Genomic DNA, 72,089 nt, shown 5'->3' with positions numbered 1-72,089 from the left:
GGTTTCCAACCCTATCTTAGCCCAATAGGCACAATAGCTAGGTCTTTTGATCAATTAAGGTTCATTAGGCCCACTAGGGCTTCATTGGGCCCATTCTGTCCAAGCATCCAAAACGAGGTCCAAACACAATCAAAGCACAACGCCGCCCGACACGGCGGCCGGTGGCGGCAGCCACCACCGTATGGTGGTGGTTTTCAGTTTTCTTTTCATTATTCCAACTCCGGTTACAATATTACAATGAAAACTACCAAATGGACACACACACTCACTAAAATGCACCCACACATGGTGGTATATGGTGGCAGCCACCACCTTACGGTGGTGGTGGTGGGTTTCCAACAAAATCCGGCCAAACAATACATGCAACATAGTACATAAATACACCTACACACCTAAGCCCATGGTAGAAAACGTACACAGCCACCTTCCATGGTAGCTGGTGGCGACGAAAGTGGCAGCAGACAGCGGCCATGGTGTTTCTTCGCGGTTGTCGGCCATGAAACACACACACGGTATGCACAGCAACGAAAAAACACACACCCTCATCTTTTGCTCGTAAAGGAAACCCACACCCACCTGTGGTGGGTGGTGATGGCGGTGAGCGAAACAGCCGGCAGCAGCACCAGCTAACGGTGACAATGGCATAATCGGCGGCAGCAGCAACGACCCTGATGGCGGCAGTGGCTCCTCGGTGGCTTAGAACGTTCCATATACACCTGCGATTGCTTGGAGCTACGGCGGCATAACGAAGGGAAGAAGAGGAAGGATGGGGGCAGCAAGCGTTTTTCGGTGGCTTACGGCAGTTGACTAAACCCTCATAAGTTGATCAGACGAACGAGAAAGCGAATGGTGGCGGCTGGAGTATATGAGATGGAGAGGATGGCGGCCAACTTCGCTTTTAGGGTTAGGGTTTGGCACAGGTGATGCTTGGCTTATATTCCTGGCTCATGAAATATCTTGCCATATTGACACAAATGGTCCCTCCCTTCGCCTATCTTTCAAAAGAAGTCTATAAATTACCATTTAAACCCTGCCCCTAAAACCTTTTCTAATTAAGTCCGAATTTTTAGAAAATAACCCCTTGCTTGACAAATTCTTTTCAACTATGGTACATAATTTACCCTTTTTACCCCCAACCATCCAAAATCCTTTAATATCAGGTCCAGATGATACCAAACACGCCTTGTCCTTTAAAAATCTCTACAAAACAAGTCCCAAAATTACGCTTTAACCCCCGAATAATCCAAATTATAACATTCGGCTCCCTGAAACCAACACTCCACTAAATAATATGGATTTAGGGCGACTATTCATTCATCAATTTTATCTATTTATTTATTAATTAAACAGGATGTTACAGAATCTCCTACGTCTTACTTTCCTGAGAATACATGTTTGAAAATACGTCGACAACAAGTTGTTGGTGGGTTCTACAGGTTTTGGACTCCATATACTTTATGTATAATTTTTATAAAAAGGTTTTAAATGTCAAAAGAATCATATTGTACCTTTTTAAATGTATAAAAAAATGTTCAGTTTCACCCTTATGATTTTGTACAAAATTAAATTGTTTATATAAATAACTTATTAATTATAAGTTTTTAAACCTTTTCAATTGTGTCGCTATATTGATTAACTGTCATATGACTTAATTTGGTAATGACACTTATCATTTTGCGTCACAACTTTCCCATTACATACAGTTTCTTTCAACTTGTATAAGTGAAGAAAAATCATGTATAAATCCTATTTTAATTCTATACAAATTCTATACAGCAACGAAACAAATCCAGGGTCTATAATGAGCTGATAACTGAACTATGACACACGAAACTTCTGCATCAGCACTACAAAAGGGGCATGCTGAAATTCCACATCAACGCTTTATCAACGTCATGGAATAAATAGAGTTGTATTGGCAGCAGCGATCTTATTCTGCACCAGCACTACAAAAGGGGCATGCTGAAATTCCACATCAACGCTTTATCAACGTCGTGGAATAAGTAGAGTTGTAACATCACCACCCAAATCGACTCGTCAAACGATGGTTGTAGCTACCAATCGTTGGCGGGGATGTATATCCATATAAATCTAAGCAAACAATCTTATACCTATCGTTCCTCGTTCTAAACATATTAATGGTTATAAGGGGGGGGGGGGGGGGGGTTACTAAGATTTATAGTCTTAGTTTAGAAATGAACACAACTCATATAGGAAAAATCTTTTTGTAATGGATCCTAACAATGTGTCTAGGCATCATAGTCCTAAACTTTTCGTTATAAGTTTATTAGACTATTATAATTTTTTGACGATTTAGGAACAAGTATTGATTTAGGACTTTTAGTATTTGGGATTCACAAGACTTATCATATTTCAAAACTTACTATTTGTCGTGATAAAATTTGGACAACATAACGGCTGCGTTTAGAACAATTTTCAGGTTTCAACCAACTTGAAAACCAATAATTCCCATAAAATCAATAAGTTACATGTTCTATAAGTTGCGTAATTTATGATAAAGTGATTCTTAAATTCAGAAATCAATCATGCTATAATATATAACAACATTTGTAATTGTGAAAAAATAATTTATATTTTTATAATAGTTTTAAAAATATAATAAGTCATTTTTAAATTCATTTTTACGTGTGTGTGTGTATATATATATATATATATATATATATATATATATATATATATATATATATATATATATTTTGTACATATTTTTGTTGAATGACATTTTGGTTATACATAATCCTTTTAATACATTCTTAACATATTTATGCTTATATATAACAAAATGTATAATTTATAAATTATCAATATACTTGTATCCTTATAACAACCTAGTTATGATATTTTGATTTTCTCAACATATGTATAATCATATTACACAACAAAGTATAGGTATGTCATAATTTAGCATTCTACTTATACTTATACGATTATTTAGTGAGTTATAGTCTTTTATTTAATCGTTTTACAATATTTTAAACCTAAATCCATGTGTCACCGGGCACGGTGGCGCGTAGTGGCGGTTCGTGGTGGTTCTTGGCATGTTTTTGATGGGAAAAAGGATATGCTCACCTGAGGTTTGATGTTTGAAGCAGGAAAATTATGAGGATAGGTTGGTGTGGCTGAAACAGTCGAAGAAATGGAAAGCTGTCAATGGTTTTTCACAGGATTTTCTTGAAAAAAAGGACTCGACATGGGTTGTTGGCGACCAGAGTGGTAGCTACGACCTGTGGTGATCGAAAGGGGGTGTTTAGGCATGATTTTTGACGAGAAGGAGGAGAGAAAAAGGACCAGAACTGAGGGCATAAATCTCCGTTTTCTGTCTCGGCTTTTCGACGAACAAGAGAGAAAAAAAGAGAAAGATCGAGGGAATGAGCGAGGAGAAGGGTGAGAATGATTGAAGGCAGTGATAAGGTGATATTATGAAGAATTTTGGTTGATTTTTTTATACTATTTGATCTATGAAGGATTGAGTAAGTACAATGCATATTTGATCAAATCTTGTATATGTACAAGTTGTTGAATGTTAGTGTCTGAGGAGAAAGATACGTGAGTGTGGGAAGGGAAGAATGGAAGTTGGTTATTATGTGTACTTTCTAGATCGTTCCTTTGAAATTTTTGTTTACCATAATATCCATCAAGATTCTGTACATGTGGGTGAATGTTTGAAGCATTTGGAAGTACTTATGCATACATACTATACATGTATACCTATGCATTAAAAGTTATATATATATATATATATATATATATATATATATATATATATATATATATATATATATAAGGAACTCGAGATTTGTGTGTAAGGATGTCAAAATTGTTACACACTAGTATTTGACATATAAAATGAGTATTTATAAACGATATGGCGATTATATCATTAGTTGTTTATAAAATATGTGACCTACACACACACACATATATATATATATATATATATATATATATATATATATATATATATATATATGCATACGTATACGATTTTATAAATATTATGCTATTTCCATCGTTAAAATCCACAACAACCGAATCTGATTTCTAAAATATACACGGAATGTAATCCTAATACTTGAAACCATGTAAAAATCAACAATTTAGAGTTTCGTGTTTGATTCGTTATAATTTTAAAGTTTTCACAAAATAGGTTCTTCTTTGGAATATAATAATATTAAAATGAACTCGAATGATAAGCATAAGTCTTTGAGTTCAAAATAGATTACTTCTCGAGAAATTTAGTATAGTACAACTTAAACTTTCTTAAATAAATACTGACGTATCGTATAATAGGTCTAATTATAGTAACATTAACGACGATTGACTGAAAATTGTTGACCTATTTTACCAATTGTTACACACAATTTTTTGGGTTTTCTCCATATTTAAGGACCTTAACTTTGGGTATAGGTCATTCTCTTTAGCCTCCACCCTCTTATCTCGAAAACCCTAGTCCTATTTAAGCGTGCTTGATGTGGTTGTGGTGTTCTTGAAGTGTTAAGCCTTAGATTGCAACTTGAAGAAGAAAAAGAAGGTGCCCTTTGGGTAAAAGATCCATCAAGAAAACCTCATCACCACCTTCTTGCACACCTTTTAAACTTTTTAAGTCTCCATGTTTCTATCTTTATGTCTTATTCTCCTAGATCTGGTCTTAGAAGCTTGTTCTTCATGATTCAAGGTGGCTTGAGTAGGTGGATTCCATAAAGTTAGCAACTTTATGGATCCTTGAGGTCCTTTTTTCCAGATCTAATTTTCTATGGAGTCCTTGGTCTTATGCATGAGTTTTAGAGTTCATTTCTTTCATTAGTGACCGAGTTTGGAAAGGACATGCATTAGTCATGCATGTCTACAAAGCAATGATTTTTATGATGTATTTGGGTGTAAGAAAGACTATTGGAAAGTATGAATGAATAGATTAAACTATTAAGCTCTTAATGAAGAATGTGGAAATCTTTAATTATTCTTTATATTGTTTGGCTAACAATCAACTGGTTAGAATTTTGATTTTTGTGCCCGCACTGTTACGCTGAAGCTTTGAAAAATCATAACTTCCTCTTACGAACTCATATTTGAACATTCTTTATATACACACTCTCAGTTTAATGACTACTATGCCCTTAGTTCAGATTTCGTATGCTAAAAAATAATTTATCGAAAATTCACTTTTACGATGTGCAGAGTTGTGCTGGTTTAATCGCGAAACTTTGAAGAAGCATAACTTCTTCATACAAAGTCGAATTTAGGCGTTCTTCAGATGTACAAAATCCTTTTCACATATACTATAACTTTGGTTAAGATAATTTATTCTACATAATTTTCTATCAATAAGTCATTTTAATGCTTAATATATCTTAATTAACTAGTCCGAATCTGCGGGTGTTACAGTTTCAAATCTAATGGATTGGATCGGTTTGCATTATGAAAATCAAATCTAGACGATATTTTTGGTTTTTAAAAATCAAAACCCAAAACTGACGGTTAGAGTTCGATTTCGGTTTTATGGTGTTCGATTTTGTCACAACTAGCAAATTAGGGTTAAGATGTTGCACCTTGAACAAGATAATTTCCTTTGTGTAACCTTGCATCATTTCATTTCGTAAAAATCAAACTTCAATGCTAATAAGTGCCTACGTTCATGCAATGTGATTCCAGCCGAAACAACCTCATACAAGTCCAAAACTCGATCCAGTAAACCAAGTTCAATCAACTTTGGGCCTTAGCCCAAGTTTTCTCGGCCCAAAACCCTTATTGAAACAAGAATTTGTCATTGGGCCCTATTGGACCGATAATTTCTTCCTTTGGCCTTGTTGGGCCGAAAACCCACAGTTGAGCCATAGTTGGGCTGGAAATCTTTATTTAATACCATATTGGGCCATAAGACCCTTATTGGGCCGTAAAAACTCTTCTTAGGCTTTAATGGGCCTAAAACTTTATGTTTATCATTAATGGGCCGAATTTTATTATTAAACCTCCTAATGGGCCCTATTGGGCGGAAAACTCTTCCGGATAACCTCATTTGGGCCAAGACCATTCCTTTGGACCTATTAATGGACCGAAATCATTTTTGGCCCGATCCAAGCCTGAAAACTTATGCAAACCGAAAACGTCAATAGGCTCAATGCGTTCGACCATCCTTTAAAAATTGAACCCATCTTCCCTCTCCTAATTAGCCCAAATGGGTTTTAAGAAAAAAAAAGTGGTTTATAATTGTGACACCTCACAATTACACCACATATAAACATGTTAATTACCTCTCATGTAACCATGCATGAAAATTTTAACCAACATGCAAAAATCTCCATCTCTCCCCTCTCCTCCCTATATTCGGCCGACCCACCACCACCCTCTCTCCACTTTTCATTTCCAAATTTTATTCCTATGTCATTCTCCCTCAAAACTCAAGAAAACTGTCTCATTCTCTCTTTAATTTTCGTGGGTTTTGAGTTGTGTTTCAAGAGGTTTTCTTCAAACATTGCACTCTTGGTAAGATTCCATCAAACTTAAGATGTTTTACTTACATAATCTACTAAGATCATCCCTTATACAACATAATTTTCGTGTTTTGCCTCCTAGAACCACTTTGATCTCGAAAACTCTCCTCAAGGAAGCAAACTTGGACCGAAAACCTCCTTCATCTTCCTCTCCAAAACTGAAAAAGCCCCAAGGTGAGCTTCATACCCCTATTTTGAGTTTTTCTTTCTTTTGAGGGAGGATACAAGTCAAAGTCTTGTGTAATCTTTGTATTATTGTTTGCATGTGTATGTTTTACTTGTTATGTGTGTTAAAATGTTGTGATATTATGCTAAAAGCTCCATAAATTCAAGATTTATCCAAGTCTTGTAGTTGTTGGAGTAAATTACCGTATGGAACTTCTTATGTTTGGTTAAAAATGTTAAGTATGTTTAAAAACTCACTATGAAACTAAAGAAAACTTAAAAATGGGCTTTATTTGACAATAAAGTGGAAAATGTGTATCCTTGGTCATTTTTTATAAAAAATGGCCCGTTTTATGTCATTTTCGGTATTTTTGGGCTAAAATGGTCGTTTTTGATAAAACAAATTGGGCCTTTTATGTCATTATCAGTATTTTTGGTCTAAAATGGTCATTTTTAATAAAAATGGGCCTTTTATGTCATTTTCGGTATTTTTGGGCTAAAATGGTCGTTTTTGATAAAAAAAGGGCCTTGTATGTCATTTTCGGTATTAATAGGCTAAAATGGTTGTTTTTGATAAAAATGGTCCATTTATGATATTTTTAATTAAAATGGGCCGAAAAGGAAACTATTAAGCAAAATTTGGCACAATATGATATTTTTATTTAAAATGGGCCGAAAATGGATTAATTAGTAAACATGGGCCATTTTGAATACTTTTGTAAAAATGGGCCTTAAATGAATATTTTAGTAAAAAAAAGGGCCATTATTGATGTTTTAGATAATATTGGGCCACTTATGCACATTTTAGTAAAGATGGGACACTTATAACAATTTGGGTAAAATTTGGGCCTTATAAGACAAATCTATTTAAATTGGGCCTCATATGACAAACTTTATATTAATTGGGCATTAATGTCAATTTTATGTAAATTGGGCCTCTCGTGAAAATTTTGTTACTAGTAGTCTGTTTTGCTAACAACAATAAAAAAAACGAGCTTTTTTGACACTCTCGATAAAAATGATTATATTTTTATCTATGGATTATAGTCAAAAATATGCACTTGTAACGTTATTTATAACGTTAAATAATGAAACTCAATGCTAGCGTAAATTCCGTTAAGCCTCTTGTGAGACACACCTTCACCGTACCTATTTTAATGTACACCGTAAGTCCTGTAGTTGTAGTTATAATCAGAGTCCCCTGGAGGGAGAGCGGGAGTTTGTGTATAGATCTATACGGGGTTGACACCCCACACCTGAGCTGCTCGCTACAGCTAGATAGGCCAGTCTAGGGTGACAAATATCATCTCAGAAACTGACGCCTGAAGAATGTCAAGACAGGCACTTTGTCACATTAGTATGGTTATAACGACTCACATAGAGATTAATAATGCTATTATAAAATTTACGCTGAATACACTTACCTCTCATATTTTGTAACTAGCCACATCACTCCGGTCTTAGGGTTTAAGCCTTAACTAGCCACATCCAAGGTTTCTAGGGTTGCATGTACACCATAGGAGTGTTGGAATGCTCAAAATCCATCAGTGGTATCAGAGCCTAGGCTTGTTTTCAATTATACTTGATGCAAATTGCTTAAAAAAATCGATATTTCTGCTCACTGTTCAGTGAAATCGCCGAGTCCATGGGGGGACTCGACGAGTCCATGTGAAATCTCATCCAACTCGTCGAGTTGGTTCATGTACTCGACGAGTCGGAGGCCCTGAGTGCAGAATTTCGAGTTTTATTGCTGGAATTGGACTAGGATGTAACATCCCGAGATATTTTTAGGTATTTCCGAACCCTCTTCTATTATTACCTTGTCAATTATAGCCCTGGGATTAGAATGTAGAGCCAAGACAAGTTTAAGGGCCAAGTTTGCAATTTGGGCCAAAAAAAGGGGGGGGGTAAGATGCGCATACATAGGAGTACACTGAGCGTATAAGGGTCTGCCTTAGTACGCTTGGCGTAAACTTGTGTACGCTAGGCGTACTAACATCAGGAATGAAAACCCTAATATTTAGGGTTTGGGGCCTATATAAGCAACATAACGTGTACCCACACCCCCTTTACCTCAGCCTCCACAGATCAAGCTCGTCTCTCTAAAACCCTAGCCTCCCCTTTGTGTGTTTTAGCTCATTTGGTGTGTTCTTGAGTGTTTAAGAGGAAACCATTGCATCAAAGAGTTGAAGGAAGTGACCAAGCTTGTAGATCTGAAGTTATTTCGTACACAAGAAGCTCCAGAAGGTATAAAGTTCCAAACTTTATGCTTATATGTTTAGATCTCTCCATTTTGCTTTAAAAGAACCATTTCTTGTCCCAAAAACCACAAGGTAGTGCATGTTGTGTTTTGGACGTAAAAGACTGTCCTTTTGGACTCTTGAAGGGACCTTGAGTGAAAAAATGAGGTCCCATTGGCTGAATGTATCCCATGCATGGAAGGATAAGGTCTTAATGGATTAAGACCTAGCATTTAGAACTTTAGGCCTCTGGATCTGAAGTTTGGGCTTAAGTGCTTAAGCCATTAAGCGCTTAATGAGGATTTGGCAAACTGTCCAGTACGCCCAGCGTAAATCCAGTACGCCCAGTGTACTGGGTTAACCACCCCGATGGTGGTCAATGATTTGGATGAGTACGCCCCGCGTACCCAGAGGAGTACGCCCTGCGTACGTCCTCTGTTGGGCTTTTGACAAATGGGCTTCGGGTTTGGGGTTGTTCATGGAATAAATGGAATTGGGCCTTTACTGGACTCTGTAAATGAAATATTTGGCCAGGTTGTGATAGTGGATCATGGGGCTAGGCCCAATAAGGGGGTTGGCCCCAATTGAGTAAATTGGGCCAATAGTGGACTTATGAGTATCTACTTTCAAGTCAAGGACTTGGTGTTGGGCTTTGGCCCAACAAAGGGAATGGACTTAATGAGTTATGTGGACGCTTAGTCAAGAAAGTTATTTTGAGTATTACCCTACTTTTATTTTGTAATAGTTCGGGATTCCCGGTGAGACAGCAGTCAGAAATTTTCAGTATTTCAGCGCTATCTATGAGGTGAGTTCTCCTCACTCTATCAACAGAGTCGAAGGCACCAAGGCCGGCCCTTTATGGATTTGTATCCAGATTATTGCATGATATGTTTATTGATTTACATCCCGATAATTAGGATGGTGATATGCTTATGCTTAGTGACCTTGTTAGGTTGGTATCCTGGTATATAGGATGATGTTATGTTAGTGATCTGCTAGGTCGGTATCCTGGTTATAGGATTGTTGCTATGCTTTGTGATATGTTGATCGGTTAGACTGGTGTGTATGCTAGTGTATGATATTTATGTGCTCATGATTGTTTTATTTGGGGTTGGGTTGAGGCGGTCCTGCTTTGTGCGGAAGGCCAACATACCCAGGGGGTCCGAACAGACTACAGGCCCAAGAGGGATGTTAGTCAGACCGAAGGCCCGACGATCGGTCCAGATAGGCTGAAGGCCCTGCGAGGCGGTCCAGACGTGCCGAAGGCTCGGAGAGCAGTCCAAATAGACTGAAGGCCTGCGAGGTGGTCTACTCAGGTTGAAGGCTCTTTATGCATGATGTTCTGTATTTGTTTATATGATATGATTATGGTTATGTATAGTTGGTATTTTGGGGGTAACTCACTAAGCCTTCGAGCTTACATCTATCGATTATTGTTTCAGGTACTTCTAGTGATCGCGGGAAGGCCAAGGCATGATCGTACCGCTCTTCCTGCTATTATGATTTTATGATTTGATACTGGGATACTCTGTTAATTATTATTTTGAAAAAAATATTTGTAATGTTAAATGGTTTTAAAATGTTTGATAAAGTTTAAATTTGGCATGATTTTTATGGATGTTACATAGGATCATTACCCTAAACTGTTTTTAGATTGTTAAACTTGTTTTTGATGCGGTAATGATTGTGCTTATCCAATTTCAATGATAATTGTCAAAGTTTCAAGTTTTATATTAAGTTCATATGATACTTGAAAATTGTTGATTTGAGTTATGCATGCTTATGAGTTTGTTAGGTCATAGAAGTTATTTGACATGCTTGTTAGTGTAATTGTTGATCTAAATGCTATTAAATGGACTCCATAACTTGTCCTCAAGTTATGGAATTCCAAAAGTCTTTTCCATTAAAATCATTAAAACTCATAAGTTATTGAAATGAAAGGTTTTGAATAGTTTCAAAACTTGCCATCAAGTTTTGGAATTTGTAAAGTCACTTAAGAAAACTTTAATTCCAAACCCTAGAATTTTAAAAGTTTAAAATTCAACCCTTATACTTTATAATATTTAAGTTAATAATATATATATATATATATATATATATATATATATATATATATATATATATATATATATATAAGATCAAATCAGTCTTACCGTTAGTAGGCCTCATTCACGAAGCCGGTCTATAAGGGGGGGGGGGGGTATAAGGTTGTTGTCTATAAAATGGCAGCTTAATGGGTGTCCACTCTCACCCACCGCTTCCTTGACTGGTGAAGGGTCATTAACCGAACGGGTAGGACAAAGACTATAATTCTCATTAAAAGTATAATGATAAATATAAAGTAACTAAACCTTTCATAAATTCCCAATCTTAGTTACTTTAGGAAAATGAGAAATTGATGCTAACTCATGAAATTACACTTTGCACTTTGCTAAAGTCGTTAGTGGAGCGTGTGTGGTTAACCGGCACACTAACTTGGACTTAACAAGGGTGGCAAAGGGTGGCTTAAGGTTTATCATAGATCGGTGGAGCGTGTGTGGTTAACCGGCACATCGATTAGGTGATAAAATTAAGAGTACCAAGTTAATTTGCATGGTTATTCACACCTTGTTTGTGATCCTCAGTATCCCAGTCACAAACTTGAAGGGAATAATCGAGATTTAAACATGCCATTGAATTGTTCAATGAATCTCAAAATATCTAGGAGTTTCAATCCAATTAAAACCTAATAATCTATTTCGTTTTTCATGGTGGAAATCGGTAAATCGTCATTTACCTACCTTCAAATATTTTGTAGCTTGGATTACGACATCCCTCTTCCAAGTTATAAAATATTGTGTTGGGTGTCTTGTTAAGGATTCTATATCTAATCTAAACTTGTCTTTCTTCCTTTTCAGATGTTTTCCAATCATGTTGCTTTTGGGTTCTGAGCATTCTAACACTCCGATGATGTACATGCAACCCTATAAACCTTGGATCTATGTGTTCTCTATTTTACATGCAAATATTAACTATTCCAAGGTTTCATCCTAACTAGCATATTATGAAGCACCTATACTACAAAGTTCTAGTTAGATGACATACCTTTTGATGTAGCTTGATGTCTTCAAGCTTTAAGAGCTTAGCCCCAATAGTGTGGAAGCCTTAAATGGAATCACAAATCACCAAAACACCTTGGAAGAACTTGAGAGAATATGTATGCAACTAAAATCGGCCCACTCTTATTTTCATACACTTATGCCAATTTTGTGAGCCAAGGACCCCTTTATATATTATGGAGGATTAGGGTTACATCCATGTAAACCCTAATACCCATGACCTTTCATTTACATAGGATCCATGGGTTAAAAGCTCCATGGACCATCCATGAAAGCTTAGCCCAACCTAAATGAACTTGGCCCATTCCATATATATAAGAGTCCATATTTAATTAGTTCTTTTTGATCACTTAATTAATTCTAAATTAATTATTGATCAATACTAATTAAATAATATGATTCCATATTAATATATTAGAACTTATAATATATTAATATAAATCATAAATATACTATTCTCAAAAGACTATCCATATAAATTATGCCGGTGAAGTGCAACCCAAATGGACCATGCCGGGTCGGGTCAAGTACATACCAAATATAGTTATGGACTTAGACATTACTCCAACAGTCTCCCACTTGGATAAGTCTAAAACTATTATTGAGTATGACTTCAAAACCTAACTAGCAATCGTAGCTCTTAAAGCCGCTGTCGAACTCTGACCTTGTCAATGACTTGTCCATTAGATAAGGGATCATATATTCCTCTATTCTAGATATCATATGGACTGAGACATGGATTATAATCATTCTCTCTGTCCATTTGTTGTTTCCCGATTTTCGATTTATGATGACTGACTGATTGAACAAATCAAATCAGTCCTGGCTTGGCCAAGCACTCACATGTGTCATCGCTAAATCATCGAGGGGCCCATAGATATCGCTTTTATCCCGAAGGTAAAAGGAATGGATAAACTTCGACTCATATGGCTTGTTCTACTACTTGTTGAATCATACACAAAGGCACGTTTTATAGCATCGAGTTACCAAATGCGTTTTCGTGCAATCAATGTATAACCAACTCATAGTAACAACTCATATCTCTAGGTTTGAAGAATATAAGATATTATCGTCTCATGATCACTCGTGATAAAATCCATGAAGTGATTCAAATGAGCACGGGTTGAATCCAATACTCAGAACTTATGAGCACTCATGAGTGTTGTAGCACCACTTGGTCCACCAACTTGGACCTCTACAAACCAACCCATGACAGTCTTGATTCATATCTACTTCCAACATATGACCGACTGTGGATGGTTTGAATAACTTAATCATTCAGGAAGAGCGACTTAGTTATTCTGGAAGTCAAAACATGCAAAGTGAACACAAGAATAAATGAATCAAATATGGTATCAAACCCTATGAATATAAATAAACACTTTTATTTATCACCATACTGATTACTCATTATTCATTGTTTCGGTTTTATCAACTTTATACTTGAATTAAAAACACTAGTTGTCCCGTGCTCCAAGCATGTACACTATGTTTTTCTTAAACAATAGCTTTGCCATATACCAAGTATGCACTCTATGTTTGTCTATCATCCTTACTTTGTGAAATAAACCAATTGAACATAATTTCAATGATTCTAATTTCACACTCCCAAATCCTTATCGAAAAATGTGAGAATTTCAAATTCCTATCATTTATCGAAATCTGTTTAGATTTTAAACTTATATGCACTGACCCTCTGGTAATGAATGTGTACAAAGTCACAAAACTTGTCAACAATCATTATAGGGCATTCCAATGAAGATCAAGTTCATGGAAATTAAGTCTCATATTCAAAGTACATAGCTTTGAACATGCTTCTTGCATTAAGTTTTTCTAATCTTACACAGATAACTTCCACCTATGGAGACAACTCCATATTCCCATTTTGACTACCCCTTCTGAACAAGAGTTGCCTCTTTTCAGATTAGGTCAATATGGTCCTTCCAAAGTTAATATTATACTTCCAACTGTTCTTGAGCAACCAATCTTTGGTAAAGCCTTAGATGGTCCTCGACAATTGCTTAATCATTTTAGTCATATCCAATTCTAGACCTTTTCCCTTCTTAATGCCTCTGGGCATTTGGAAAAATTTAGAAATGACAAATATTATAGCACATGCAATCGATCCTGTACCCAAAGCAAATGGTACACGATTCATGATGTCTCACATAAAGACATGATTCTAGACTAGTCTTTTGCTACAATATTTTTATTTGCCATGTTTTCAAAATTTGACTATGAAGAGGGATGCCGTAATCATAATCGAATTTTGAGAACACAATATATAGAATTTCCTTAAGTTGAACCAATCCAACATGAAATTCATATATATATTCTTGACTAAAGATGATTAAGGTCTCAATCTAAGCCTTTAGAACTGAAATGAAGTATATCCTCTCCCTTAATTATAGCAAAACAACTTTTTCAATCCCTGCAGCCTCACGAATTGAAACTTTTGTTTTCTATAATTAACATTGCTAACTTGCAACACTAACAATAATTATCATGCTTCCACTAACATGATGATTATTAGCATAACACTTATGCTCCCACTAGCTTTGACATGTACTCAGAAATCAGCTGGACTTCTAGAAATCAATACTTTATTGACTCTTTTACCAAAGTTCAGATTTCTGATATGAGATGCTTTGATAAAACTTTATCAAAATCAAACACCTTTCCTTAGATAGCATGCATGTGTGTCTAAACAATTTCAGAACTATGAAAAGGGATGCCGTAATCATAGTCTCAATTGTTTAGACCTTTTGCCATCTGCTTCAAATCTACTTGGTGGAAGTGTTTCCTCACCATCATTTTCATGAATCAGAGAGAAACCTTATGACCCTTAGATTTTATGGTGTATGTGTTCTTATCCATGTGAATCGTCAAAACCATAGTCACAAGACAAGGATAATGACAAATCCAAACTCATATGGACTGAACTTATGCAATCTTAACTTCTTGCCACCTGGCAGTACAGGGCCTGCCATTGCTTCCAAGTTGTTATGCAACCAATTGAGAACTTTCAGAACTCCTATGCAAAGCCAACTTTAACTGGAATGGGCACAGAATATGTCAACACGATAGGTTATAAACCTCAAGTCGTGTGCTAGTGAAGAACCTCAGGTTTTATTCTTGATTAGTTCTTGAAAATTTTTTTAGGATCTTTAAGACTCCCACTATCCTCTTGACATATAAGACTATCTTGCCAAATATTCAAGAGATAGTGCGGATTCTTTATCAAGACAAACACTTCACACAATTGGCCTTAGTTGGTCTTTGTTTTATCCAAAACATCACAACTTACCAATTTCAAATGTACAAGAGTAGGACACTTTTAGTCTTACATTTGACAAGTGTTTTAAACCTTTCTTTAAGATATGTCACTCAAGTTACAATCTTGGAGTATGACTCTAAGAATTGTTTTGGAACGAAGTATGACTCATCTTCCTGATCTAACCATTTCAACAATTCATAACTCCTCTTCTTAGTCATAAGAATGCACTAAGATGACCTTTAGAGGACTAATTGTGATATGATTTCTAAATCATTAAGATGATCACAAACATGATACTAAAGTACTCTCCCATCTTTTCAGATTTGAGAAACTTTTATCTTTCTGCCCAATTTGATTCTTCCCATTCGTTCTGCCATACATTGAGACTTTTCCAATGTTTCAGAATTATACTTAAACTTGTAAGTATAACCATATTTACTAAACTTTAGTAAATCAAATAGTCTTAACGAGCTTTGTGGTGGACATGACCATTGCACAAGAATGTGTACTCGATCCCTTTAGTCCTTCACTTGACTCACACATCCATGTGAACAAGTAATTAGTCTTGATTTTCCAATGCTTGAAAGTTCTCATTCATCATACTATTCAACTTGCATGATTCCAAGTTACGGTCCAATTGAAACTTGGGTGATGAGGAACTTTCCTGATTTGGTAAATTTAGACACTACCACAAATGAAAGAATCAAATCCATTTTCCAATATTGCTGTCAGTGGAATCATATAAGCAACAATTTTCCACAAATGTCATTGTAAGGATACTTCAAATAAATAAAATTAAACAATTTTCTTTTATTTTAAAACTTTGCGGAAAAACTTATCCTTACAATCCACATGGAAAATTGTTGTTATCTATTCCTTAGAAATATATCATAACTTCTTAAGCAACTGCTCAAAATTCTGATGCGATCGAAATCCACCTTCGCGATCAGAATCAGCATATACTTCCTTTAAGATTTCTCTCTATTCTTTGATTCTTAAAACATCAACATGTGACCCAGTCACATCATGTAATGAGGATCTCATAATAGAACTTAACAGAGTTAGATAATGGGTTCTACCTGATGTAGAGTCAAACTTATTGACTTTAACATCCTTAGGTAAATTTGGCAGCTTTGCAATCAACGTCCCTTCCTTTGGTAAAATAAACATATGGACCCTTTGGTAATGGGACTATCTCAGACTTAGCCTTTCTCTTTACCATTTGGTCAACCGGGTTGACTATGGTCAATCCCTTTCCATTGGGAAGAGAATGCTTTTTCTGGATTTCCAGTGTCACCATTGTCACTGTCCATAAAGTTTTTGGGAAGTTGATCTTCTAATCAAATTTGCTTTACTATCGTTCCAAATCATTGCTGATTCAGCAGCACCAAGCATATAGATATGATCATTAAGGTTCATGTCATAGTCTGTTTCATAGTAGTCCCAAAGGAACTCACTATGTGACTTAGAAAGTGATTGAACATCCAACTTTCTCAAGACTTTGACACCCAACTCTCCCGGCTTGTCAATATGTGACTTCATCTCTAAGATGTGATCACACATAGACCTTGCTTGCCATTAGGGCTTGAGTGACCTTGAACTTGTGGGTTAGGGAGAATAATTAGAGGAGGTGGAGGAAGAGAAGTATGACTTCCATGAGCCAAACTCGGGAAGTCATATTCATTAGGAAAGCTTGGTTTGGGAAGATCATTGTTGTCTAAACCAGACATCAACAATGGGAGAAATTCACGTAAAGTTGATTTAAGTCCTTAATATAACACCCAATATGATATATTAAGGCTAGGACCCAACAAACTATTTTATAACTTGGAAGAGGGATGCCGTAATCCAAGCTATAAAATATTTGAAGGTTGGTGAATGACGATTCACCAATTTCCACCAAGATAAACGAAATGTATTATTAGGTTTTAATTGGTTTTGAAACTCCTAAATTCTTTTGAGATTCATTGAACTTTTCAATGGCATGTTTCAATCTCGAGTGTGCCCTTCAGGTTTTGTGACTGGGATGCCGAGGATCACAAAACAAGGTGTGAAGTAACCATGCAAATATACTTGGTACCCTTAAGTTACCCTTTGCCTACCTTGTTAAGTCCATGTTAGTGTGCCGGTTAACCACACACGCTCCACTAACAGCTTAAACAAAGTGCAAAGTGTAATTTCATGGATTAGCACCTTATTCACATTTTCCTAAGTAACTAAGATTGGGAATTTATAAGTGTTTAGTTACTTAGTATTTATCATTATACTTATAATGAAGGGAGAATTATAGTCCTTGTCCTACCTGTTCGGCTAACGACCCTCCACCGGTCAAGGAAGCGGTGAGTGAGAGTTGACACCCATTAAACTGCCATTTTATAGACAGTAACCTTATACCCCCCTTATAGACTGACTTCGTGAATGAGACCTACTAATGGTAAGACGACTTGCTCTTATACATATAATATATTAAACTTTTAATATTATAATAGTATAAGAGTGTATTTTAGACATTTAAAATACTTGGTGGTTTAATCTATTAATTAAACTAGACTTTTAATTTAATTAAACTCAAACCATATATTTATGGATTAATAATACTCTTTTAATTAAACGCTTTAATTAACTATTAATAAAGTCCATAAGAGTTAATTTGAACTATTCAACAAAACATCATAATTCCAATTATTAAACTCAAAATTAAAACCATTTAATTAATTGTTTAAGTTATGAACCAAAGAGTTTTAGAATTCAATTCTTTTTTTCATAAAAAACTTTTCTCAAATTCCAAAACTTGAGGGCAAGTTTTGTAATTCTTGAAAACCTTTGGATTCCATAACTTATGGAATTAATGGTGTTTTATGATGAAACTTTCCAAGTTTCATAACTTAAGAACAAGTTATGGAATTCTTTAAAACATTAACACCAAATTTTGTAACTCCATAAAAACTTTGAATCAATTTTTTTTTTTTAAACTTTCATATCCATAACTTACGGAAGTTTCAAAAACCCTTAAGATCACAACTTTAAAAAAAACTTTTGAGCTCCAAAATTTTATGACAAAATTTGTAACTCCTTAAAACATTTAGATCAAAATTTTAAAACTAATAAAATAATCATATCATTTTATCTTTTACTAAATTTGACCTAATTCAACTCATATAACAAATGATTCAAATTTTACAAATAATTCGTTTTTCACAAAACAATTAATTATCTTAAAATTTGACAAACGTCATGTTTTTTTTTCCTTTTTTTTCAACTTGAAAATAAAACATTTGCATCAATATAACAGAAAACAACCCATGGCTCTAATACCACTGTTGGGTTTTGAACATTTTAACACTCCTATGGTGTACATGCAACCCTATAAACCTTGGATCTATGTTTTCTCTATTATACATGCAAATATTAACTATTCCAAGGTTTCATCCTAACTAGCATATTATGAAGCACCTATACTACAAAGTTCTAGTTAGATGACATATGTTTTGATGTAGCTTGATGTCTTCAAGCTTTAAGAGCTTAGTCCCAATAGTGTGGAAGCCTCAAATGGAATCACAAATCACCAAAACACCTTGGAAGAACTTGAGGGAATATGTATGCACACTAAAATCGGCCCACTCTTATTTTCACACACTTGTGCCAATTTTGTGAGCCAAGGACCCCTTTATATATTATGGAGGATTAGGGTTACATCCATGTAAACCCTAATACCCATGACCTTTCATTTACATAGGAACCATGGGTTAAAAGCTCCATGGACCATCCATGAAAGCTTAGCCCAACCTAAATGAACTTGGCCCATTCCATATATATAAGAGTCCATATTTAGTTAGTTCTTTTTGATCACTTAATTAATTCTAAATTAATTATTGATCAATACTAATTAAATAATATGATTCCATATTAATATATTAGAACTTATAATATATTAATATAAATTATAAATATACTATTCTCAAAAGATTATCCATATAAATTGTGCCGGTGAAGTGCAACCCAAATGGACCATGCCGGGTCGGGTCAAGTACATACCAAATATAGTTATGGACTTAGACATTATTCCAAGATCCTTCTCTCTCATGAACCTTTGTAGGAGAGTCATCTTGATGGAACTAATTTCAATGATTGGATTAGGAACATAAGGATGGTCACTCGTTATGAGGACAAGGAATATGTCCTCGACAAGGAGTTTAACGTCATCGATGAGTCGTCTGCTACTCCTGAGGAGATTGATGAGTACACTAGCCATGAGAAGGATGTCACTGAGGTGTCTTGTATCATGTTGGCTACCATGACAGCAGAACTCCAGAAATCCTATGAAGATTTCTACCCTTATGAGATCCACCAGGACCTGTTGGAAAGATACCATCAGAGTGCTCTTCAGGAAACTTATGAAATCATCACCTCCATGATAACAACAAAAATGAAGGATGGAGAGTCCATCACGGGCCACTTGCAGAAAATGAAAAGATTCGTGGACCGTTTGCTAAATTTAAATATGAACTTTGATCAGGAGGTAGCAATAGATATCATTCTACACTTTTTACCCTCCTGTTATGATCAGTTCTGCATGACCTATCATATGAACAAGGAGGAGGTCACACTTAGCAAGCTTCAAGGACTTTTGAAGACTGTTGAAAGTAGTCTCAAATGTAAGAATGTTGTTCCCACTCCTACTACCGCCCCTGTTCTGGCAATCCGACAAGGTAAAGGGAAGAAGAGGAAAACCCCTTCGAAGGGTACCAAGGGAAATTCTCTTGATGGCTCCTCTTCGAGAGGAACCAAAGGTGGTTCTGCCACTCCCTCTTCCAACCCGAAGGATGCACAATGCTTCTACTGTCAGGAAAAAGGACACTGGAAGCGAAGCTGCCCCAAGTACTTGTAGGATGTTAAGGATGGGAAAGTTAAACCCACCCATGCAGGTATTTACACTATATTGTCTAATAACTCACCACATACTAATTCTTGGGTCCTTGATATAGGGTGTGGATTTCACATTTGTTCTGATTTGCAGGGCCTAAAAAGAAGTGAGCATGTGGAGCACGGGAAGATAAACTTGATCATGGGGAAAAGGAAAGCTTCACCTGTCACCAAGATTGGAGTTTATTCTTTATTGCTTAGTAATGGGATAATATTAGATATTAATAAATGTTGTTACTCATCTGAAATGGCAAGAAATATTATTTCATTTCATGGTTTGTACAAACAAGGATTTACTTTTTCATTTGATAATGAATGTGGTGGTATTAATGCTTTTTATAATGGTGTTTTTTATTTTAAAGCATTACCTTGTGATGGTGTATATTAAACTGTGTCGGTTGTAGACAACTTAGGAAATAATGTATTGCATAATGATTCTTCCACTAGTTTGGATAAGGCATCCTTGTGGCATTGTCGTCTTGGACATGTCAACAAGAAGCGCATAGGCCAACTCCAAAAGGCTGGAGTCTTGGAGTCATTTGACTTAAAGTCAGATGATAGTTGTGAATCTTGTTTACTTGGAAAAATGACTAAGTCATCCTTCACTAGTACTTGTGCTAGGGGTGAAGGTTTGTTGGACCTCATACACACAGATGTGTGTGGACCCTTCAGAACCTCCACAAGGGATGCTAACCGCTTCTATGTGACTTTTATTGATGATTACAGTAGATATGGTTATGTCTACTTAATCAAGCATAAGTCAGAAACCTTTGAGAAATTCAAATAGTTTAAACAAGAACTGGAGAATCAGTTGGGCAGGACGATAAAGATGCTTCGATCCGATCGGGGTGGCCAGTATCTTAGTATCGATTTCCTTGACTATCTTAAGGAATGTGGAATTGTTTCACAATGGACACCTCCTAGGACACTACAGCTGAATGGTGTGGCTGATAGGCGCAATCGAACCTTGTTAGACATGGTTCATTCCATGATGAGTCGAGCTTCGTTGCCAATCTCATTTTGCGGGTATGCCTTAGAGACTGCCTCCCATATCCTTAATCCAGTTCCTACCAAAAAGGTTTCCAAAACACCTCATGAGATGTGGACTGGGAAAGTTCCCACTTTAGACCACAAAAATATTTGGGGTTGCGAGGCTTTCGTGAGGCGCGAGACTCACGACAAGCTCGAACCTCGAAGTGAGCGGTGTATTTTCATCGGCTACCCATAGAATCCTTTGGTTATCTCATCTACATACCGAGTGACAATGTTGTCTTCGTGGAGAGGAGAGGAGTCTTTCGTGAGAGAGAGAGTTCATTAGCCAAGGAAACAGTGGGAGGCAAATTGACCTTGAAGAAATTCAAGAGTCAAGCGGTGAAGGAACCTCGAACACTAGCAATCAAACTGAGGAGGAAACTCCTGTTGAGCCAAGTGATGAGTCTGTACCTCTGAGGCATTCCACAAGAGTTAGGAACACACGTGATTATTGTTATGGTTTCCATATTACTACAGAAGGTGATGCATTTATCAGTGATAATACACTGATAAATTTGGATGAACCTAACAACTTCCAGGAAGCCATGGCAGGCCATGAATCTGCCAAATGGAAAGAGGCTATGGACAACGTGATTCAGTCCATGTATGACAATCAAGTTTGGAACTTGGTTGACAATGTACCGGGTCGTAAGATAGTCGGGTGCAAATGGATCTTCAAGAAGACGACTGACATGGATGGGAATGTACACACTTATAAAGCGTGATTGGTTGCGAAGGGCTTTACTCAAACTCAAGGAGTTGACTATGATGAGACCTTCTCACCAGTAGCGAAGATTAAGTCTATTAGGGTTATGCTAGCCATTGCTTCATTTCATGATTATGAAATATGGCAAATGGATGTCAAAACCGCTTTCCTTAATGGAAAGTTGGCTGAGGATGTTTACATGAGTCAGCCAGAGGGTTTTGTCGATGCAAAGTACCCTAATAGAGTGTGTAAGATTGAGAAATCTATCTATGGATTAAAACAAGCATCTCGCAGATGGAATCTTTGTTTCGATGTGAAAGTCAAATAGTTTGGCTTTTCGAGGAGCGAGGATGAGTCTTGTGTATATGTTAAGGCTAGTGGGAGAATAGTTAGCTTTTTGGTATTGTATGTGGATGACATACTACTCATAGGAAATGACATCCCAACCTTGCAGGAGGTTAAGTCCTGGCTTAGGAAGTGTTCCGCTATGAAGGACCTTGGAGAAGCTGCCTATATCCTAGGGATAAGGATATTGAGAGATAGGAGTAACAGACTAATTGGACTTAGTCAAAGTACCTACTTGGATAAGGTGTTGAATAGGTTCAGCATGCAGGATTCCAAGAAAGGTGACTTACCGATCCAGAGTAACGCCAAACTGAGTAAGACTCAGAGCCCGAGTACATAGGCTGAGATAGCTGAGATGAGTCCAGTACCGTATGCTTCCGTTGTAGGCTCGATCATGTATGCAATGACTTGTACCCGCCCTGATGTGGCCTTTGCTTTGATCATGATCAGCTGATATCAAGGGAATCCTGGAAAGGCTCACTGGACTGCGGTAAAGAACATTCTCAAGTACCTGCGGAGGACTAAGGACTGGGTCCTTACCCTTAGTGGGAGTGATGAGTTGAGAGTACTGGGGACGCTTGCTTTCAGACTGATAGGGACAATTTACTCTCTCATTTGTGTTGGGTCTTTACCCTCAATGGAGGAGGAATTACTTGGAAAAGTTCCAAGCAGGAGACAGTAGCTGATTCAACTTGCGAATCAGAGTACATAGCAGCAAGCGAGGCGGCAAAGGAGGAAATATGGCTGAAGAACTTCATTGGAGACCTTGGAGTAGTACCAACTATAAAGGAGCCTATGGATATTTTCTGTGATAACGAGAGTGCAGTTGCCTTAGCCAAGGAACTAAGGGATCACGGTAGATCCAGGCACATCGATAGAAAATACCACTTCATTAGACATCGAATCGAAGAAGGACTCCTCGTGGAAAAGAGGGTATCATCAGATGAGAACCCAGCAGATCCCCTCACGAAGGGACTGTACAGGGTTAAGCATTTACAGCATGCGAGGCGCATTAGGCTGAAGGATGATATTAGTTTTAGTAATTAGATAGCTTTAGAAACTTGTAATACTTAAAATGTAATTGACATTTGATGTTTAAATAAAAGGTGTTTTTATTTACTAGTATGGTACTGTCTTGTGTCAATCATTTACTATTGTTTCATTTTGCATGTTTTGACTTCCAGAATAATTGTGTCATGGTATATCATATTATTCAAACTATCCACAGTCGATCATACTTTGGAAGTAGGTATTGAAATAAGACTGTCATGAATTGGGTTTATAGATTTGTCTGAATTGTATTAGACATAGCAATTGTTGCTGCAACATTCATGAGTGCTCATAAGTTTTGAGTATTGGATTCAAACCATGCTCACTTGTATCATTTCATGGAATTTATCTCGAGTGATCGTGAGACGGTAATATCATATAAGTCTTCAAACCAAGAGATATGAGTTGTTGACTATGAGTTGGTTGTACATTGATAGTACAAAATCGCATCAGTAACTTGATGTTATAAAACGTGTTGTTGTGTACAATTTGATGATTAGTTAGTACAAGCATATGAGTCGAAGTTTGTATGTTCCTTTTAGTCATTAAAGGATTAAAAGCGATATCTTGGGCCCCTTGATGATTTTGTTTTGACTGGGATGCCGAGGATCACAAAACAAGGTGTGAAGTAACCATGCAAATATACTTGGTACCCTTAAGTTACCCTTTGCCTACCTTGTTAAGTCCATGTTAGTGTGCCGGTTAACCACACACGCTCCACTAACAGCTTAAACAAAGTGCAAAGTGTAATTTCATGGATTAGCACCTTATTCACATTTTCCTAAGTAACTAAGATTGGGAATTTATAAGTGTTTAGTTACTTAGTATTTATCATTATACTTATAATGAAGGGAGAATTATAGTCCTTGTCCTACCTGTTCGGCTAACGACCCTCCACCGGTCAAGGAAGCGGTGAGTGAGAGTTGACACCCATTAAACTGCCATTTTATAGACAGTAACCTTATACCCCCCTTATAGACAGACTTCGTGAATGAGACCTACTAATGGTAAGACGACTTGCTCTTATACATATAATATATTAAACTTTTAATATTATAATAGTATAAGAGTGTATTTTAGACATTTAAAATACTTGGTGGTTTAATCTATTAATTAAACTAGACTTTTAATTTAATTAAACTCAAACCATATATTTATGGATTAATAATACTCTTTTAATTAAACGCTTTAATTAACTATTAATAAAGTCCATAAGAGTTAATTTGAACTATTCAACAAAACATCATAATTCCAATTATTAAACTCAAAATTAAAACCATTTAATTAATTGTTTAAGTTATGAACCAAAGAGTTTTAGAATTCAATTCTTTTTTTCATAAAAAACTTTTCTCAAATTCCAAAACTTGAGGGCAAGTTTTGTAATTCTTGAAAACCTTTGGATTCCATAACTTATGGAATTAATGGTGTTTTATGATGAAACTTTCCAAGTTTCATAACTTAAGAAGAAGTTATGGAATTCTTTAAAACATTAACACCAAATTTTGTAACTCCATAAAAACTTTGAATCAATTTTTTTTTTTAAACTTTCATATCCATAACTTACGGAAGTTTCAAAAACCCTTAAGATCACAACTTTAAAAAAAACTTTTGAGCTCCAAAATTTTATGACAAAATTTGTAACTCCTTAAAACATTTAGATCAAACTTTTAAAACTAATAAAATAATCATATCATTTTATCTTTTACTAAATTTGACCTAATTCAACTCATATAACAAATGATTCAAATTTTACAAATAATTCGTTTTTCACAAAACAATTAATTATCTTAAAATTTGACAAACGTCATGTTTTTTTTTCCTTTTTTTTCAACTTGAAAATAAAACATTTGCATCAATATAACAGAAAACAACCCATGGCTCTAATACCACTGTTGGGTTTTGAACATTTTAACACTCCTATGGTGTACATGCAACCCTATAAACCTTGGATCTATGTTTTCTCTATTATACATGCAAATATTAACTATTCCAAGGTTTCATCCTAACTAGCATATTATGAAGCACCTATACTACAAAGTTCTAGTTAGATGACATATGTTTTGATGTAGCTTGATGTCTTCAAGCTTTAAGAGCTTAGCCCCAATAGTGTGGAAGCCTCAAATGGAATCACAAATCACCAAAACACCTTGGAAGAACTTGAGGGAATATGTATGCACACTAAAATCGGCCCACTCTTATTTTCACACACTTGTGCCAATTTTGTGAGCCAAGGACCCCTTTATATATTATGGAGGATTAGGGTTACATCCATGTAAACCCTAATACCCATGACCTTTCATTTACATAGGATCCATGGGTTAAAAGCTCCATGGACCATCCATGAAAGCTTAGCCCAACCTAAATGAACTTGGCCCATTCCATATATATAAGAGTCCATATTTAGTTAGTTCTTTTTGATCACTTAATTAATTCTAAATTAATTATTGATCAATACTAATTAAATAATATGATTCCATATTAATATATTAGAACTTATAATATATTAATATAAATTATAAATATACTATTCTCAAAAGACTATCCATATAAATTGTGCCGGTGAAGTGCAACCCAAATGGACCATGCCGGGTCGGGTCAAGTACATACCAAATATAGTTATGGACTTAGACATTATTCCAAGATCCTTCTTTCTCATGAACCTTTGTAGGAGAGTCATCTTGATGGAACTAATTTCAATGATTGGATTAGGAACATAAGGATGGTCACTCGTTATGAGGACAAGGAATATGTCCTCGACAAGGAGTTTAACGTCATCGATGAGTCGTCTGCTACTCCTGAGGAGATTGATGAGTACACTAGCCATGAGAAGGATGTCACTGAGGTGTCTTGTATCATGTTGGCTACCATGACAGCAGAACTCCAGAAATCCTATGAAGATTTCTACCCTTATGAGATCCGCCAGGACCTGTTGGAAAGATACCATCAGAGTGCTCTTCAGGAAACTTATGAAATCATCACCTCCATGATAACAACAAAAATGAAGGATGGAGAGTCCATCACGGGCCACTTGCAGAAAATGAAAAGATTCGTGGACCGTTTGCTAAATTTAAATATGAACTTTGATCAGGAGGTAGCAATAGATATCATTCTACACTTTTTACCCTCCTGTTATGATCAGTTCTGCATGACCTATCATATGAACAAGGAGGAGGTCACACTTAGCAAGCTTCAAGGACTTTTGAAGACTGTTGAAAGTAGTCTCAAATGTAAGAATGTTGTTCCCACTCCTACTACCGCCCCTGTTCTGGCAATCCGACAAGGTAAAGGGAAGAAGAGGAAAACCCCTTCGAAGGGTACCAAGGGAAATTCTCTTGATGGCTCCTCTTCGAGAGGAACCAAAGGTGGTTCTGCCACTCCCTCTTCCAACCCGAAGGATGCACAATGCTTCTACTGTCAGGAAAAAGGACACTGGAAGCGAAGCTGCCCCAAGTACTTGTAGGATGTTAAGGATGGGAAAGTTAAACCCACCCATGCAGGTATTTACACTATATTGTCTAATAACTCACCACATACTAATTCTTGGGTCCTTGATATAGGGTGTGGATTTCACATTTGTTCTGATTTGCAGGGCCTAAAAAGAAGTGAGCATGTGGAGCACGGGAAGATAAACTTGATCATGGGGAAAAGGAAAGCTTCACCTGTCACCAAGATTGGAGTTTATTCTTTATTGCTTAGTAATGGGATAATATTAGATATTAATAAATGTTGTTACTCATCTGAAATGGCAAGAAATATTATTTCATTTCATGGTTTGTACAAACAAGGATTTACTTTTTCATTTGATAATGAATGTGGTGGTATTAATGCTTTTTATAATGGTGTTTTTTATTTTAAAGCATTACCTTGTGATGGTGTATATGAAACTGTGTCGGTTGTAGACAACTTAGGAAATAATGTATTGCATAATGATTCTTCCACTAGTTTGGATAAGGCATCCTTGTGGCATTGTCGTCTTGGACATGTCAACAAGAAGCGCATAGGCCAACTCCAAAAGGCTAGAGTCTTGGAGTCATTTGACTTAAAGTCAGATGATAGTTGTGAATCTTGTTTACTTGGAAAAATGACTAAGTCATCCTTCACTAGTACTTGTGCTAGGGGTGAAGGTTTGTTGGCCCTCATACACACAGATGTGTGTGGACCCTTCAGAACCTCCACAAGGGATGCTAACCGCTTCTATGTGACTTTTATTGATGATTACAGTAGATATGGTTATGTCTACTTAATCAAGCATAAGTCAGAAACCTTTGAGAAATTCAAATAGTTTAAACAAGAACTGGAGAATCAGTTGGGCAGGACGATAAAGATGCTTCGATCCGATCGGGGTGGCCAGTATCTTAGTATCGATTTCCTTGACTATCTTAAGGAATGTGGAATTGTTTCACAATGGACACCTCCTAGGACACTACAGCTGAATGGTGTGGCTGATAGGCGCAATCGAACCTTGTTAGACATGGTTCATTCCATGATGAGTCGAGCTTCGTTGCCAATCTCATTTTGCGGGTATGCCTTAGAGACTGCCTCCCATATCCTTAATCCAGTTCCTACCAAAAAGGTTTCCAAAACACCTCATGAGATGTGGACTGGGAAAGTTCCCACTTTAGACCACAAAAATATTTGGGGTTGCGAGGCTTTCGTGAGGCGCGAGACTCACGACAAGCTCGAACCTCGAAGTGAGCGGTGTATTTTCATCGGCTACCCATAGAATCCTTTGGTTATCTCATCTACATACCGAGTGACAATGTTGTCTTCGTGGAGAGGAGAGGAGTCTTTCGTGAGAGAGAGAGTTCATTAGCCAAGGAAACAGTGGGAGGCAAATTGACCTTGAAGAAATTCAAGAGTCAAGTGGTGAAGGAACCTCAAACACTAGCAATCAAACTGAGGAGGAAACTCCTGTTGAGCCAAGTGATGAGTCTGTACCTCTGAGGCATTCCACAAGAGTTAGGAACACACGTGATTATTGTTATGGTTTCCATATTACTACAGAAGGTGATGCATTTATCAGTGATAATACACTGATAAATTTGGATGAACCTAACAACTTCCAGGAAGCCATGGCAGGCCATGAATCTGCCAAATGGAAAGAGGCTATGGACAACGTGATTCAGTCCATGTATGACAATCAAGTTTGGAACTTGGTTGACAATGTACCGGGTCGTAAGATAGTCGGGTGCAAATGGATCTTCAAGAAGACGACTGACATGGATGGGAATGTACACACTTATAAAGCGTGATTGGTTGCGAAGGGCTTTACTCAAACTCAAGGAGTTGACTATGATGAGACCTTCTCACCAGTAGCGAAGATTAAGTCTATTAGGGTTATGCTAGCCATTGCTTCATTTCATGATTATGAAATATGGCAAATGGATGTCAAAACCGCTTTCCTTAATGGAAAGTTGGCTGAGGATGTTTACATGAGTCAGCCAGAGGGTTTTGTCGATGCAAAGTACCCTAATAGAGTGTGTAAGATTGAGAAATCTATCTATGGATTAAAACAAGCATCTCGCAGATGGAATCTTTGTTTCGATGTGAAAGTCAAATAGTTTGGCTTTTCGAGGAGCGAGGATGAGTCTTGTGTATATGTTAAGGCTAGTGGGAGAATAGTTAGCTTTTTGGTATTGTATGTGGATGACATACTACTCATAGGAAATGACATCCCAACCTTGCAGGAGGTTAAGTCCTGGCTTAGGAAGTGTTCCGCTATGAAGGACCTTGGAGAAGCTGCCTATATCCTAGGGATAAGGATATTGAGAGATAGGAGTAACAGACTAATTGGACTTAGTCAAAGTACCTACTTGGATAAGGTGTTGAATAGGTTCAGCATGCAGGATTCCAAGAAAGGTGACTTACCGATCCAGAGTAACGCCAAACTGAGTAAGACTCAGAGCCCGAGTACATAGGCTGAGATAGCTGAGATGAGTCCAGTACCGTATGCTTCCGTTGTAGGCTCGATCATGTATGCAATGACTTGTACCCGCCCTGATGTGGCCTTTGCTTTGATCATGATCAGCTGATATCAAGGGAATCCTGGAAAGGCTCACTGGACTGCGGTAAAGAACATTCTCAAGTACCTGCGGAGGACTAAGGACTGGGTCCTTACCCTTAGTGGGAGTGATGAGTTGAGAGTAGTGGGGACGCTTGCTTTCAGACTGATAGGGACAATTTACTCTCTCATTTGTGTTGGGTCTTTACCCTCAATGGAGGAGGAATTACTTGGAAAAGTTCCAAGCAGGAGACAGTAGCTGATTCAACTTGCGAATCAGAGTACATAGCAGCAAGCGAGGCGGCAAAGGAGGAAATATGGCTGAAGAACTTCATTGGAGACCTTGGAGTAGTACCAACTATAAAGGAGCCTATGGAGATTTTCTGTGATAACGAGAGTGCAGTTGCCTTAGCCAAGGAACTAAGGGATCACGGTAGATCCAGGCACATCGATAGAAAATACCACTTCATTAGACATCGAATCGAAGAAGGACTCCTCGTGGAAAAGAGGGTATCATCAGATGAGAACCCAGCAGATCCCCTCACGAAGGGACTGTACAGGGTTAAGCATTTACAGCATGCGAGGCGCATTAGGCTGAAGGATGATATTAGTTTTAGTAATTAGATAGCTTTAGAAACTTGTAATACTTAAAATGTAATTGACATTTGATGTTTAAATAAAAGGTGTTTTTATTTACTAGTATGGTACTGTCTTGTGTCAATCATTTACTATTGTTTCATTTTGCATGTTTTGACTTCCAGAATAATTGTGTCATGGTATATCATATTATTCAAACTATCCACAGTCGATCATACTTTGGAAGTAGGTATTGAAATAAGACTGTCATGAATTGGGTTTATAGATTTGTCTGAATTGTATTAGACATAGCAATTGTTGCTGCAACATTCATGAGTGCTCATAAGTTTTGAGTATTGGATTCAAACCATGCTCACTTGTATCATTTCATGGAATTTATCTCGAGTGATCGTGAGACGGTAATATCATATAAGTCTTCAAACCAAGAGATATGAGTTGTTGACTATGAGTTGGTTGTACATTGATAGTACAAAATCGCATCAGTAACTTGATGTTATAAAACGTGTTGTTGTGTACAATTTGATGATTAGTTAGTACAAGCATATGAGTCGAAGTTTGTATGTGCCTTTTAGTCATTAAAGGATTAAAAGCGATATCTTGGGCCCCTTGATGATTTTGTTTTGACCTTTGTACTGGGCCCGGTCAGAACTCAATTGATGTGTTCGATTAAGTTCTATGTCAAACAAATCGGAAATCAGAAAACAAACTGTTGGACAATAAGTATGACGATGTTCCATGTATTTGTCTGGCTGATATCTTGAACAGAGGATTATATGATCACTTGTCTTAAACTGTCACAACTTAGTTCCGCGAGACTTTGAAAGAGCTACGACTATTGGTCGGAACCTGAAGTCGTACTTGCAGCTATAGTTATTAGACTTATCCAAATGGGAGACTGTTGGATAAGGTGTCTAAGTCCATAACTATATTTGGTATGTTCTTGACCCGATTTGGCATGGTCCATTTGGGTTGCATGGCATCGGAACAATTTGGATAGACTTTTGTGAGAAGAGGATATTTATGGTTTATTAATATATTATAAATTCTAATATATTAATACGGATTATTTAATTAGTATTGATCAACCATTAGTTTGAAATTAATTTTGTGATCAAATAGACTAATTAAATAAATAGGGGCTGATTTGGTAAATCATTCATTCTTATATAGTGGGCTTGTGATCCATAGTTCTTCATGATGGGCTAAACCCATGTGGTTACCCATGGATACTCCATGGAGGTTAAAACCCATGGATCATGAGGAATGTGGAAAGTCATGAGTTACATGGTGTAACCCTAATATGCACACTATATAAAGAAGCCTCATGTTAGCAAATTGGCACCTAAGTGATTCTAGTGAGGGCTAGCCGAATTTTGGTGCTTAACATTCTTCTCTCAAGTTATTCCATTTTGTTGGTGGTGTTGTGTGAAGCATTTGAGGCATCACATTTTGGGTGCTAGGCTCACAAGGTCTTAAGGAATCCAAGCTACAAGAAAGGTATGTCATTCTACTACTTTTTTATAATACATATACCCCATAATATGCTAGTTAGGATGAAAGCCTTGGAAATGGAAGTTTGCATGTATTATAGAGAAAACATAGATCCAAGGTTTCTAGGGTTGCATGTACACCATAGGAGTGTTAGAATGCTCAAAACCCATCAAAAGGCACCAAAGGGATCCATAGCGAGCCTTACCCATCCGGAGTAATACCAAACCAACACACAGCACAGGAGGGCCCTACCGACCGTCTACGCTCTTTAGAGGAGGAAGTGGCCACCCTAAAACAACTCTTTGCAGCCGAAGCTAGGGCAGTTCAAGCAGAGCAGGGGGTAGATGAGACCACTCGGGAGATGAGTGAATTGGCCGAGCTCCTTGTGCGTCATTTCGACATATGAGCATTATTACACTACTCGCACTATGTCCTAAGGTTACTATGTATTTCGTTATAACTAGCAGTGGTAGAATCAAGAGTGGTGCACCCTCCCAAAAAAAAACCCCATGTAATCCAAACTCACTAAATTGTATTGCTAGCAATATTCTACTATGATAAACTTAGCATTCGTGAAATGTCTATTTTTACTCTTTACCATAAATACATCATCGGGATGTAGGTCGAAGCATTGAGAATTGTACAACCACACGTGAAATTTATATGTGAATAAATGGATGGGTACAACTAGAACTGACCATGGTTACTCATGCTCTCGTTTCTCGTCATGCAACAGAATCATGTCTTCCCATGGAAACAATCAGCCAACCGGCGAAACACCGATCCTACGAATAGACTCTGCTACTTTCCAAGTTGCGGTGACAGCTGTTGTGACAGCTGTCATGGCATAACTCAACAACACAAATGGGAATGGAAACAATCTCGACAATCCAACCCGCAACAAGGACCCAAGGGACCAGCAAGTGCCCACCTGCAGGACCACCCCGAACCACAAATCCAAGAACAAGAAGTGAAAGTCTTGTAACAAGAGAGGGAGCAGTTCAACCCCAGGACCTACCAAAAGGCAGCAAGTTGTAGTAGCCCATACCCCCACTGACCCTGCTACCTCAACACCAAGGGCCCCATATGCTCGGATTCACCCAAAATGCAGCAGGTGCAGCTTCCATCACTATGGAGCCTGCCGAAAGTTACACTGCAAGAACTGTAACAGGAAGGGGCACACTACCCGTTTCTGCAGGGCACCGGCACAACCGATCTCCCAGACCCCCAGCATCATAATAGGCCCGACCTGGTACGAGTGTGATGAACCTGGACACTTCAAGAGGGACTGTCCAATAACAATGAACCCTGGCGCGGAGGGAAGGGTGCTAACCATCGCTACAGGAGAGACCCTTCCGGAATCATTTATAAGCAGCGATACGCTTCCCAATAGAGATATCTAAAGACTCTAGTCAATAACTATAAATTACTCTCCCGTCCGAACGAAACATGCCATTCATATAAAAACTAAGGGTCCTTACAGGTGAGCTATGATGGTTTAGTGTATACATTAGGGTAACATGTAATTGAGATTTTAAGGGCTTAGAGTGCATGATTCCGCCTTATTTCATGTTCCTTGTTTGGTTATGGATTTAGGGCAGAGTCGCTCAGTCGACGTTCTGACCAATCTTAATTATACTTGACTTGTATACATCAAGCGATTATAGAGGGGCCTGGTGGAGACCATACTATCCAATTTCATCACTAGTACTCGAAGCATTTATACTGCTATCACTCGCTAAGCGTGGTACAAAATGTTTGCAGTAATGATACCAATAACGAAACCAGTAACAAAAGAAAACGTGTACATAGAACACACTATCATTCCAAACAACCATTACTTGCACATCAATCCAACATCTGTTACAACAAGGAGCCCCACAGCGTCATTTGACATGGGCTGGCTTGATCTTCATCATACAAAATTCATGTGCCACGAAGAGACCCTTCGCTCTAACAAATCGATTAATGAAACCCCTACGACTTATAACGACAAGTCCTCGAATCATCCCTGACATATAGACTCCTAAGCACCTATGTAAGAAATACCACAGTCTTGCTAGCCACAATAGAATTTGGACACAAGAAGCAAAAAGACCCCAAAGGAACCACAGAAATTCATAACCTCCCTGAGATGTTCCCGAAGTCCCTTCGGGAATATCGCCTACATACCAAGCTGGGTTCGGAAATTAACTTAATCCATGGAGCCATTTCTATAGCCAAACCACCAAGACTACTTAACACCAACATAAACACGGAAAGTGTCCAATCGATGGAACTACCCAACGGGTGAATGAATAATCAGACCAAGGACCCGTACCTCCGAGGGCACCCATACGACTCATAAAGAGGAAAGGCAAAGTATCTATAGGAACACTAACTACTAGGAATCAGACGAACACATCCTCAAGGATCGATATCCCCTATTCCAAATCGAAGACTTACTCGACCTACCGTCAGAAACAAGCAAAGATTGACATTCCATTAGTCATAATCCCATAGTAAGAAAATCCCAAAAACAGCCTAAGAGTTTTAAGACCAACCACATCACGCGACCTTAACCATAGTGGCAATAACTTCGCCTTAGGATTAGAGGCACTACTTTTGGGGACATCAGTAATCAATTCTCATTAACTGCAACCATCCACTTACCTCACCAAAGACGACGTAAATACAGACCGCCCCATGTAGGCTGAGGTGACCAACACACGACTAGCCAAAGGACGAGTACCCTACGAGATTGTCGCCGACCCTAAAATCACCGGAGAGACAACCGAAGAGATCATCCAAAATCCGAACACGACTAGAGACATCTAGAAACTAACCAAATAGCCATGAATGTGAGCAATGGAAGCCTTTGGAATTCCCAAGTCAGTGATCGTACACTGCTAAAAGTCCCAACTTGGAAAGAGATAATACGCTTTAGAGAAGCATAAGAAATTAAACCCGAGATACATCAGACCTTTGAAGGTCCTTGCTAGGATTGGTACATTGACTTATAAACTCCAACTACCGCTTGAACCCGACATCGTACACCCTGTCATTCATGCTTCCAATCTAAAGAAATGCTTATCTGACGAAACTTTCATTGTCTCGCTTAACATAATAGAAGGGAATGAAAATCTCCATTCCGTCGAAGAGCTCATAGAAGTAACAGACCTGCGAAAGACCATAGGAGCCAGGCCAAATGCCAGAAGCAAGGGTCCGCTGTAACACTAAACAAATACCTAAATTCTCGTAGGAACGAAGAGACTAGACAAAACCGAGATGCCCACATCTTTTCCCTAGTGTTTGAAAGTTGCTTTAGAACGAATTTCGGGACGAAATTCCCTCTAACCGGGGGGGGGGGGGGGTGATGTCACAACTAGCAAATTAGGGTTAAGATGTTGCTCCTTGAACAATATAATTTCCTTTAAGTAACCTTGCATCATTTCATTTAGTAAAAATCAAACTTCAATGCTAATAAGTGCCTACGTTCACGCAATGTGATTCCAGCCGAAACCACCTCGTACAAGTCCAAAACTCGATCCAACAAACCAACTTCAATCAACTTTGGGCCTTAGCCCAAGTTTTCTCGGCCCACAACCCTTATTGAAACCAGAATTTGTCATTGGGCCCTATTGGACAGATAATTTATTCCTTTAGCCTTGTTGGGCCGAAAACCCACTGTTGAGCCATAGTTGGGCCAGAAATCTTTATTTAATACCATATTGGGCCATAAGACCCTTATTGGGCCTTATTGGGCCGTGAAAATTCTTCTTAGCCTTTAATGTGACAACCCGAAATTTCCATTTGTATAAACCCTACTGTCAAACACTTCAAATAAAAGTCAAATACTTTTCTGCTAAATTTTAGCCGGTTTAAAGTCCGTTTGAGTGTTTTAAAGCTTAGTGCTTCAGGAGATAACTGGAGAGGGGATACCCTAGGATTTATTGTGCATCAATAAAGTCTCAAAACTCCAAGAGTTTGGAGTTTACGGCCCAAACATGGTGTTTACGACCATAAACCCCAAGGAGTATAAATATGACACTTAGTCATTTTTATCACTTTTTCCACCTTCAAGCTCAAGAACACTCCCTTTTCTCTCTCAAGTATCATCCGACTTTTCTTTAAGATTTTCCAAAATGTAAGTGTTTCTTCCCTAGATTTGTTGATATAACACTTAATCTAGTGTTTATACACGATTTCATCCATGAAATCTTATCTTTTTCATAGATCTTCAACTGTTCTTCAAAACACCAAGAACACCAAGAACACATACTAGTGTTCTTGGACTCTAAACACTCTTCCAAGCTTCCTACAAGTAAGTATACTCCTCCTAGCTAGTTGTTTACTTAGTATACTTGTTAAATCATGGAAGAATACCAAGAAAACCCCAAGAACACTTGGGTTTACGGTTAAGGGATCTCCTTGAACCATAAACACCATAAAGTGGTGTTTTTATGCCACAAACACCTTCTAGGGCTTGGATGTGAGACTGGAAACTTGCATGCACAAGCTAGAAACACCAAAACACGAAATGGTTGGAGTAATCATGGGTTTACGACCGTAAACTCAAGGGTTTACGACCGTAAACTCCCAAGGGTGGTCCAAGGACCGTAAACTCCAAAGATGAGCCATTTCGAGCCCTTGTCCCTTCCTAAGCCTTTGATGCAAACCTAGAACACTTCCTTGAGGGGTTTACGACCTTAAAACACTCAAATGCACCAAGAACCATGAGTTTACGGCCGTAAACTCGTGGGGGAAATGGTCCAAGAACCGTAAACTCATATGGTGTTACCATATGGGGAGTAAACTCCAATGTGAGGCCATACTCTCCTTAGATGCGACCCTTTAGCACTCCTAGCACTTGAAACAAAGTCTTTCCACGTATTAGAGTGTCTTTACTTGATTAATTAGTTATTAAATGGCTAATTAGATACATTTATGTATCACTACATATTACATAGGATCCGTGTGTGTGTTCAAGTCCTCACTTGACACCTAGCATCCTACCCGGCACTTCCATCCAAACCACTCACTGCAGGTGAGTTCATACCCCTTAATTAACCTTTTAAATGTTTTTAAATGCTTTTATGGGAGGGGGGGGGGGGAATACAAGTTGAATCATGTTAGTTATCATATCAATCACATATGATTAATAACTATAAAACTTTGGATTTACTACACTTTTAGCTGTTTCATCAAGCAAACTACTTCAAAATGATTTCTCGAATGTTTTACACGTTAAACTCTTTATCAAACTTGATTTCTAAACTACACCCTTTCCTTTTAAATCTTGTTACATCTATGTTTCAAACAAAGGTTTTCATGTACTTCAAACTGTGTTCCAAATAAGGGATTTCTTATACTTTAAACTGTTATATCAAACAATCTGCTTTTAAATCGTTTTATAAATTGACATCAAGTCATAAATTCTTATTATTAAACTCTTCAAATGTTTTACAAAACTTCTTTTAAGCTTTTATATTATCAATTGCATGCCTCTATATGGATAGTTATATAAGTAATGTTTAAAGGACTTAGGACTGCTAACCCGCCTTATTTCTTGTTCCTTGTTTGGTTGTGGACTTAGGGTATCCAGTTATTTGTCCGAATGTTGTCTAAATATTAGTTATATATTATGTATACATATATAGACATAAAAGTTCTATCAACCAGTTCAGTACCTTTGGGTAGCAAAGTCATCCTTCCATTATTCATATACATATATTACTAGTAACTATACTGGGTATAGTTAGAAGATACTATTTAGTAATTCTAGTACAAGGAATCACACAAGAGTCAGTTCATTCACGAGTCTATACAAATACTTTAATACTATAAATAGAATGTGACATCCGACTTCTCGATACGACACTTCTTAGTGGTATCACCGTGTAACCAGAGTCTCCTGGAGGGAGAGCGGGCATTATGTGTATAGATCTATACGGGACAGACACTCCCACATCCCGGCTACTAGCTACAGTCCGTGCTGATAAGGCCCAGGGGTGACAGAATGTCACATCATCATATATGACCTAGAGGGTCATCAATTATTCAGCGTCGATCAGTATGGTTACATACGAGTTCACATTCAAACCTTTATTTATCAAATTAAGAATTAAAGGTCATTCATTTAGACTTTTCGAGGCGTATTGTTCATTCGATACCACCTGGAGTCCATACTTCATTCATTTAGACTTTTCGAGGCGTATCGTTCATTCGATACCACCTGCAGTCCATACTTCATTCATTTAGACTTTTCGAGGCGTATTGTTCATTCGATACCACCTGGAGTCCATATTTCATTCATTTAGACTTTTTGAGGCGTATTGTTCATTCGATACCACCTGGAGTCCATGTTGTATTCACTTTATAGCCAGCAGTGTAACTGCTGAGGTAAAATATTATTTTCCCTATTACAATTACTTTGTGATTTTATCACATACACGTTTATGTATGGCTATATTTAGATAATAATAGTTATACTAGGGGAAAAACCTTCATTTTTACAAAGGTGCAAATCTTCAAAACAGTCGGGTCTTTGTAGAAGACTGCTTTTTATATTAGTAGGAAATATGGGATTTTCTAGGGTTTTTAATACTCATACCAAGTTTTCATAAAACAATTGCAAATCTTTTCTTTACAGTTTTACAAAGAAATGACACTAAATTACTTATGTTCTCACCAGCTTTAAAGCTGATACTCGCTTTCAAAATGACTTGTATTCTCAGGTCACCAGTAGACAGGTACGATGACCAGGTTTTGAGAAGACGGAGCGGTCAAGACTTGTCTCTTATTTCAATTTCTTATTATCATGTTGTATATTATGAAAGAACACACATGTATTAAAATTCTAATATTAATGCAATGGATGATGTTGTTGCTTGTTTACTACTTTACATTGTTGTGATACTTTACATGACGTCCTCCGCCCCAGAACGTTTCCGCCGTTCTTGGTTTTGGGGTGTGACAGATTGGTATCAGAGCATTGTTTATAGTGAATCGAGTATATCAACCCATAAAAGATATACAAACTATAAATACAATGGGATTAAAATACTCTGACCAAGAGTTAATACTTTTAAATAATAAAATATTTAACTAAGTATACATGCCTGCATTCATACTAAAATCAGTGTCACAATGACAAAAAAAAAGTATTACGATTGTTGAAATATCACAAGTAAGCTCGGGGATGTATAGTCAGTCCTGGGAATGGCATAGCCTGATCAACTATGCTGATCCGAGGAGTGATTAGCATATGCCCGAGAATGGTTGTGATAGGGCAACAAGTCTAAAAAAACTTACCAACAATACCACAACGAAAACCTTAGGACAGAACATAAACCTAAAATACTATAGGGGTATTTTGTGTTACTATAATTACTTACCTGAGAACTAAAGATCTTCATTAATAGGTCAATAGTTGCAAAGTGGATACAGTAAGGTTATATGTAACTAGGATGACATAGACTTAGAATCGGTGAAATTTTGCTTTACCCCTTGTTCCTTGTGAATTTGGAGTTAAGGTCACTTATTCGAAGGCCTATCTTGTTTTGATTACAGATAACTGGTATGCACTTTACAAATATTGGAGTAACTGATGAAGATCATCATATAATTATCTAGTACGCCTAATAATTATTTCGTTACCCCGTTTCTCGCGTGGATAACATGGCTGGACCCCATCCCCACGGCGACCCATACTTCCCAAACGAAGGCAATGCTGAATGGTTTGAAGCAGATCCAGAAAATGATTACCCAATCCCTGTGGATGATCACCAGGCTGAAGTCTTTGCAGATGGTTCTGACTCCGAGCCTGAAGTTGAGAACCTACCCCCGGTGGCTCCCAATCCAAATCCTAACCCTTGTCCGACTTTTCAAGGCCCGACACCTCCATAGGTGGAAAGCTTTGAAACATGGAGCCAAGAGCAGGATCAGCCCATGCCGTTCAATGGAGACCGAAGCTTTTATAACCTGAGCGAGGGAAGCTCAGCGGACAGGGTTCTGCCAATCCTGGTCTGCAGGGTTGCCCGAAACGGCCTTCAAGGCATGACAGCACTCCATCGAATCACGGAAGTTGACGCCAATGCAAGAATGCATACCCTCTGCACCATTCGTCTGGAAGATGCTAGCGAGGGATCTAGGGGAGACCATGAGGCCCTACTGCAGGCATTAGCTGAAACTCGAGCCGAAGTCATAGAGCTCCGAGCACGCCAGAGGGTGTACGAGAGACACCTGCTAGATATGGAACGTCAACTGGCTGAACTAAGGGTTCACCAAGGGGATAACCGTCCCCAGTAGGAAATATTCTACCTTTCTTTCGTTGGTTGAAAGAATAGTCTTCCTACCTATGCTACAAGTAGCACTTTTCTATGTAACTAACTCTGTACTGTAAGTACTTTCTAGTTAGGCCAGTATGCCGTCAAAACTTTTCTACTCCAAATATGATGTAAGACCTACTACAAGGTCAATTTTTCCTAAACTTATTACATCATAATTATTAACGATATGGACAGTCGGCTAATTTTCTGTGTCAACCTTTATTCAAATACTTTCATCCTACTATCGTTAGAGTTCTATCTGAAACGCAATCTATTCAAGTTATTGAGCTATGGTAATTTAGCCCAGAGATCACTTCCACTTCTTGTCGAAGGTTGGATAGCAATCGTCTTATAACCATTCTATGAACTTACTTCTACTCTTTACTAGGACTGCATCATAAGGATGTAGGTCAAACCCTCGAGAACTTACTCCTACTCTTTACATGAATGGTCGAAATACGTCTAGGTTCAACCGTGATCACTCACGAACTCATTTTCTTTTGTATAACAGAATCATGTCGTCGCCCAGAAATAACCAGCCGAGCAACAAAACCCCTATCCTTCATATCGACGCTGCTACCTTCCAAGCAGCGGTATCAGCTGCCGTGACAGCTGTCCTTGCACACCTCCACACTAGTAACGAAGGCAAGGCTGAAAAAGGTGTTGACAGTTCAAATTGTTGTAACCACCCGGGAAATCAACAAATGATAACTGTTGCGAACACCCAAATCCACAACTCAGAGTTTAAGAAACGAAAGCGTCAAGCTCAAAAGGAACGCAAGCGATTCCAAAGGCGTACCATGCAACAGCAACCAGTGGCGACCTCTGCTACCTCAGCACCGGTCAAGCGATATGAGGGAACACTCCCGAAGTGTAACAAGTGTACCTACCATCATAATGGAGCTTGCCGAGTATTGCAATGCATCAATTGCAACAAAACGGGACACATTGCTCGTTTCTGTAGAACCACCTCTACCACCGGAGCCAGCCAAGTTTGCTATAGTTGTGGTGAGGCAGGACACTATTACAGGGATTGTCCAAAAAGGAAGACCAACGAAAACAACTGTGTCCACATAACTCCGACCCGACACTTCACTTCCACCACTAATGCGGGTACAAGCCAGATATGTCATTTATGTGGTGAGATTGGGCACCTCCAGAAGGATTGCCCAATAACAAAGAACTCTGGCGCGGACGAGAAGATACTAAGGATCACAGCCGCAGGAGAGACTACTCCGGACCCACGTTAGAATTCTAGGGCGTTTTCGTAATATTAGACTTATGAACTGTTAAACACTAGTGCAACTCGAGTCTTGTCTTTTGCGAGATCCCGCCAGTTAAGGGACTCTCGTGCTGCGTATACTTGCTTTTGTAATATACCCTATTCGCAGCAGTAGTCATGTAGTAAACTTAAGTACTGAAACTCTGTTAAATGTTGCACCGTTGTGTTTGGTTTGTAATACCTTTTTGAACTAAGTCTAATGCCTCTTATTCCGAGTAGTCCGACCTTTTCATATAACTTGAGCAAATCAGACCCTCATAATACCCGTCTCACCCGTAATTTCTTTTCTCCAAAAATCGCTTTTCTAGCGAAGCCGTCATTTCCGAACTCCGAAGTACTCGTGTGGAGAGTACCTTAAATTTCGTATCCTTCCCGAAGACACCTTAGCAAACCTCCCCGGAGTACCACTTGTACAATACGTCAAGTTCAACCCGAAAACTCATACGGTTGATCTATCACTGGAGAAGGTATACGCAGGGTGGTATATAATCAAGGGTCTACAGGTTAAGAATTAATGATGCCGCTTTAACTTCTTTTCCTTGTTTGGATGTGAGCTTAAGGAAGAATCATTTATTCGATTGCCTTTTCAGTCTTAATTATATACGACTCGTATACACGAAGCTGTGATTGATGAACCAAATATGACTTCTGATATGAACTTTAGGACGGAGACTGCCCAAGATTTACGAGTGACCGTACTGCCATGTGGATAACTTAGAATCCGATTCAAATGCCTTCTCACCGATCGAGACAATAGATTCAGACAGAATAGAAAACTCCCAGGGTTTACCTTCGCAACGTCAAATCGAACTTAGGGTCAACTTAATTCCAGGGGCTACCCCAGTAGCCAAACCACCCCATCATCTAGCACCTGCATTGAGGCAAGAACCGTCCGATTAACTTAACGAACTGCTCAGCAAGAGCTTTATAAGACCAAGTTTCTCACCCTGGAGAGCTCGAGTCTGGTTCGTCGAAAAGAAAGACTAATCACTTCGGATATGCATCAATTACAGGAAGCTCAAACAAGCTAACCATCAGAAAAATCGGTACCCTTTTGCCTATCATAGACGAATTATTTGATCGACTGAAAAAGGGCAATTTTCTTTTCAAAAGTCGATCCAATATCCGGGCATCACCGACTATGAGAACTAGGGAAGGATGTTCCGAAGACAGCCTTCCGAACTCGTTATGGACACTACGAATTAGTAGTGATGCCGTTCGGATTAACAAACACACCCGCAATATTCATAGATTTAACGGATAAGGTGTGTCGTCCTTACTCGGATCAGATCATCATCGTCTTCCTCGGTGATGTACTTATATACCCTCGTAGTAAGGAGAAGCATAGTCAACATTGTCAACAGATCTTGGAAACATTTCGATCAAAGGAGCTCTACGCGAAATTCTCTTAAAACGCGAGTTTGGATTCGAAGAGTCAAATTCCTGAGTCGCATTGTTAACAAAGAAGGAGTTTAAGTTGACACTTCCAAATCCAGGGCTCAGTTGCATTTTAATATAACGAGGTAAGATCATTATCTAAGCCTCCCACCAGCTAGAACCTCAAAACTAGCTAAGAAATTCACGATCTAGAGTTAAAGGGCATCATTAGAGACGATCGTTCAGATTAGTGGACGATTAAAACCTCTAGTGACCGACAGAAAAGTTACGCAAAGCTTTTCGAGATTCTCGCCAGAATCGGCCCTGTGGCTTACAAATTTAACTTACCCGCGAGCTTAGTAACGTACATCCTACCTTCCACGTCTCAAACTTGAAAAAGTGCCTATCCGACGAGACTCTTGTAATCCCACTCGACGATATCGAGATCAACGAGAGCCTCAACTTCGTGGAGGAACCTGTAGAGGTCATGGACCGAGAAGTCAAACGAACGAAACAAAGCCGAATCCCGATAGTGAAGGTTCGCTGGAACGCCAAGCGAGGACCTGAGTTCACTTGGGAGCGAGAGGATCAGTGGAAACTGAAATATCCTCATCTTTTGCTGAGTTACTTTGTAACTACTATTCTGCTTAAACTCTAATTTCGGGACGAAATTCCTTCTAACGGGAGGATGATGTGACAACCCGAAATTTCCATTTGTATAAACCCTACTGTCAAACACTTCAAATAAAATTCAAATACTTTTCTGCTAAATTTTAGCCGGTTTAAAGTCTGTTTGAGTGTTTTAAAGCTTAGTGCTTCAGGAGATAACTGGAGAGGGGATACCCTAGGATTTATTGTGCATCAATAAAGTCTCAAAACTCCAAGAGTTTGGAGGGGATACCCTAGGATTTATCACTTTTTCCACCTTCAAGCTCAAGAACACTCCCTTTTCTCTCTCAAGTATCATCCGACTTTTTTTCAAGATTTTCCAAAATGTAAGTGTTTCTTCCCTAGATTTGTTGATATAACACTTAATCTAGTGTTTATACACGATTTCATCCATGAAATCTTATCTTTTTCATAGATCTTCAAGTGTTCTTCAAAACACCAAGAACACCAAGAACACACACTAGTGTTCTTGGACTCTAAACACTCTTCCAAGCTTCCTACAAGTAAGTATACTCCTCCTAGCTAGTTGTTTGCTTAGTATACTTGTTAAATCATGGAAGAACACCAAGAAAACCCCAAGAACACTTGCGTTTACGGTCAAGGGATCTCCTTGAACCGTAAACACCATCAAGTGGTGTTTTTATGCCACAAACACCTTCTAGGGCTTGGATGTGAGACTGGAAACTTGCATGCACAAGATAGAAACACCAAAACACGAAATGGTTGGAGTAATCATGGGTTTACGACCGTAAAATCAAGGGTTTATGACCGTAAACTCCCAAGGGTGATCCAAGGACCGTAAACTCCAAAGATGAGCCATTTCGAGCCCTTGTCCCTTCCTAAGCCTTTGATGCAAACCTAGAACACTTCCTTGAGGGGTTTACAACCTTAAAACACTCAAATGCACCAAGACCCATGAGTTTACGGCCGTAAACTCATGGGGGAAATGGTCCAAGAACCGTAAACACATATGGTGTTACCATATGAGGAGTAAACTCCAATGTGAGGCCATACTCTCCTTAGATACGACCCTTTAGCACTCCTAGCACTTGAAACAAAGTGTTTCCACGTATTAGAGTGTCTTTACTTGATTAATTAGTTATTAAATGGCTAATTAGATACATTTATGTATCACTACATGTTACATAGGATCCGTGTGTGTGTTCAAGTCCTCACTTGACACGTAGCATCCTACCCGGCACTTCCATCCAAACCACTCACTGCAGGTCAGTTCATACCCCTTAATTAACCTTTTAAATGTTTTTAAATTCTTTTATGGGGGGGAATACAAGTTGAATCATGATAGTTATCATATCAATCACATGTGATTAATAACTATCAAACTTTGGATTTACTACACTTTTAGCTGTTTCATCAAGCAAACTACTTCAAAATGATTTCTCGAATGTTTTACACGTTAAACTCTTTATCAAACTTGATTTCTAAACTACACCCTTTCCTTTTAAATCCTGTTACATCTATGTTTCAAACAAAGGTTTTCATGTACTTCAAACTGTGTTCCAAATAAGGGATTTCTTATACTTTAAACTATTATATCAAACAAACTGCTTTTAAATCGTTTTATAAATTGACATCAAGTCATAAATTCTTATTATTAAACTCTTCAAATGTTTTACAAAACTTCTTTAAAGCTTTTATATTATTAATTGCATGCCTCTATATGTATAGTTATATAAGTAATGTTTAAAGGACTTAGGACTGCTAACCCGCCTTATTTCATGTTCCTTGTTTGGTTGTGGACTTAGGGTATCCAGTTATTTGTCCGAAGGTCGTCTAAATATTAGTTATATATTATGTATACATATATAGACATAAAAGTTCTATCAACCAGTTCAGTACCTTTGGGTAGCAAAGGCATCCTTCCATTATTCATATACATATATTACTAGTAACTATACTGGGTATAGTTAGGAGATACTATTTACTAATTCTAGTACAAGGAATCACACAAGAGTCAGTTCATTCATGAGTCTATACAAATACTTTAATATTATAAATAGAATGTGACATCCGACTTCTCGATACGACACTTCTTAGTGGTATCACCGTGTAACCAGAGTCTCCTGGAGGGAGAGCGGGCATTATGTGTATAGATCTATACGGGACAGACACTCCCACATCCGGCTGCTAGCTACAGTCTGTGCCGATAAGGCCCAGGGGTGACAGAATGTCACATCATCATATATGACCTGGAGGATCATCAATTATTCAGCGTCGATCAGTATGGTTACATACGAGTTCACATTCAAACCTTTATTTATCAAATTAAGAATTAAAGGTCATTCATTTAGACTTTTCGAGGCGTATTGTTCATTCGATACCACCTGGAGTCCATACTTCATTCATTTAGACTTTTCGAGGCGTATCGTTCATTCTATACCACTGGAGTCCATACTTCATTCATTTAGACTTTTCGAGGCGTATCGTTCATTCGATACCACCTGGAGTCCATATTTCATTCATTTAGACTTTTCGAGGCGTATTGTTCATTCGATACCACCTGGAGTCCATGTTTTATTCACTTTTATAGCCAGCAGTGTAACTGCTGAGGTAAAATATTATTTTCCCTATTACAATTACTTTGTGATTTTATCATGTACACGTTTATGTATGGCTATATTTAGATAATAATAGTTATACTAGGGGAAAAACCTTCATTTTTACAAAGGTGCAAATGTTCAAAACAGTCGGGTCTTGGTAGAAGACTGCTTTTTATATTAGTAGGAAATATGGGATTTTGTAGGGTTTTTCATACTCATACCAAGTTTTCATAAAACAATTGCAAATCTTTTCTTTACAGTTTTACAAAGAAATGACACTAAATTACTTATGTTCTCACCAACTTTAAAGCTGATACTCGCTTTCAAAATGACTTGTATTCTCAGGTCACCAGTAGATAGGTACGATGACCAGGTTTTGAGAAGACGGAGCGGTCAAGACTTCTCTCTTATTTCAATTTCTTATTATCTTGTTGTATATTATGAAAGAAAACACATGTATTAAAATTCTAATATTAATGCAATGGATGATGTTGTTGCTTGTTTACTACTTTGCATTGTTGTGATAGTTTACATGACATCCTCCGCCCCAGAACGTTTCCGCCGTTCTTGGTTTTGGGGTGTGACATTTAATGGGCCCAAAACTTTATGTTTATCATTAATGGGCCGAATTTTATTATTAAACCTCCTAATGGGCCCTATTGGGCCGAAAACTCTTCCACATAACCTCATTTGGGCCAAGACCATTCCTTTGGACCTAGTAACGGACCGAAATCGTTCTTGGGCCCGATCCAAGCCCAAAAACTTGTGCTAACAGAAAACGTCAATGGGCTCAATGCGTTCGGCCATCCTTGAAAAATTGAACCCATCTTCCCTCTCCTAATTAGCCCAAATGGGTTTTTTAGAAAAAAAAGAGGTTTATAATTATGACACCTCACAATTACACCACATATAAACATGTTAATTACCTCTCATGTAACCATGCATGAAAATTTTAACCAACATGGAAAAATCTCCATCTCTCCCCTCTCCTCCCTATATTTGGCCGACCCACCACCACCCTCTCTCCACTTTTCATTTCCAAATTACATTCCTATCTCATTCTCCCTCAAAACTCAAGAAAACTGTCTCATTCTCTCTTCAATATTTTTGGGTTTTGTGGTGTGTTTCAAGAGGTTTTCTTCAAACATTGCACTCTTGGTAAGATTCCATCAAACTTAAGATGTTTTACTTACATAATCTACTAAGATTATCCCTTATACAACATCATTTTCGTGTTTTGCCTCCTAGAACCACTTTAATCTTGAAAACTCTCCTCAAGGAAGCAAACTTGGACCGAAAACCTCCTTCATCTTCCTCTCCAAAACTGAAAAAGCCCCAAGGTGAGCTTCATACCCCTATTTTCGAGTTTTTCTTTCTTTTGTTGGAGGATACAAGTCAAATTCTTGTCTAATCTTTGTATTATTGTTTGCATATGTATGTTTTACATGTTATGTGTGTTAAAATGTTGTGATATTATGCTAAAAGCTCCATAAATTCAAGATTTCTCCAAGGCTTGGAGTTGTTGGAGTAAATCACCTTATTTAACTTCTTATGTTTGGTTAAAAATGTTAATTATATTTAAAAACTCACTATGAAACTAAAGAAAGCTTAAAAAGGGGCTTTATTTGACAATAAAGTGGAAAAATATGTATCCTTGGCCATTTTTGATAAAAAAAAAAATAGTCCCTTTTATGTCATTTTCGGTATTTTTGGGTTAAAATGGTCATTTTTGATAAAAATGGGTCTTTTATGTCATTTTCAGTATTTTTGGGCTAAAATGGTCATTTTTGATAAAAATGGGCCTTTTATGTCATTTTCGGTATTTTTGGGCTAAAATGGTCATTTTTGATAAAAATGGGCCTTTTATGTCATTTTCGGTATTAATGGCTAAAATGGTTATTTTTGATAAAAACGGACAATTTATGATATTTTAAATTAAAATGGGCCGAAAAGGAAACTATTAAGCAAAATTGGGCCAAATATGATATTTTTATTTAAAATGGGCCGAAAATGGATTAATTAGTAAACATGGGCCATTTTGAATACTTTTGTAAAAATGGGCCTTAAACGAATATTTTAGAAAAAAAAATGGGCCATTATTGATATTTTAGATAATATTGGGCCACTTATGCACATTTTAGTAAAGATGGGCCACTTATAACAATTTGGGTAAAATTTTGGCCTTATAAGACAAATCTATTTAAATTGGGCCTCATATGACAAACTTTATATTAATTGGGCCTTAGTGTCAATTTTATGTAAATTGGGCATCTCGTGAAAATTTCGTTACCAATAGTCTGTTTTGTTAACAACAGTAAAAAAAACGAGCTTTTCCGACACTCTCGATAAAAATGATTATATTTTTATCTATGGATTATAATAATAAAATATGCACGCGTAACATTATTTATAACGTTAAATAATGAAACTCAATTTTAACGTAAATTCCGTTAAGGCTCTTGTGATACACACCATCACCGTACCTATTTTAGTGTACACCGTAAGTCATGTAGTTGTAGTTATAACCAGAGTCCCCTGGAGGGAGAGCGGGAGTTTGTGTATAGATCTATACGGGGTTGACACCCCACACCTGAGCTGCTCACTACAGCTAGACATGCCAGTCTAGGGTGACAAATATCTTCTCAGAAACTTACGCCTGAAGAACGTCAAGACAGGCACTCCGTCACATTAGTATGGTTATAACGACTCACATAGAGATTAACTAAGCTATTATAAAATTTACGCTGTATATACTTACCTCTCATTTTTACAAAGTACGAACATTGTGTCGAATATTTTGTAACTAGCCACATCACTCCGGTCTTAGGGTTTATGGCCACAATTTGTCACAACTAGCATTTTTGGCTAGGAAATTATATCTATGTAATCAACTCTTGATGTATCTTGTAGCTTCAAGTTTAAGGTTATACCTATTCATGTTATTCAATTCAAAAACAACTGTTCGAATCAAAACTCACTCGTGAAGCCCTAAATCAAATTCAATGCACTACATTCACTCAATGTCGGGTTGTAACCCTAATGTCCCGGTTCAAACTCTTGGTTAGTCCAGGATTCTCTTATTGGGCCAGAAATCATTTATTGGGCCTAATGGAACAATAAACTCACGAATTGATTCTTTTGAGCTACGAATCCTCATTTGGGCCCTAATTGGACCCACATTCATTAAACTATAACATTTTGGGCCATAAGACTTTTATGGGCCTTATTGAGCCTAAAATGTCTCACTTTGTTTTCTTGAACCCCATTGGGCCGAAAACCCATATCTTTGCCCTTTTTGGGCTGTAAACTCTCAAGTGAGCCACATAAATCAAAAATTTCTAATGGGCCCATGCAATTTAAGCCCAACATCTAAATTTCATTATTTCCCTCTCATTCTCGGCCATTACAAAAGCTTTAAGGGAAGCACTGATTGAGGTATACGAAGGAAATGAGGATATGAAGCAGAGTCTTCAGGACATGCTTAGGCAGAAGTTTAATATGTTCAATCATATTCTGGGAGAATCCTTAGAAGCTCAACTGCAAAGGTTCATCACTCTCACTACTGAGATCAACTCTACTGGTACATTGGTCACAAGGTTTGAGATCAACAAGAAGCTGCTGAACTCACTGCCAAAGTCATAGGACATGAATGTCCCAGTGATCAAGAAGATGAAGGACCTCAACCATCTGAGTTTTGCAGAAACCATGGTGATTATCAAAGCTTGTGACCTTGATGGCAAGCAGAGGGAGATCAATCATGTAAATTCATATTCCATTGCTAACCTTGGGATCTCATCCAACAGTGTCTTCTCATCATTCACCACTCCACAACCTCAAACCTTTGTTGCTCCACAACCATAATCTCATGATGTTCCACCGATGCATAACATTCAACCATCAATGCGTAGCGTCCTCCTCAAAAGCACTTATTCCCACTCCTACTCCCAAAGAAACTATTGAGAACATGGCTTTAGCAACCGGACTTGTGAACTGCTACAACGCCTTTATGGTTGGGGAGCTACCTCCTCAGCTTTCTTTTGCTGACCTTGATTAAATATATCCAGAGGATGTTGAGGAGATGGACATCACATGGAAGATTGATATGGTTGTGTTTAGGGCGAAGCAATTCTCCAAGAAAACCGGCAAAAACAACTGGGGAATAAACGCATAGAAGAAGGTCGGCTTCAACAAGGGAAAATTAAGATGCTTTAACTGCCATGAACCTGGTCACTTTGCTAGAGACTGCCCAAAGCCAGACGGGAGGGAAAATAGTGAATGAATAATTGTGCAAGTCGGAAGCAGCAGGGGAGCTACCACCAACAACCAAACGGCGAATCTGGTTGTGGTTGCTCAGTCATTTGACTGGGAGGATCAGATTCAGACCCTGAACATCTCAGGACCTGAAAATGCTCACCTTGCCCAAATCAATGACGTCCCAGAAGAAAAAGCTGAAGTGGACCCGGAAGAAGAAATGATGGAGCTGCAATTTGCCTTTATGGTACAGACTACCCCAGAGTCTGAAAAGAAGGAGGTCAGTGAAATCTCTTGTTCTCAAACTTGCATTAACACTGTTAAATTTTTACGTGAGCAAATTGAATTGATAAAAAGGGAGAACGAGGACCTTAAATATGAGGGGTACAACCTTAGGAAAGGCCAGAAACCATTAAAAGAACAACTAGAGCCATGACTAAGGACTTTAGGAAATTGCAGGAGGAGTACAATAACAAGTGTGAGAACTATAATTACATTAAGAAACAACTTCCTGCTGTAACTGAAGAACTTGACAGATTGAAGATCCGTTTTAAAAATGTTGATTTTAACTTCAAGAAATTCGATGTGTCAAGTGAAAAACTTGAAACCATGACTGAAAAACAAATGAAATGCAAAGACCAAAAACAAGTAGGTCTAGGATATGAGTGTGTCCCTCCTCCTTTCAATCACAACTATACTGCTTTACCTTTGACCCAAGAGGAGATAGACAGAGAACCATTTCTTGTGTATGGCAATCCTGCTATACTCGTAACGGAGAGTAGTGCTAGGGAAAAAGATACTAACATTCCTACTTCCCATACAGATTCATCTCTAAGTCAAGGAAAGCAGGAGTCTGGCGAGAATAGTGCTAATAATAATTCTGTTTTGAAAAATGATGTTTATGTTTCAGACAATATTGTTCTTGTTTCTAAAACTGATGATTTGATTGGTGATGATTCTGTATCTAATTCTGATGTTTCAGATGTTGCTTGTGGTGATGTGTCTAATAATTCTGATGTTTCTGTTACTAGCACACACACTACACCTACACCTGTCACACAACCTGAATCATGCACTTGTACATGTGGAAAGAGTAAGAGAGTTGATAAGAAAAATAAACCAGAAAAGAGCGGTACCAGTTTTTGCGATAAAAAGCAAACATGTTTTAACTGTGGAACCGCTGGTCATATAGCTCGCAATTGTCCTAATTGGGCATTTGTTCATTTTTTGCACTAAGAAGAGAAAATGAGTCACGAGGAAGGTCTCTCACGAGAAATTCTTCGAGATCTTGTCTTCGTGATGATGATTAGAATGTTCATAAGGACAGAAAAAGGGATGTGCTTAAAAAGGATAAACAGGTTTTCAATCAAACAGCCACATGTGCTTTGATGAAATCGAACGCGCCCAAGCCAAGATCGATATCGTCAAAGACAGCGCCTGGATCCTCTACTAATCCTAGCCGGAAATCCAAACGCTCAAAATAAAAGAAAAATATTTCAAAATCACCTGTGAATATTTCAAAACCTAAATATCAATAGGTGCCCAAAAATCAAAATATCCAATCATCTCAATCTTCAAATGGTGCTTCTGGTAGTGAATTAAAATCAAATTTTGAAAAAGAAAAATATGTTGTTAATGTCAAGGGAAAACCCAATGTTGTTATGACCTGGGTTCCTAAATCTCATTAATCCCGCGTATTGTGCAGGAACAGCTGCGAGGGAATAGCGCCAGACCTTGGTACGTCGACAGCGGTTGTTCCAGGCACATGACCGGAGACATCTCCCAACTGCACGACATTCAGACATTTAATGGGGGGTGTGTTTCCTTCGCGGGAGGTGAAGGCGGGAAGATCACACAGAGAGGAACTGTCACCAATGGAGTGCTAAGCTTTGAGAAGGTCAACTTTGCTCCCGAGCTAAAGCATATTTTATTGAGTGTCTCTCAAATCTGCGACAAAGGCTACTCTACCCACTTCACTGATAAAGAATGTCTTATCTTGAAACCCGATATTATCATCCCTGAAGACTGGATATTGGTGAAATCAAAAAGAGACGGGAACGCTTACATCATCGCCATGAACCATAATATCCTATAACAAGTCACGTGCCTCTTCTCTAAAGTCTCAGAACATAATGCGATGCTTTGGCATCGTCGTCTCGGGCATGCAAACGCCAAGAACCTCAATCGTCTTGCAAAGAATGAGATCGTGCATGGCCTTCCAGTTAAAGACTTCATAACCTTTGAAAAATGTGTGGCGTGTGCTCAAGGTAAACATCATAGAAAGCCCCATTTGCCAAAGGCGGTTAATTCAATCAGCAAGGTTCTCCAATTATTGCACATGGATTTGTTTGGTCCTGTCAATGTCTTCGACATCAACAAAAATTCTTACTGCTTGGTTGTGATAGATGACTACTCGCGTTTCACATGGGTCTTCTTCTTATCCAACAAGAGTGGGATCTCAGACTTGACGAAGAAGTTTGTGGTGATGATTGAGAATCAGACTAATGAGAAGGTGAAAGCGCTCAGAACGGATAATGGTACAGAATTCAAGAACGCTGTTCTAGATCACTTTTGCGCAGAAAAAGGGATAGTGCGTCAGTATAGTGTCGCTCAGACACCTCAACAAAATGGTGTTGCGGAACGGCGGAACCGAACATTAATGGACGCCGCAAGGACGATGCTGTGTGATTCTAAACTACCGATCTTCTTTTGGGCAGAGGCGATCAACACTGCTTGCTATGTTCAAAATCGTGTGCTGATCAACAAAGCTCAGATGAAGACCCCATACGAAATTCTATATTATCATAAGCCATCAGTTGCTTACTTCTGTATCTTTGGATGTCCTTGCACCCTTCTTCACCTTGAATCCAACCCCAAATTCAACTCTAAAGCCGATGAATGTTACTTTGTGGGATATGCAGCGCGTACAGCTTACCGTGTTTACAACAAGAAGACAAAGCAGAACGTGGAATCTTTTGATGTTCGCTGGTTGGAGGAGAATGAGACAGACGCCAGATTCGGTCCTAACTGGTTGTTTGATTACACTTCTTTATTCAAATCATTCAGAGTGTTTTCAGATGATGTGTCAGGTTACTGCTCCGGTTCGAAGGTTGTTCTTGAGGATAAAGAGCAAGAGGTTGTCTACAGTCCACCATTGGTGTCTTCTACGTCTCCTTCGGTGCATCAAGCTGTTCCAAGTTCTCCTTCAGATTCCCCAACTCAAAGAATTAATCCTGATGCTGAAGCTACTCCACTCACTCCAGCTGAAAGAGACTTCATGACCAGAGATAATTCCGCTGCCACTCAAACTTTCATGGAGCTTCTCTTTCCCGAGCCAATAGCAAATAAGTATATGGCTAGCTCCTCTCATAATTCCAGATCCTCTGAGGAGAATGATTCAGCAAATGATGGATTCATCAATATCAACAACCTTCCTGTCATGCTTAATGATATCAACCATGAAATTCCTTCGAGACTGCAACACGATAATCCTATAGAGAACATTATTGGTGAACTAGGCGACGGTGTTTGAATGAGAAGTCAGAGTGGTGACGTAAACACTGTTGGATTAATGTCTAAGTCCATAACTATATTTGGTATGTACTTGACCCGACCCGGCATGGTCCATTTGGGTTGCACTTCACCGGCACAATTTATATGGATAGTCTTTTGAGAATAGTATATTTATGATTTATATTAATATATTATAAGTTTTAATATATTAATATGGAATCATATTATTTAACTAGTATTGATCAAGAATTAATTTAGAATTAATTAAGTGATCAAAAAGAACTAATTAAAAATGGACTCTTATATATATGGAATGGGCCAAGTTCATTTAGGTTGGGCTAAGCTTTCATGGATGGTCCATGGAGCTTTTAACCCATGGATCCTATGTAAATGAAAGGTCATGGGTATTAGGGTTTACATGGATGTAACCCTAATCCTCCATAATATATAAAGGGGTCATTGGCTCACAAAATTGGCACAAGTGTGTGAAAATAAGAGCGGGCCGATTTTAGTGTGCATACATATTCTCTCAAGTTCTTCCAAGGTGTTTTGGTGATTTGTGATTCCATTTGAGGCTTCCACACTATTGGGGCTAAGCTCTTAAAGCTTGAAGACATCAAGCTACATCAAAAGGTATGTCATCTAACTAGAACTTTGTAGTATAGGTGCTTCATAATATGCTAGTTAGGATGAAACCTTGGAATAGTTAATATTTGCATGTATAATAGAGAAAACATAGATCCAAGGTTTATAGGGTTGCATGTACACCATAGGAGTGCTAGAATGCTCAAAACCCAACAAACACATGCCTCTACTCTTGCTTCATCTCTCAGATAGAGCCAAAGAATGTCGAAATAGCGCTGAATGAGCCTAGTTGGGTTGATGCAATGCATGAAGAGCTGAATCAATTTGAGAAATTAGGGGTTTGGAAGCTGGTTGAGCTGCCCAAAGGAAAGAAGTCACTGGATACCCGCTGGGTGTTTGATAATAAACAGGATGATTGTGGGGTCATTGTGCAAAGTAAAGCACGGTTGGTTGTTCTTGGGTTTCGAAAAATTGAAGGACTTGACTACACTGAGGTGTATGCTCCTGTAGTGCGTCTTGAAGCTATCCGTATCTTCCTAGCGTATGCTTCCTACATGGGGTTCACTGTCTATCAGATGGACGTTAAGACTGCCTTTCTTTATGGAGCTGTGAAAGAAGAGATTTACGTTGATCAGCCTCCCAGTTTCGTCAACTAAAAATTTCTGAATCATGTCTACAAATTGGATAAGGCTCTGTATGGGTTGCATCAGGCTCCTCGGGCCTGGTATGCTACCCTAACAGATCATTTGCTCGAACATGGTTACACCAGAGGAACGATCGATCAGACACTCTTTATAAAGCATGTTGATGGAGCCATAATTCTTGTTCAGATCTATGTCGATGATATCATCTTCGGGTCAACAAGCCAGAAGCTATGCAAGGAGTTCGAGACGATTATGAAGAGGAGGTTCGAGATGAGTTCCTTGGGGGAAATGACGATGTTTTTGGGTTCTCAAGTACGTCAAACCTCAACCGGAATTCTTCTACACCAAGGTAAATACGTTCAAGACATGCTTGAGAGGTTTGGGTTTAAAGACTGCAAAGCTGCCTTAATACCGATGGCTGAACGACCCCTGTTGTCTCCAGATCCCGAAGGAAAATCCGTATATCAGACTGAGTACAGATCGATGACCGGATCCCTGATGTATCTAACTGCGAGCAGGCCGGACATCATGTTCGCAGTTTGTCAATGTGCACGATACCAGGCTAATCCTAAACTCTCTCATTTTATTGCTGTCAAAAGGATCTTTAGGTATCTCAAAGGCAGCCCAAAATTGGGTCTTTGGTATCCTAAAAATTCTGATTTTGATTTATATACATTCGCTGACAGCAATTATGGAGGTTGTGAACTTGACAGGAAATCAACGTCTGGGGATGTCAATATCTAAGTGACCGTCTGGTGTCATGGCAATGCAAGAAAAAACAGACAGTCTCAACCTCAACAGCGGAGACGGAATACGTTGATGATTTTGCCTGTTGCTCTCAAGTCATTTGGAGTCAACATCAATTAATGGATTACGGTTTGAACTTTCTTGAAACCCCAATATTCTGTGATAACGAAGCTGCAATCCAAATAGCAAAAAATCCTGTCCAGCACACCAAAACCAAGCACATCGACATCAAAATTCACTTTATCAGAGATTGTTATGAGTGTTCGCTCATTCAGTTAGAACAGGTCCCCCCTACTAATAATGTGGTTAGATCTATTCACAAAACCATTTAACAAAGCTCGATTCGATGTGCTGGTTGGTTTTCTTAAAATGATTCGTTTTGAGGACTGATTTTTGTGTTTTAGGTAGTTTAAATTTGCGCATTTAGTTTCCATTCTCCCCTATGCACAAATTTAGGGGGAGAAATAAACAAAAAAAATTAGAAAATCTCAAAAATCCAAAAATAGTGTTATTTCTGTTTTTTTTCAAAAAAATAAAAAAATCCAAAAATAGTATCTCATGTTAGCCATGTCTGCAGGTGATGTGTTGGGAAGTGATATCAACTCAGTGATAACAGGCAATGTTAATCTGTGTAAGGTACCAACCCTGAACTATCTAGACTCTGTGTTCAGTGCGCTGGTAGGCACGAAAGATCTTAATGGACCTGACTAGACATAGATTGACTTTTATAAGGACTTGACAAACACTGACTTAGATAGATCCGTTTGGTCTGACAATACGACGCTCGGGTAGATTAAGCAGTGAGATATACATGGGAATCTACGGGCTACACTAAGATAATCTGTATCTAGAACTGTGGCGTAACCTTTCCTCGATGTATGGACGCATGTCCTTAATTCCGGTACTGATAAGGAGACTAGGAATTCTGATAAAGTAGATCTGTAGAAAGTTATTTTTTTGTTTCTTTATGTTATTCATATGTTGCCTCCTCTCCGTGATCGGGAGATCCGACCTGGACTGCAACATATGCAACTCTATTTCTATGCATCTTCTTATCTATGCAATTCTTTCTGTCTGTTAGCCATATGATGTCCCCTCAGCGTGATCGGAAGATCCGACCTGGGACACAGCATATGCACCATTCTATTTCTCAATCCCTCTATCCAGTTAGTCATATGTTTATCCCTCTGCGTGATTGGAAAATCCGACCTCGGTGTACAACATATGCATTCTAAATCTAACTTCCATCTTAATAATTGTCTGCTCATCTAAAGTAAGGAGTATTCTGGAAGTTCTTGATTACCGGAGTATGTCAGGAAGCGGGAAACACATTCTAGGTCATCTAAAATTGAACATTGAATAGGTTGTCTGTAGATCTCGCTGCTAAATTTAGGTGGACAACAATATCTGTGGTCGTCTTCAACTAAATGGCCTTCTAGGAATATCATTTAGGATCATATGGTCAAATGTCTTATCACCTGTTGTATGTCCGAATTTGTCACAATTTTTCGTGCTTAAGTGGACCAGTATACCAGAGATTGACCAGATCTAGTCACAAAGGTGGAGGTACTGAAACACGGACTAAGACTGTCCTAAAACTTTGATCCCAAAATCACAAAAGGAATATCTGCAATGGTGAAAAAGGAATTGGAGTCATGTTATTTTATTTTTATTTTATTTTATTTTTTCTAAACAATTAAAAAATTTAAAATTTTTTGTCAAAATTAGTTTAGTTTAAATTTTTTTGATTTTATTTATTTTAATTTTAATTTTTAAATTTTAAGTCTTCAAAATGTTTTATTTTTAAAAAAATTGAAGTATTGGGCTTAGATTTGATGCTTCTTGGGTTTCCGGTTCATGGGCTTTGAGCCGTGAATTGGGTTCAGGTATAAAGGTCTGAGTTCTCGGCCGTTAACCTTCATCAGCCTCATTTTGTGATCACAGTCGTGAACCTTTCATCCTCTCTCTCTCTCTCCAGCTTTTCTCAATTCATCTTCATTTCGTGTTTGCTGTCGAAATTGCTCTCTGATTTGTGTAGGTACTTCCAAAACGACCACATTCATGATAAACTTAAACAGAATCGACTGCATTTCGAGGGTCAATTGATGCAAAAATCATTTTCGGCACTGTTGAGGTGTTCACGTCCTTTGAAGCGTTCACGGGCGTGAACCCTCTTTTGACCATGAACTCATTAATTTCATTCAAATTTAAAGCCTAATTAATTGAATAATGAGAAAACTTAATCTTTAAATGATTTAAATCATTTGTTTTCTCACTTGGCTTGGTTTGTGCAGTTTAAAATGGCCGAATTGAAATTTTCAGACAATCACAATGTTGTCGTTTTCCTGTTAGATCCACCAGCTACGCACAGCGACTTCAAGTCCATGGTTCATGGACTGAAGAAATGTTGTCTAGCTTATGCTTTCACATCCTATCCAATAATCTTTCAAGATCTTGTGAAGCAGTTCTGGAACTCAGCTGTGGTGCAAAAAGAAAATGATGATGAAATCTCTTTAGAAGCAACTGTCAACGGAAGAAAGATCATTGTATCTGAGCAAGTCATCCGTAAGGTACTACAGATCAATGACTAATCTGGATTTCCAACTGAGATCTCCATAAACCAGACCGAGGAAATTATTGAACGTATGGGCTATGAGGGTGTGTTTCCTCCAACAATCAAGAAATTGTTGCCACCCTACTGGAGGTTCCTGGTCCATGTGTTTGTGAGATGTATCTCTGGAAGGAGAGTCGGGGCTGACGAGGTCTCGTTATTAAACACGGGTGCAGTTGCTGCTCTAGCTACGGGTCTCGACTTCAACTTTTTGAGATTCATCTTAAACGAAATGGTCGGAAATGTAGAGGGAAAAAGAAAAGATAAATTTCTCATGTTTCTGAGGTTCTTACAGATGATCTTCAACAGCAAATACCCGGAACTTGAGAAAAGGGGAGAAACTCTTGATTTGAAGTCCCTTGGTTCCAGCACCTTTGGACTCATGAAACAAAACAGAAAAGTAAAGTTCATGTTCCAATGGAAATACCCATTGGTGAAATTTGGCCAATTCGCAGAAGTTAGTGATTCAACCGAGACTGAAATCTCATCAGATCCGAGTTACTGGGCTTGAAGTAGACAATACTCTAAAGTCAAAACAAATTTCTGACTTGCAGACTCATCTTGGAGCTTTGACTGCCTGTTACTTCGACCTTAAAAACAAACTTGCTGAAGAATTTGGCGACAAATTCAAATCATCTGTCGAAGAACCAGGCAGAGCTGGGACCATTACCATTAACGCAGCCCAGACATCTCAACAAGATCCCATTGTCACTTTTACTACTGACAGAACCACTACAATCGTCGACCGTTTTGAAAACGAATTGGAGCAAGCCAGCCAAGAATTACAATCAAAAGGGCTGGGAAACTGATCACTTCACAGAAAAAAGGAAAATGGCTCTTCAAGAAGAATTCCGATCAGAATCTTCGTGAATACCAACCTCAACTCACTATGACTGAGCTCAGCAAGAAGAGGTTCGGGTCTAAGTATGTCGATAGGTCAGGGATTTCGATGTGGGGCTTTCACGACAAATTAAATCTGTGGGTGGTGAAGCGTAAAAGCGGAAATGTGGAGTACTACACGGACAAACATGATTTTAGCTCTTTAACAAGGGTGGATCTGTCTGAACTTGCTAATGCTCCATTTTCAAATCCATCCAATGATCCCCAAGCAACTAAATTCAAGCATTTTTTGGAAAATCAAGTGAAGTGACAATTTGACGGGATGAAGACTGCAGAATCATTCGTCAAGCACTTCAAGGATGTGTTGGATCCAACGACCAACTTGCCATTCAAGACTGTGATGTGGCCTTCAACAAAGCATATGAAACAGATTCTGATTGTCCAGAACTTTCGTGATGGATCTTTGCAGAACATGTAATACTGGGTTTATGATGACGCCACAACATCTACTGTCATCAAATTCCCAGATGGTGTGTTTCGGATGGTTGACAAGAAGGATTTGCTTCAATTTGGAGAAAGGGACATCCATACATTGGCTCAACATCAAATTCACGTCCCTGATGAAATTATGGAAGTTGCTGCCAAAGAATTTACAGGGATGATAGCAGAGATCATTGAAAAGAAGATGTGGTTGGGAGCTATGGGAAGGTCTGATGTGTTAGCAATTGAGAAAGACTGAATCTATGCTAGCTCAAACCAAGGGGGAGACTGTTAGGTCATAATTTGTTGGTTTGGGCTAGGCATCTATCTGTCTAATAGGGTTTTGGGTCATGTAATATGTGTTTGAGGTTGTGTGTACGGCCGAGTAGAGTTCACGGTCGTGAACCTGTTCACGGCCGTGAACGTGTTTGCGGCTGGTGGTCATATAAATAGCGTGTCAGATGTGTCAGATGTGTCAGACGTGTATGTGTGTGTTCCAAGTATACTAGACGTTTACGGCTGAATACAACGTGTGCATTGTTGGAACTTCTTTGCTTTTACTCCTTCTAATTCTTACTGCTTTTGCATCTTGATTGTGTTTGATCACTGGTTGGTTCGTGTTTGTGGGACTAACACAACCTGCTTCCCCAAATTCTGCAATCAAGCCCCCAGGAAGACGCGGTTCACACGCTGGGGAGTTTTACCGAACTCCAAACTCGCACAACCCTCAAACCAAATAGCCACTTGGGCCACCATTTTCCCTCGATGAGGAAGAGAAGCCCATCCCGGTCTCATGCATGTCCCTGTCCTGAATACCTGTGCAATTCTCCCCCACGTAGATTCAACTAAGTCTTCGCAATACATGAGATGTGAAGGATTCCCGATCCCTCTTACTCTTTAATAACCAACTGCTGACAACCTGTTTCTTGTCCGTGCGAGTGTTATATTACGGGCCCAAATCCCCAAGGACCACGCAACTCCTCAAGATCAGACAAACACTTCCCGAATCCTAGCGAGACTAATAATCTCAGACGCCTTGAAATGATGTCCCACCTATATCTTGAGGTTAGACTCTACCCTAGGACCACAACCAGACAAGGAACAGGAAATAAGGACAAATCAATTATTCTAAGGCTATAAGATCCTAACCGTATACAATTATAAAAGCATACACGTAGTAGTTACCAATACCAATAATCATTCTCATTCTAGCAAGGCATCAAATATTCCCAAGGCTACAAGCACCACATATCAGGCCAACCTATTGCTAACTACTCAGCATAGCATGCAAGTCTAGCAGCTCATACAACATATACAGGCATCTCCCCTAGCCCTAACTAGCATGCGAGTCGCAGATTCATAAACCAAGTCATAGCAGACAACATATGTGGGTATTCTGGGGAAACTTACTTGAGCTCGGTTGATTGCATGCACGACAACCTTTCTCATCTTAGAAAACCTTTTCCTTAAAATTATTTTCTTTCGAAATTTTTTGAAATCTTTACAGATCCTCAGTTTGAGTTCAGACACACTCGAAGGTATACCCGAATCCCTCAAATCAAGGCTCTGATACCAACTTGTAACGACCCAAAAATCAAGGGTAAAAATATCATTTTTAGTATAGCTAAAACATTGATACCATTCATCCCAAACATTTCAAATCATCATAAATAAAACATTATCAGAGTTCATCACAAAATCATTCGTTGCGGAATTCATAGGTGTGTGCATTGCGATCAATCCGAGCCCTTCCTTTCCAAAACGATGATACTTGAAACCATAAACAAACCTGTAAGCACGAGGCTTAGTGATTTTCCCAGAGCAGACCACACACATAATCCACATATCACATATCATATTAGCTATAGAATCTACCTATATCACATAAGCCATGCATTCAAAAACTTGTAAGGATGTCGTGGGCTCCCCCAAGGGTCTTACACCATTGTGTCATGGGCTAACCCACATGGTCTTAACCTAGGAATGCCATGGCTGCCCCCACATGGTCTTACATCCAATTGCCACGGGCTCCCCCGGGGTCTTCCATGCAATAACATACATAATCACATAACATATCATATACCACAGAAATATCTACACATAACACAAACATAAACCTGTAAGGATGCCGTGGGCTCCCCCTAGGGTCTTACACCATTGTGCCATGGGCTACACCACATGGTCTTAACCTAGGAATGCTATAGGCTACCCCATATGGTCTTACATCCAATTCCATGGGCTACCCCACATGGTCTTTACCTAGGAATGCCATGGGCTACCCCAAATGGTCTTACATCCAATGCCACGGGCTCCCACCGGGGTCTTCCATGCAATAACACACACTCACATAGCATATCAAATCACAGAAATGACTAACACATATACCATAATCACAAAATGGGCCCGCCTTGGTGCCTTAGACCCATGGGCATGGTGAGAAGACTCACCTGACACTGCTGAAGTCCCGCGAATAAAACTCCAGCTGCTGGTTGACAGATTCCCGAACTGTCAACATCAAACAATACCCACTTAATAATTGGGTTCCAATGCACAACCACAACTCCATACTTGAGGTAAATGGTTATTTTACCCTAACTTAGCTTTATTCAGTCCAAGGCCCAATCCAAAGGCCCAGAAGTCAAACCATGGACCAAAGCCCAACATATGGCCCGATTTTCCAAATTGGGCCCAACCTTTACATGGTCTCATTCAAAGGCCCAACCATTTAGTCCAGTCCAAACATTTAGCATTTCTAATGGCCCAATACCTCATAATCATAAAGGCCCAATTATGGCCCATCTATGGCCCAATTTTCCAAATTGGGCCTAAACCATCACATGGGCCTTACCCTAAAGCCTAATAAATTATTATAGTCCATATGATTGTTCTTGGATGGCCCATCAATATCCCGATCACCAAAACCCAATAGAAAGGCCCAACTCAAAGCCTAAGTGAAATTAGGGTTTCACATAAAATGACAATTAGGGTTAAGTGTTTCTCACTTAACCCAATAAGGACTTAATCCATTAAGTCCACCACTCTACTAGATAAATCATATGGTGTGATTGGGCTTAATACATAGTCCCATTCCAATGGCCCAAATGTGGGTCCCGATAAGTCCAAAGCCCATAAATCCAATATTAGGGTTTTCTAAACCCTAATTAGGGTTTCCAACCCCATCTTAGCCCAATAGGCCCAATATCTAGGTATTTTGATCAATTAAGGTTCATTAGGCTCATTAGGGCTTCATTAGGCCCATTAGGGTTTCATTGGGCCCATTTTGTCCAAGCATCCAAAACGAGGTCCAAACACAATCAAAACACAACCCCCATAAGTTGATCGGACGAACGAGAAAGCGAATGGTGGCGGCTGGAGTATATAAGATGGAGAGGATGGCGGCCGACTTCGCTTTTAGGGTTAGGGTTTGGCACCGGTGATGCTTGGGTTATATACCTGGCTCATGAAATATCTTGCCATATTGACACAAATGGTCCCTCCCTTCGCCTATTCTTTCAAAAGAAGTCTATAAATTACCATTTAAACCCTGCCCCTAAAAACCTTTACTATTTAAGTCTGAATTTTTACAAAACAGCCCCTTGCTTGACAATTTCTTTTCAACTATGGTACATAATTTACCCTTTTTACCCCCAACCATCCAAAATCCTTTCATATCAGGTCCAGATGATACCAAACACACCTTGTCCTCTAAAAATCTCTACAAAACAAGTCCCAAAATTACGCTTTAACCCCCAAATAATCCAAATTATAACATTCAGCTCCCTGAAACCAACACTCCACTAAATAATATGGATTTAGGGAGACTATTCGTTCGTCAATTTTATCTATTTATTTATTAATTAAAGAGGATGTTACAGAATCTCCTACGTCTTACTTTCCTCAGAATACATGTTTGAAGATACGTCGACAACAAGTTGTTGGTGGGTTCTACAGTTTTGGACTCCATATACTTTAAGTATAATTTTTATAAAAAGGTTTTAAATGTTAAAAGAATCATATTGTACCTTTTTAAATGTATAAAAAATGTTCAGTTTCACCCTTATGATTTTGTACAAAATTAAATTGTTTATATAAATAACTTATTAATTATAAGTTTATAAACCTTTTCAATTGTGTCGCTATATTAATTAACTGTCATATGACTTAATTTGGTAATGACACTTATCATTTTGAGTCACAACTTTCCCATTACATACAATTTCTTTCAACTTGTATAAGTGAAGAAAAATCATGTATAAATCCTATTTTAATTCTATACAAATTCTATACAACAACAAAACAAATCCAGGGTCTATAATGAGCTCATAACTAAACTATGACACACGAAACTTCTGCATCAGCACTACAAAAGGGGCATGCTGAAATTCCACATCAACGCTTTATCAACGTCATGGAATAAGTAGAGTTGTAATGGCAGCACCCAAATCGACTCGTCAGACGATGGTTACAGCTGGCAATCGTTGGCGGGGATGTATACCCATATAAATCTAAGCAAACGATCTTATTCTGCACCAACACTACAAAAGGGGCATGCTGAAATTCCACATCAACGCTTTATCAATATCGTAGAATAAGTAGAGTTGTAATGGTAGCACCCAAATCCACTCGTCAGACGATGTTAATAGCTAGCAATCGTTGGCGGGGATGTATAGCCATATAAATCTAAGAAAACGATCTTATACCTATCGTTCCTCGTTCTAAACGGATTAATGGTTGTAAAGGGGGGGGGGGGTTACTAAGATTTATAGTCTTAGTTTAGAAATGAACACAACTCATATAGGAAAAATCTTTTTGTAATGGATCCTAACAATGTGTCTAGGCATCATAGTCCTAAACTTTTCGTTATAAGTTTATTAGACTATTATAATTCTTTGATGTTTTAGGAACAAGTATTGATTTCAATCTTTTAGTATTTGGGATTGACAAGACTTATCATATTTCAAAACTTACTATTTGTCGTGATAAATTTTGGACAGCGTAACGGCTGCGTTTAGAACAATTTTCAAGTTTCAACCAACTTGAAAACCAATAATTCCTATAAAATCAATAAGTTACATATTCTGTAAGTTGCATAATTTATGACAAAGTGATTCTTAAATTCGGAAATCAATCATGCTATAATATTTAACAAAATTTGTAATTGTGTAAAAATAATTTATATTTTTATAATAGTTTTAAAAATATAATAAGTCATTTTTAAATTCATTTTTACGTGTGTGTGTGTGTCTATATATATATATATATATATATATATATATATATATATATATATATATATATATATATATATATAACGAGTTGTTTTTTGGTATTTTTCAAATAATGAGTATATATATGCTCAAACTTTGTTTTTCAACTATTTTAGGCAATGTACTTTTATATTGTACATATTTATGTTGAATGACATTTTGGTTATACATAATCCTTTTTATACATTCTTAACAAATTTATGCTTATATATAACAAAATGTATAATTTATAAATTATCAATATACTTGTATTCTTATAACAACCTAGTTATGATATTTTTATTTTTCTCAAGATATGTATAATCATATTACACAACAAAGTACAGGTATGTCATAATTTAGCATTGTACTTATACTTATATGATTATTTAGTGAGTTGTAGTCTTTTATTTAATCTTTTTACAATATTTTAAACCTAAATCCATGTGTCACAGGCCACGATGGCGCGTAGTGGCGGTTCGTGGTGGTTCTTGGAATGTTTTTGATGGGAAAAAGGATATGCTCACCTGAGGTTTGATGTTTGAAGCAGGAAAATGATGAGGAGTGGTTGGTGTGGCTGAAACAATCGAAGAAATGGAAAGATGTCAATGGTTTTTTACAGGATTTTCTCGAAAAAAAGGACTCGACATGGGTTGTTGGCGACCGGAGATGGAAGCTACGACCTATAGCGATCGAAAGGGTGTGTTTAGGCATGATTTTTGACGAGAAGGAGGAGAGAAAAAGGACCGAAACTGAGGGCATCAATCTCCGTTTTCTGTCTCAGTTATTCGACGAACAAGAGAGAAAAAAGAGAAAGATCGAGGGAATGAGCGAGGGAGAAGGGTGAGAATGATTGAAGGCGGTAATAAGGTGATATTATGAAGAAATTTGGTTGATTTTTGTGTACTATTTGATCTATGAAGGATTGAGTAAGTACAATGCAAATTTGATCAAATCTTGTACATGTACAAGTTGTTGAATGTTAGTGTGTGAGGAGAAAGATACGGGAGTGTGGGAATAATGGAAGTTGGTTATTATGTGTACTTTCTAGATCGTTCCCTTGAAATTTTTATTTACCATAATATCTATCAAGATTGTGTACATACGGATGAATGTTTGAAGCATTTGGAAGTACTTATGCATACATATTATACATGTGTACCAATACATTAAAAGTTATATATATATATATATATATATATATAAAGGAACTCGAGATCTGTGTGTAAGGATGTCAAAATTGTTACACACTAGTAATAAACAACATGGCAATTATATCATTAGTTGTTTATAAAATATGTGACCTACACACATATATATGCATACGTATACGATTTTATAAATATTATGTTATTTCCATCGTTAAAATCCACGACAACCGAATCTGATTTCTAAAATATACACGGAATGTAATCCTAATACTTGAAACCATGTGAAAATCAACAATTTAGAGTTTCGTGTTTGATTCGTTATAATTGTTAAGTTTTCACAAAATAGGTTCTTCTTTGGAATATAATAATATTAAAATGAACTCGAATGATAAGCATAAGTCTTTGAGTTCAAAATAGATTATTTCTCGAGCAATTAAGTATAGTACAACTTAAAATTTCTTAAATAAATACTGACATATCGTATAATAGGTCTAATTATAGTAACGTTAACGACGATTGACTGACAACTGTTGACCTATTTTACCAATTGTTACACACAATTTTTTGTGCTTTCTCCATATTTAAGGACCTTAACTTTGGGTATAGGTCATTCTCTTTAGCCTCCACCCTCTTATCTCGAAAACCCTAGTCCTATTTAAGCGTGCTTGTTGTGGTTGTGGTGTTCTTGAAGTGTTAAGCCTTAGATTGCAACTTGAAGAAGAAAAAGAAGGTGCCCTTTGGGCAAAAGATCCAACAAGAAAACCTCCTCACCACCTTCTTGCACGCCTTTTAAACATTTTAAGATCTAAGTTTCTATCTTTATGTCTTATTCCCTTAGATCTGGTCTTAGAAGCTTGTTCTTCATGATTCAAGGTGGCTTGAGTAGGTGGATTCCATAAAGTTAGCAACTTTATGGATCCTTGAGGTCCCTTTATGGTTATATTTTCCAGATCTAATGTTCTATGGAGTCCTTGGTCTTATGCATGAGTTTTAGAGTTCATTTCTTTCATTAGTGTCCTAGTTTGGAAAGGACATGCATTGACATGCATGTCTACAAAGCAATGATTTTTATGATGTATTTGGGTGTAAGAAAGACTATTGGAAAGTATGAATGAATAGATTAAAGTATTAAGCTCTTAATGAAGAATGTGGAAATCTTTAATTATTCTTTATATTGTTTTGGCTAACAATCAACTGGTTAGAATTTTGATTTTTGTGCCCGCACTGTTGCGCTGAAGCTTTGAAAAATCATAACTTCCTCTTACGAACTCATATTTGAACATTCTTTCTATGCACACTCTCGGTTTAATGACTACCATGCCCTTAGTTTAGATTTCGTATGCTAAAAAATAATTTATCGAAAATTCACTTTTGCGGTGTGCAGAGTTGTGCTGGTTTAATCGCGAAACATTGAAGAAGCATAACTTCTTCATACAAAGTCGAATTTCGGCCTTTGGGCCTTAGCCAGTAAACCAAGTTCAATCAACTTTGGGCCTTAGCCCAAGTTTTCTCGGCCCAAAACTCTTATTGAAACAAGAATTTGTCATTGGGCCCTATTGGACCGATAATCTCTTCCTTTGGCCTTGTTGGGCCGAAAACCCACTGTTGAGCCATAGTTGGGCCGAAAATCTTTATTTATTACCATATTGGGCCATAAGACCCTTATTAGGCCGTGAAAATTCTTCTTAGGCTTTAATGGGCCTAAAACTTTATGTTTATCATTGATGGGCCGAATTTTATTATTAAACCTCCTAATGGGCCCTATTGGGCCGAGAACTCTTCCACATAATCTCATTTGAGCCAAGACCATTCCTTTGGACCTAGTAATGGACCGAAATCGTTCTTGGGCCCGATCCAAGCCCAAAAACTTGTGCAAACCGAAAACGTCAATGGGCTCAATGCGTTCGGCCATCCTTGAAAAATTGAACCCATCTTCCCTCTCCTAATTAGCCCAAATGGCTTTTTAGAAAGAAAAAAAAGGTTTATAATTGTGACACCTCACAATTACACCACATATAAACACGTTAATTACCTCTCATGTAACCATGCATGAAAATTTTAACCAACATGCCAAAAATCTCCATCTCTCCACTCTCCTCCCTATATTCGGCCGACCCACCACCACTCTCTCTCCACTTTTCATTTCTAAATTTGATTCCTATCTCATTCTCCCTCAAAACTCAAGAAAATTGTCTCATTCTCTCTCCAATTTTTGTGGGTTTTGTGGTGTGTTTCAAGAGGTTTTCATCAAACATTGCACTCTTGGTAAGTTTCCATCAAACTTAAGATGTTTTACTTACATAATCTACTAAGATCATCCCTTATACAACATCATTTTCGTGTTTTGCCTCGTAGAACCACTTTGATCTCGAAAACTCTCCTCAAGGAAGCAAACTTGGACCGAAAACCTCCTTCATCTTCCTCTCCAAAACTGAAAAAGCCCCAAGGTGAGCTTCATACCCCTATTTTCGAGTTTTTCTTTCTTTTGGGGGAGGATTCAAGTCAAAGTCTTGTGTAATCTTTGTATTATTGTTTGTATGTGTATGTTTTACATGTTGTGATATTGTGCTAAAAGCTCCATAAATTCAAGAGTTATCCAAGTCTTGGAATTGTTGGGGTAAATTACCTTATGTAACTTCTTATGTTTGGTTAAAAATGTTAAGTATATTTAAAAACTCACTATGAAACTAAAGAAAACTTAAAAAGGGGCTTTATTTGACAATAAAGTGGAAAAATGTGTATCCTTGGACATTTTTTATAAAAATGGCCCCTTTTATGTCATTTTCGGTATTTTTGGGCTAAAATGGACGTTTTTGATAAAAATGGGCCTTTTATGTCATTTTCAGTATTTTTGGGCTAAAATGGACATTTTTGATAAAATGGGCCTTTTATGTCATTTTCGGTATTTTTGGGCTAAAATGGTCATTTTTTGATAAAAATGGGCCTTTTATCTCATTTTCGGTATTAATGGGCTAAAATGGTTATTTTTGATAAAAGGGACCTTTTATGATATTTTTAATTAAAATGGGCCGAAAAGGAAACTATTAAGCAAATTTGGGCACAATATGATATTTTTCTTTAAAATGGGCCGAAAATGGATTAATTAGTAAACATGGGCCATTTTGAATACTTTTGTAAAAAGGGCCTTAAATGAATATATTAGTAAAAAAAGGGGCATTATTGATGTTTTAGATAATATTGGGCCACTTATGCACATTTTAGTAAACATGGGTCACTTATAACAATTTTGGTAAAATTTGGGCCTTATAAGACAAATCTATTTAAATATGGCCTCATATGACAAACTTTATATTAATTGGGTCTTAGTGTCAATTTTATGTAAATTGGGCCTCTCGTGAAAATTTTGTTACTAGTAGTCTGCTTTGCTAACAACAATAAAAAAACGAGCTTATCCGACACTCTCGATAAAAATGATTATATTTTTATCTATGGATTATAGTAAAAAATATGCACTCGTAACATTATTTATAACGTTAAATAATGAAACTCAATGTTAGCGTAAATTCCGTTAAAGCTCTTGTGAGACACACCTTCACCGTACCTATTTTAGTGTACACCGTAAGTCTTGTAGTTGTAGTTATAACCAGAGCCCCCTGGAGGGAGAGCGGTAGTTTGTGTATAGATCTATACGGGGTTGACACCCCACACCTGAGCTGCTCACTACAGCTAGACAGGCCAGTCTAGGGTGACAAATATCTTATCAGAAACTGACGCCTGAAGAACGTCAAGACAGGCACTCTGTCACATTAGTATGGTTATAACGACTCACATAGAGATTAATAATGCTATTATAAAATTTACGCTGAATATACTTACCTCTCATTTTTACAAAGTAGGAACATTGTGTCGAATATTTTGTAACTAGCCACATCACTCCGGTCTTAGGATTTAAAGCCACAATTTCTCCTAAAACAGAAAATACAAGATTTTCTAGGAATCACCTTCTATACATTTTTAAACAAGATAAACAAAGAGTACATATGCAATCATACATGATTTGAAACGAGACTCACAAACTATTTTTACAAGAAAATATTGGATTTTCTGGAGGTTTACAAACTATTACAAAGTTTTCATACAAACATTCTTATGAACTCGCCAACATTCTATGTTGACACTTTTCAAAACGACTTGTATTCTCAGGAACACACTAAGCAGTTTGGCAGCTATGGACTTTTTGGATATTTGATATATTTTTTTTGATTTATCATACATTATGTATTCGGATGTAATTCATGAACAAGCACCATGATGTAAACTATGTATGTTGGTATCGTAATGTATGATGATGATGGTTGATATGTTTCATTTATATTCAATTGTTATGATACAACCCAATGAAGTCATCCGCCCCCGGACGTTTCCACCGTTCTGGTTCGGGGGTGTGACAGATTGGTATCAGAGCATTTTTTATAGTGAACTAGCTTATCTAATCATACTAGATATGCAACTATAAATACAATGGGACTAAAGCACTCTGAACAAAAATAAGGAACAATTAAAAAGCTTTAGAGGAGTTAAATGTGGCGGTTAAACTCATGCAGTTATGTAATTGTATTGGGGATAAATATAGCCTGATCAACTATATTTGTTCAAAATACGACCAACATGTTCTTGGGAGTGATCGTGGTGGGAGACGAATCTTATATTTACCAACTTTGTGTCCAAAAGTTTAAGGAACCAAACAGAAACAGATTGAAATACTATAGGAGTATTTTAGGATATCATATAATCATAAACCTTCTACATGTTTCTCATATCTTCGTTCTCGCGCAGACAGCATGGATGGCTTTCATCCCCATGGAAACCACTACTACCAGGCCCTAGTGGCCAACGGATGGATCGAAGAGGAGCCGGAAGAAGTTCAACATGAAAACCCCGAAGCTGGTCCTAAAGAATATCAGGGAATGAACTACGAATGGGAAAATTTTGATGAGGAGTCAGACGAGGATAAAGGTGTTGGATAAGGTGTCTAAGTCCATAACTATATTTGGTATGTACTTGACCCAATTTGGCATGGTCCATTTAGGTTGCATGGCATCAAAACAATTTGGATAGACTTTTGTGAGAAGAGGATATTTATGGTTTATTAATATATTATAAGCTCTAATATATTAATATCAATTATTTAATTAGTATTGATCAAGAATTAGTTTGGAATTAATTTTGTGATCAAAAGAGACTAATTAAATAAATGGGGATTGATTTGGTAAATTATTCTTTCTTATATAGTGGGCTTATGATCCATAGTTCTTCATGATGGGCTAAACCCATGTGGTTACCCATGGATACTCCATGGAGGTTAAAACCCATGGATCATGAGGAATGTGGAAAGTCATGAGTTACATGGTGTAACCCTAATATGCACAATGTATAAAGAAGCCTCATTTTAGCAAATTGGCACCTAAGTGATTCTAGTGAGGGCTAGCCGAATTTTGGTGTTTAACATTCTTCTCTCAAGTTATTCCATTTTGTTGGTGGTGTTGTGTGAAGCATTTGAGGCATCACATTTGGGGTGCTAGGCTCACAAGGTCTTAAGGAATCCAAGCTACAAGAAAGGTATGTCATTCTACTAGTTCTTTATAACACATATACCCCATAATATGCTAGTTAGGATGAAAGCCTTCGAAATGGAAGTTTGCATGTATTATAGAGAAAACATAAATCCAAGGTATCTAGGATGGCATGTACACCATAGGAGTGTTGGAATGCTCAAAATCCATCAGTGGTATCAGATCCTAGGCTTGTTTTCAATTATACTTGATGCAAATTGCTTAAAAAATCGATATTTCTGCTCACTGTTCAGTGAACTCGCCGAGTCCATGGGGGACTCGACGAGTCCATGTGAAATCTCATCCAACTCATCGAGTTGGTTCATGCACTCGACGAGTCGGAGGCCCTGAATGCAGAATTTAGAGTTTTATTGCTGGAATTGGACTAGGATGTAACATCCTGAGATATTTGCAGGTATTTTCGAACCCTCTTCTATTATTACCTTGTGAATTATAGCCCTGGGGATTTAGAATGTAGAGCTAAGACAAGTTTAAGGGCCAAGTTTGCAATTTGGGCCAAAAGGGGGGGTACGATGCGCACACATAGGAGTACGATGAGCGTATAAGGGTCCGCCTTAGTACGCTTCGCGTATACTTGTGTACGCTAGGCGTACTAGCATCAGGAATGAAAAACCTAATATTTAGGGTTTGGGGCCTATATAAGCAACATAACATGCACCCACACCCCCTTTACCTCAGCCTCCACAGATCAAGCTCGTCTCTCTAAAACCCTAGCCTCCCCTTTGTGTGTTTTAGCTCATTTGGTGTGTTCTTGAGTGTTTAAGAGGAAACCATTGCATCAAATAGTTGAAGGAA

This window comes from Lactuca virosa, chromosome 4, assembly GCF_052849685.1.
Source record: "Lactuca virosa cultivar CGN04683 chromosome 4, Lactuca_virosa_CGN04683_v6, whole genome shotgun sequence".
Taxonomy (NCBI): domain Eukaryota; kingdom Viridiplantae; phylum Streptophyta; class Magnoliopsida; order Asterales; family Asteraceae; genus Lactuca; species Lactuca virosa.
Note: the sequence above shows the minus strand (reverse complement) of the source record.